The sequence below is a fragment of the Bufo gargarizans genome, chromosome 1, assembly GCF_014858855.1.
Source record: "Bufo gargarizans isolate SCDJY-AF-19 chromosome 1, ASM1485885v1, whole genome shotgun sequence".
NCBI classification, from domain to species: Eukaryota; Metazoa; Chordata; class Amphibia; order Anura; family Bufonidae; genus Bufo; species Bufo gargarizans.
Genome location: NC_058080.1, coordinates 535,697,311 through 535,769,399, shown reverse-complemented (window position 1 = coordinate 535,769,399; position 72,089 = coordinate 535,697,311). Strand labels below are relative to the sequence as shown.

General features: G+C 43.7%; 1 protein-coding gene across 2 annotated transcripts; it reads left to right on the top strand.

The window, feature by feature from the left end:
- The first annotated feature begins 37,870 nt into the window (after window positions 1-37,870).
- On the top strand, window positions 37,871-70,244 carry MSI1 (musashi RNA binding protein 1). 2 transcript variants are annotated; one of them, XM_044289406.1, is made up of 15 exons: window positions 37,886-38,000; window positions 39,866-39,906; window positions 40,167-40,248; window positions 40,335-40,419; window positions 47,664-47,705; window positions 48,295-48,387; window positions 49,755-49,803; window positions 59,620-59,702; window positions 59,999-60,116; window positions 61,291-61,371; window positions 61,639-61,695; window positions 62,774-62,830; window positions 63,099-63,232; window positions 65,861-65,922; window positions 69,080-70,244. In XM_044289406.1, the coding sequence occupies exons 1-14, from the start codon at window positions 37,942-37,944 to the stop codon at window positions 65,900-65,902; spliced, it is 1,023 nt and encodes a 340-aa protein (XP_044145341.1). In that variant the 5' UTR covers window positions 37,886-37,941; the 3' UTR covers window positions 65,903-65,922; window positions 69,080-70,244. The 2 variants fall into 2 exon arrangements, with proteins under 2 accessions (XP_044145350.1, XP_044145341.1); XM_044289415.1 differs by lacking the exon at window positions 61,639-61,695 and having other exon boundaries at window positions 37,871-38,000.
- The last annotated feature ends 1,845 nt before the right edge of the window (window positions 70,245-72,089 follow it).

Genomic DNA, 72,089 nt, shown 5'->3' with positions numbered 1-72,089 from the left:
AGCTGCGCCCTTACTCCTCAGGTAATGAAGAACAGCGGGTGGGGATTGTTATTTCCCTGCTTCAGGGGGACCCGCAATCCTGGGCGTTCTCGTTACCCCCTGGTTCCCAGGCTCTCCGGTCAGTGGAGGGATTTTTTGGGGCTTTGGGTCTCATATATGATGACCCTGACCGTGTCGCCCTGGCTGAGTCGAAGTTACGGAGACTCCTACAGGGAGATCGGCCAGCAGAGGAATATTGCTCAGAGTTCCGCAGGTGGGCTACGGATACTCAGTGGAACGACCCGGCTCTCAGGAGTCAGTTCTGCTCTGGGTTATCTGAAAGGGTTAAGGATGCGCTGGCGCTGTATGAGACCCCCCTTTCCCTTGATGCTGTTATGTCCCTCTCTATCAGGATAGATAGACGTCTTAGGGAGAGATCGAAAATTCCTGAGCAATCGGTAACCTCTCCCAAGCAGCAGTTAGTCTGTACTGACTTGGATGAGCCTATGCAGCTAGGAGGAACTTCTCGTCAGGTCCGTCCTCCTGAGGTTCGCCGTAGGTGGGGGGCTTGTTTTTTCTGTGGGGGGAAGGGTCATTTCATTAATGTCTGTCCCTCCTTTTCCCAAAAACAAAAGACCGTCGGAAAACTACTAACCCCAGGCTGTGCGGAGGATGTCAGCCGGGGGGTATACGTTTCCTCCATACGAACATCTCAATTTGTGTTGCCAGCGGTTATTGTTTTTGGTGATAAGACAGAGTACTATTTCTTTTTTTCTAGACAGTGGTGCAGGGGTAAATTTGATAGATGCCCATTTTGCCCGCACTATGGGTTTGTCTCTCTGTACGCTGCAGAGACCCATTCCCATATTCGCTATTGACTCTGCTCCTCTGTCTCAGAGAAACCTCACTCACGTTGTCCATAACTTACATCTTCGGGTAGGGGACCACCATAAGGAGCGTCTTTCATGTTACGTTCTGGAGGGCCTTCCCTCTCCTGTGGTATTGGGTCTTCCCTGGTTGGTAGCGCACAATCCAGTGGTGGATTGGCAGGCCAGGGAGATATTGGAGTGGAGTGAGCATTGCAGAGAGAATTGCTTAAATAACAATTGCTTAATCGCCTCCATAGCTTCCCTACCTACATTTATTTCGGACTTTGAGGACGTTTTTTCTGAAAAGGGTTGTCAGAGGCTACCACCTCATCGTCCTTATGATTGCCCGGTTAACCTGATTCCCGGTGCAAAATTACCCAAGTCCAAGTTGTATAATCTTTCGGGTCCCGAGAGACAAGCCATGAAAGATTATATCTCCGAGAGTCTGGCCAAGGGACACATCAGACCCTCTTCTTCACCCGTGGCTGCAGGGTTTTTCTTTGTTAAAAAGAAAGATGGGGGCCTGCGTCCTTGCCTAGATTTCCGTGAGCTAAACCGGATAACCGTCCGAGACCCATACCCTCTTCCTCTCATTCCTGACCTTTTTAATCAGATTGCGGGTGCTAGGTGGTTCTCCAAACTTGATCTTAGGGGGGCCTACAATCTGATTCGTATCAAGGAAGGGGATGAGTGGAAGACAGCTTTTAACACCCCTGAGGGGCATTATGAAAATTTAGTCATGCCTTTCGGTCTGACCAATGCCCCTGCTGTCTTCCAACATTTTGTTAATGATATTTTTAGTCATCTCATCGGCAGGTTTGTAGTCATATACCTAGATGATATCTTAATTTATTCGGCTGATCTGAAAACACATGAAGTACATGTCAGGCAAGTACTGCAGGTCCTACGGACGAATAAATTATATGCGAAAATTGAAAAATGTGTCTTCGCCGTTCAGGAAATACAATTCCTGGGATATCTATTATCTGCTTCAGGTTTCCGTATGGATCCTGGGAAGGTCCAGGCAATTTTAGATTGGGATCTTCCTGAGACCCTTAAAGCTCTACAACGGTTTTTGGGTTTCGCAAATTTCTACAGAAAGTTTATTAAAAATTATTCAGTGATCGTTAAACCCCTTACTGACATGACTAGGAAGGGGACTGATTTTTCTAAATGGTCTGACGCCGCTAAAATTGCATTTTCCTCTCTAAAAGAGAGATTTACCTCGGCACCTGTCCTAATTCAACCTGATGTCTCCCAGCCTTTTATTGTTGAAGTTGATGCGTCGGAGGTGGGAGTGGGGGCTGTATTGTCTCAGGGTCCGTCTCCTGGCAAATGGCGTCCTTGCGCTTTCTTTTCCAAAAAATTATCTGCAGCAGAAAAGAACTATGATATTGGAAATAGGGAACTGTTGGCGATTAAACTGGCGTTTGAAGAGTGGCGTCACTTCTTAGAGGGAGCAATCCACCCCGTCGCGGTAATTACGGATCACAAAAACCTTCTGTACCTAGAATCGGCTAAGCGTCTCACCCCTAGACAAGCTAGGTGGTCGCTATTCTTTACCAGATTTAACTTTGTAATCACCTATCGTCCTGGGGCAAAAAATACCAAGGCAGACGCATTGTCTCGTAGTTTCCCTGGAGGGGGTAATGTTAGTGATCCGGTACCTATTTTACAAAGAGGAGTGGTTGTCTCTGCTGTACACTCTGTTCTAGAGGGAAAGGTGTTAGAGGCCCAGGGGGACGCCCCGGCCTCTTGCCCCTCAGAGAAATTGTTTGTACCGTTAAACCTGCGTCTTGAGTTATTGAAGGAACATCATAATTCGGCACTTGCTGGGCACCCGGGTAGTAAAGCAACCTTGGAGCTATTGTCTCATTGTTTTTGGTGGCCAAGGTTGCGTCAGGATGTAATAGATTTCGTGTCTACTTGTTCTACTTGTGCACGCGCGAAAGTCTCTCATACACGTCCAGCAGGGTCTTTATTGCCACTTTTCATCCCCAATAGACCATGGACACATCTATCAATGGATTTCATCACTGACTTACCTTTGTCTGCAGGTAAAACAGTTATCTTGGTAGTAGTAGACAGGTTTAGCAAAATGGTACACTTTATTGCGCTACCCGCACTTCCTAATGCTAAGACTCTTGCTCAGGTGTTTATCAGTGAAATCGTGAAGCTTCACGGGGTCCCTTCCGATGTGGTTTCGGATCGGGGAACCCAGTTTATTTCTAAGTTTTGGAAAGCTTTTTGTACCCGTTTAGGGGTACACTTATCCTTTTCCTCAGCTTTCCATCCTCAGTCGAATGGACAGACTGAGCGTACCAACCAAAACCTAGAAACATATTTAAGGTGTTTTGCGTCTGAAAACCAAGAGGTGTGGTCATCATATTTACCGTTAGCCGAGTTTGCCATAAATAATCGCCGTCAGGAATCCACTGGCAAGTCACCATTTCTTGGTGCATACGGTTTTCATCCCCAATTTTGTACTTTCAAAGAGGGGGGTCTTCTGGGGTTCCCGAAGAGGAACGGTTTTCTTCATCTCTTTCATCGGTATGGCAGAAGGTGCAAGCTAACTTGAAAAATATGAGTGGTAAATACAAATGCATGGCCGATAAGAAACGGTCGCCAGGTCCGGACCTAGGAGTGAATGACTATGTGTGGTTGTCTACTAGGAATATTAAGTTGAAGGTTCCCTCTTGGAAACTGGGTCCTAGGTTCATTGGTCCTTATAAAATTGTAGCCGTCATTAACCCTGTGGCTTTTCGCCTGGAGCTACCTCAGACTTTTAAGATCCATAACGTCTTCCATAAGTCGCTGCTCAAGAAGTATGTTCCACCTCTAGAACCATCACCGCTGCCACCTCCTCCTGTTGTTGTGGATAGTAATCTGGAGTTTCAAATATCCAGAATTGTTGAGTCTCGTCGGGTCCGCCGCTCTCTTCAGTATCTGGTGCATTGGAGGGGTTACGGTCCCGAGGAAAGAATGTGGGTTCCAGCGTCAGAGGTAAACGCCAACAGGTTGATTCAGGCTTTCCATGTCTCTCATCCGGAGAGACCTGGTCCTGAGTGTCCGGAGGCCCCTCGTGAAAGGGGGGGTACTGTCACGAGGGTGTCAAGAGCCACGTCTGACTCCGTTATACCCGGGGTCAGGAAGTCGCAGCGGGTGGCTGCGCGCTCTATGTCTAAAGATCACGGTGTTTCTTAGTGTTTGTTTTCTGTGTTTGCCTTGCTATCCTTTTTGTCTCACTCAGGGATCCGTAGCTTCTCCTCCTCAGCTGTTTCTTGTCTGCCACTCCCAAACTCCTTATATTCTCCTCTCACACTTCTCTTGTTGCCAGTTATAGAGCTTCCTGCCTGGACATCTATACTGACCCACTGGAGCTGTGAATCCTGGTTGTTGTTCCAGAGTGCTACCCTCCAGATCCCTGTTGGGCTTTTGTTGTCTCCTGTTGTTGCCCTCCTGGGATTATATGTTTAGTTTGTATTGTCTGTCCTCCCCTTGGTGTTTTCCTTTAGAGCTAGTGGTGCGGACTAGTGTTCCCACCGCCCTGTTCACTATCTAGGCCTCATCCTAGGGAAAGCCAGGGTTTTAGGCACGTGATCGGCGTACGGGTGAGGAACCCGTCTAGGGACGACAGGGCAGCCAGGCGCCAGTCGCAAGGTGAGTCAGGGGTCACCACCTTCCCTCTCACTAGGGCAGGGCCTCCCTCTTTTCCTCCCTCCGTGTCACGTATGTGACAGTTACGCCGATCGTGATAGTATCCCTGGATCCGATGGAAGCTGTGATGGCACCGGACGGGTTTAAAAGCAGAGTGTGCCTGGTGTGCATGCTGTTCCTGCGCTCCCTGGACTTTGTGTGGCTGTCATGGCCCATAACAGGTAGGAACTAGTGTTAGGGACCACTCATAGAGGCGACCTTGACAAGGTGAGTGGCTTATTATGCTTTGGCCAAAATGTACTCTAATGCCTCATTCAACATCCAGCATAGAGGCAGGGCAGAGTGCTGATTGCAGAGTGCTATTGCATTTGTGTTTTTTTTTTTGTTTTCTACTTATCTTGAGCTATCCAATAAGGGCGTTTCTCCCTCGTGGCAGTCAAACTCTCTGCGATTATTTGCAGGATTCTCTCCTGAAGTATTCAGGTTCACTATATCTCGGAAGGCTTCTAGTGAATAAGGATAATTATGGCCTTTGATCATCCAGTCATATCCAGGAACTTGGAAAGTTACTCTTGGTCACTTGTGCTTGTGAAGTCCATAGGCCAGACTCAGCTCTAACCTTCACTAGGCTTACTAGTTTGTTCTCTCCAGGATTGATCAGGTCCCGGAGGAAAGAAATTGCAGCTACATAGTGGATAAGGCCTGTTTCTCTCCTACATACACTTGGTTTCCTCTTCTTACTACACTCTGAACTAACTGAATTCACTTGCTGTTAACTAACTTTATTAGCAAACCCCTGGCCATACAAATTATGTGGTGCGAGCACTACCTAGGGGCGAATGGGTGTAATGACATTGCCAGCCTGATAAATAGGAAATAACATACAATGCAAATACATTAAATAGGCAGATGTTTAAAGTGTCCCTTTCACACACATATGTGGGACACTGCATTTACCCTTATTGAGCTTTCTACAATACAACTTAGTAGAAATACTGTTCACACAACAGCTGTTCATTCAGACCCCACATTTACACTCGGGAGAGGAGAATGAGCCCCTGACAGACACCTGAAGCTTACCACCACTGAGAATAAAAATGTCACACATTCTGAAATCCAATATCTGCTATTAGGGGAGATTTGACACCCCATTCACATTAGATGGTTGGCCAGTCTGGCCAAAATAGTTGTGTTAAATGGACAATCATCTAATGTTTATGGCCACTTTAAAGGGGTTCTGCACTTTGCTTAAACTGATGATCTATCCTCTGGATAGATCATCAGCATCTGATCGGCGGGGGTCTGACACCCGGGATCCCCGCCGATCAGCTGTTGGAGAAGGCAGCGGCGCTCCAGCAGCGCTGCAGCCTTCTCACTGTTTACCGCTGGCTCAGTGACGTCACAACTTGTATCAACTTGCCTGGGCGCGGCTAAGCTCTGTTCACTTAAATGTAGCTTAGCCCCGCCCAGGCAAGTAGATACTAGTCGTGACGTCACTGGGCCGGTGGTAAACAGTGAGAAGGCCGCGGCGCTGCTGGAGCGCCGCTGCCTTCTCAAACAGCTGATCGGCGGGACCCCCGCCGATCAGATGCTGATGATCTATCCAGAGGATAGATCATCAGTTTAAACAAAGTGCAGAACCCCTTTAAAAGGGGCATCCAAATCATTTCTAACAGGTGCTGGCAGCCTGCCTCCCCCTACTGAAAGAATCATACTTGCCTTTCTCCTTGCGGTTCTGGTCCTCCGCGCTAGCTCCCACATCTCCATCTTTTGGTCTGGCATGGGCATGGTCACCTAATTCTTTTCAGTCAACCAACAGCTTCAGTGGTGACATGTCTCTTGTGGAAGAGGATCAGGTGACCATACCCATGCCGGGGATGAAGAAAACAAACCCCGGACTGGAAGATGGAGACGCAGGCTTACTTTTAGGGCTCCTTGTTCTTTAGGCTGAAAATAATGAAAATAGCCATACATTGGCTATATGCTTGAGGACGTTGTCCTGCTTAAGAATACACTTAAATTTAAACTATTAACACTTCTATTTTTTAAAGCATTCTTACTTTGCAGCATTTTCTCCACACCTTTCTCTAAAACTTTTGCACAGTACTGTACATACAATAAAAATGCAACCCCACCACTGTGCGCCTGCTCCCTCTAAACCGATGTCACGCATTGCTTGATAGAAAAGTACTATCAGTGCCGTTCATAGATGTAAAGGACAAACTTCCATAATTTTTCAGAGCTATGGATCATTTTGCTGTGCACTGAATTTCCTATTGCATTTCCGATTTCCGAATTTAGAAAGTATTTTGTTCTCTGTTAGGGTGCTGCCATGCGTTCAGGTTTTATGATGCAGTTTCGGAATCCAAAACCAGGAGTGAATTAAAAGAAAAGTGGAGAAGTAGTATCTGTCCTAATCACTTTTTCTCTTTTTATGATCCTTTCCTGTTTTTGGCTTCAAAAACTGCATAAAAAAACCTGAACGTGTGGCAGCACCCTTAATGAGCTGACAGATTAACTGGTTTGTCATGTGGAAGGCAACGCATCAAACATGTTCTAACTTGTCTTTCCTGTACTGTTCATGCATGACAGTCCATATAAACACATCCAAACAATATAAATATTTCTCAAAATATGCACACGACTGTATTTGTGCACCACATCCGATCCACAGTTTTTGTAGTCCGGACGTTCTTTCCATTCATTTCTATGGGTCCACAAAAAACCAGACAGGACATTGATGTCATCCATATATTGTCTGCATCCGTATGTCTGATCGGCAAATTACAGAACATCTTATTCATGGCGGCATACTGCGGCCCGTGCGCCCATTCAAGTCAATAGGTATGAGAAAACCACGGATGGCACACGGAAACCATCTGTGTGCCACCCGCGATTAGTGGAGGGGTTGCTTGTAAACACCTAGGAAATCCTTTCTGAGCCACGCTGCACACAGCAGAGCCAAGCCCTAGAAGAACTACAGAGCACAGATAGGTCTCATACCTTGCAAAGTCCACAATGCTACGACTGGACATTGCGAGATAGATTACTCTGGTCGAGGAATATTTTGCTGTCTCCTACAACAGTCGTATCTGTAAATATGCAGGGTGGAAGGAGTTTGTAAAGGAGCAAATACCCATGCAGTGGGAGACTGAAAGCTGGGGCCTGCCTCAAAAATGGGTAAGTGCTTCCACTGGCATACATAAAAGTATGCAAACTCCCCACTTTGTCACAATTGTGTTGCTTATGCATTTAAAAAGGGTTCTGTCATTAGATATGTTTTAATAAAAGTCTCACCTAAAACGTGCGCTTGAAGGGTAAACATCATGGCCTTGGTCCCATCTTCCTAGGTGCCCACATTCTTGAGAAAATTGATGTTTTATAATATGCAAAAGAACTCCTAGGAGCAAAGAAGGAGGTGCCATTACACCTCATTGCTCCCAGAGGCTCGGCTCACTGTCCTTCATACCTTGACCCCACCACTAAGTGACAGGGCCAGGCAGTGAAGACATTCTCACGCCTGGACCTGAAGTCTCGTGAGGGGTCATTCAGCACATGAACTGTACAGGGATGGGGTGTGGTTTATCAGTTTGATCACGGTGGTGATCAACATGTTTATGGTACCCACAAACCCCTTTGAGCTATACCATTTTGTGGAGCAATGCTGGTGGCATTTGGCATGTCCAGGATAATCTAGCCAAGCCCCAATTACTGTATTTTTCGCTTTATAAGACCCAGTGCCTCTTATAAAGAGAATAATAGTGAGGGCTTCCATTTTGAAAGCGCTCACTAGTCTGCAGGAGGACTGAAGCGCTGTCAGCATTCAACTCTCCCTGCTTGATCTTCTCCGGATGTAGCACTAAACTGTCCTGACTGCATATAGTTTCAGGACAGAGAATGAATGCAAGGTAGACTGTCTGACCTGGAGGGGAGCAGTGGAGCAGGAGAGGTAAGTAATTTTATTTATTTTAAGGTCTGATCTGAGGTCTGATACTTGGGGGCTCTGACATGGAGGTATAATGGGGGTCTGATCTGAGGTCTGATATGGGGGGAAGGGGTCTGACATGGAGTCGTGATCTGAGGTCTGAAGCGGGGGTCTGACATGGAGGTCTTAAGGGGTTCTGATCTGAGGTCTGAAATTAGGGTCTCACATGGAGGTCTAAAGGTGGTCTGATCTAAGGTCTGATATGGGGGGTTTGACATGGAGGTATATTCCTTTGATGCTACAGAAAACTTGAATTTGGAATGTAAATGTAGATATAGGCCAAAGATATTAGGTATATGGCTATTGATGAACTATCCTCTTGAAACGTCATCAATCTGCCATTACTGTGATTACCTGTCACCCCTATCCCACATATCTTTTTTTTTTTTTAAGTTCCACGTAGCACTTTGTCCACTTCATTGTTTTTTTTGCACGTCTTCATCATTTGCAAGTAATCATGCAAGAGGACAGAGCTCTTACACAAGCTCCATCCACACAGAGTTAGCTTTCATAATACAAGTATAAAGACCTGGTTATTATCAGACTATTTCCTGGGGCATCATATTGTGTCTTAATATGAACATGCATCCTTTGTCTGCATGTCCAGTTGTGTATGTGTCAACAGGATAACAGGATGTAGGTCAGATTAGGGTAGGTCATCACTACTTGTTTAGCTGTGGACTGAAACCTCTCTCACACACCTATCTGCTCCATGCAGTGCCATCCAATGTATGGTTGTTGTATCTCCTTACCACAGCACTGCTCCCATTGAAAGGACCGGAGCAGCACTGCACTTAGGAGCTACAACGACTGCATGTTGGACTGAGCTTTATGCTTCTGTTGTGTTGTTTTGGACCACAGCTCATCATGTTGTGTCTGTGTAAAAAGTTATGTTATCAAATTCTACCTTGGGCTGTATTATCACTGTCTCTGAGTCGCTGCCAGATGACTTTGAAAGTCAGTAGCATAATCTGAGAAATGGTAGAGGTCCCCAGCAGGAACTCAAAATGTAAAGTTGCAAAAAAGTTCCTGGTTGCCAGGAACATGGAAATAAAACCTGAAAAGTACTTGAGTCACATGAAAAAATTGCAAACATGATGACCTGGCAGCAAAAGGGTGATTATGGGTTCTTATCTCACGGTGACAATAAACAATTTCTCTGGAGATATGCTGCGCCTCATGTTGGTGTCCTGGAAGGTCAGGCCAGCACGCCGGTCACCAGCAGGTGGTCAAAAGGCATTCAAGCAGAGCAGTCTAACAGAGCTCTCTACACTGTGAAAGCAACAGAGAATGGCACTAAAGTGATCCCCTGACCATTCTACGTGTGCGCCCCGTGGCCGTGCTGCGGGCCGCAATGCACGAACATCAACCATGGTATTGCCGACCCATTCACTTTAATGGATCCGTGATCCGCCCCTTCCGCAAAAAGATAGGACATGTTCTATCTTTTTGTGGAACGGAAGTACGGGACGAAACCCCACGGAAGCACTCTGTGGTGCTTCCGTTCGGTTCCGTTCCGCACCATTCAGCATATCTTGAATGGGTCCGTATCCATGATGCGGAATGCCCACGGAACGGCGCCCGTGTATTGCGGATCCGCAAATGCGGTCCGCAATACGGCCACGGAGCGCATACGTTTATGTGAAAGAGGTCTTAAATAGTGACAATTTCTTTATTCCATTTCTTTTTTAGGTCTGCAAAAACGGATGACAAATGGAAACAACATGGCTATAAGATAGGGTCTTGCGGGACGGATGGTATGAGCAGAACAGAAGCACAAGGGTCATAAATGTAGACTCACAAATCTGTTGTTTGTGTGCCGTTCTACAGGAACGGTCATGTGCATGAGGCCTTAGGCTAAGTTCACATCTGCGTTGACTTTTCCATTATTCTGTTCCATCAGAGGAACAGAAAATAATAAAATAAATTAAAAAAGATTAAATGATACAATCAGAACACCTTCCGTTTCTATCCATCATCCATTGACTTATTGTTTACAAAAAAAAACAAAAAAAAACAGAAAGCTCCATTCCAACCTGGATCCATCATTTTAGGGTAAAGGAAAATCCCGCAGACAGTTTTTTTTCCTTCTACATAAAAGAAGAAGAAAATCCCTTTATTATCCCTTAGTGGGGAAATTTTGGCATAACAGCAGCAATCACATTCACAACAAGAGTATATTCACAAAATAAAAGTAATTAGAAATAAAAGAGTAAAAATATAAGAAAAACATAACACAGAATTTACTGGGAACAGTGGTGGTTATAAATCCTAACCGCTGCTGGGAGAAAGGACCTCCGATAACGTTCCTTCATGCACCTAGGATGCAGCGGTCTGTTACTAAAGGAGCTCTCCAGCTCCACAACAGCTTCATGCATGGGGTGGGAGACATTGTCTAACAGTGATGTTAATTCTGCTAGAGTAAGGGTACAACCTAGGACAGAGCTGGCCTTCTTAATGAGCTTATCTAATTTCTGTCTCTCAGCCACAGATTAGCTGCTCCCCCAACAAACCACACTATAGAATATGGGTTGATGCCACCACGGAGTCAAAGAAGGTCTTTAGGAGCGTCCCCTGCACTCCAAAGGACCTCAGTCTCCTCAACAGATAGAGTCTGCTCTGACCCTTTTTCAAAAGAGCATCAGTGTTTTGGCTCCAGTCCAGTTTGTTGTTTAGGTGAACACCCAGGTACTTATAAGAGTCCAGCACCTCAATGTCTGTTCCCTGTATGTTCACCGGAACCAAAGCAGGGGGCCCGTGTCTGTGGCAGCTCCTTGGTTTTGCCCACATCGATCTGGAGCTGGTTCCGCAGACACCAGTCCACAAAATCCTGTGTCCCCTGTCTGTACTCTGAGTCGTCCTCACCTGTGATAAGGCCGACTATGGCAGAGTCATCAGAGAACTTCTGTAGGTGGTAGCCTGGGGAGTTGATGGAGAAGTCTGCAGTGTAGAGGGTGAAGAGGAACAGTGCCAGCACAGTTCGCTGTGGTGCCCCCGTACTGCAGATCAGCTTGTCAGAGACACAACCCTGAGATTTAACAAACTGTGGGAGTTCTGTGAGGTAGTCAAATATCCAATGTGACATGTGGTGGTCCACTCCTGCCACCTCCAGCTTGTCCCTCAGAAGTCCAGGTTGGATGGTGTTAAAATCACTGGAGAAATTAAAAAAACACGATCCTCACAGTGCTTCCAGGACTCTCCAGGTGAGTTAGAGCTCGGTGTAAGAGGGAGATGATGGCATCATCCACCCTGATGCCAGGCTGGTAGGCAAACTGCAGTGGATCCAATGAAGACCTCATCAGGGGGCGAAGATTGTTGAGAACCAGCCTCTCGAGGGTCTTCATCAAGTGTGAGGTCAGTGCTACCGGCCTGTAGCTGCTTCGGGTGTGAGGTCTTTGGCACTGGTACCACATAGGAGATCTTCCACAGCTGTGGAACCTTCCCCAGCCTCATGCTCATGTTGACCATGTGACCCATAATGCCACACAGTTGGTCTGAGCAGCACTTCAGGAGCTTTACTCACCTTGATTTTCTGTAGTTCCTTCCTCACCTGGAGGAACATATAGTTACATAGTTAATGCGGTAGAAAAAAGACATAAGTCCATCAAGTGCGGCCCATCATAAGTCCATCAAGTACGGATACCAGACGTGCGCATTTTGTATTTTGCGGAACTGAACAGCTGTCCCCTAATAGAACAGTCCTAGCCTTGTTCATAATGCAGACAATAATAGGATCATATTTTTTTCTGTGTCTGTTAAATTTTTTTTTTTGCAGCAACTATGCAGAACCATTTGCTTTAATAGGGCCAGAAAAAACGCAAATAACTCCATGTGCATTCTGTTTCCATATGTCCGCATGGCCGTTCCGCAAAACAATAGAACATGTCCTATTATTGTCTGCATTATGGACAAGGATAGGACTGTTCTATTAGTGGACAGCTGTTCAGTTCTGCAAAATACGGAATGCGCACGGCCGGTATCCGTGTTTTGTGGACCTGTAATTTGCAGAACGCATAACAACAGCGGTCCTGTGCATGAGCCCTAAGGCGTATTTACACAAGCTGAGGATCGAGGCAATCATCGGAAACGAGAATTCATATAAATTCTTGTTCATGATAATTGTCCCATGTAAAGGTGCTGGTAATCAGCCGCCTGATGGTCAGCTGATCACATTTGCCAGCAGCACATTGTCCTGTGTAAACAGGGATCTGCTGCCGGCAAACAGTGAATCTGCATGGGGACCAGTGATCGTAGTAAAAGTCAGTTGTTCCCATACAGAGGGGAGGATTGCTGCATGTAATACTTCTTTCACTATATATGTGCTACAAACACACGTCCACATTTTTGGTCTGCATCCGATATGTATTTTTTACAGCTAGCACACAGACCTATTAATTTCTATGGGTCGGCAAAAAATATGGTCCATGTGCTGTATGCATCTATGTGGATGTTCTACAGAATATAGAACATGTCCTATTCTTGTCCATTTTGCAGACAAGAATAACCAGTTCTAGCGAAGGGAGTGAGAAAATTGTGGCACGCAAACGGACAGTATCCATATTTTTCACATATGTGGTTTGTGGACCGCAAAACGGATACGAATGTGCACGTGTACTGTTGCCTAACTAGAACAGAATAACGTTGGAATTTTTACTGAGATGAGTGCTGGATAAGAGTAACATTTTTATGGATATTGATGTATTCATATTGACACTACTTGGAAGCAGTATACAAGTATCTCTCCTAAGGCCTCATGCACACGGCCGTTGTTTTGGTCCGCATCCGAGCCGCAGTTTTGGAGGCTCGGATGTGGACTCACTTCCACGAGGCCGCAAAAGATGCGGACAGCACTCCGTGTACTGTCCACATCCGTTGCTCCGTTCTGTGGCCTGCAAAAAAAATATAACCTGTCCTATTCTTGTCTGCGCTTTGCCGACAAAAATAGGCAGTTATAGTAAAGGATGCCCGTGCTGTTCTGCAAATTGCGGAACACGCACGGACGCCATCCGTGTTTTGCAGATTCGCGATTTGTGGACCACAAAACACACCACGGTCCTGTGCATGAGGCCTAATGCAAATTAAAAGGAGTTGCATTATTGCAACTTAAAATTACAATATTGGGTAAAAGGTTTAATGTTCTAGGCTCAAAGTGTCACAGCTAATTAATCCATACCCCCTGAGCAAAGGGGACCTCAAAATTGTGACTTTGGGGATTGATAAGCCATAATCATCCAAATTATAACAAATAAAGGCTTGAAATATCTCGCTTTGCATGTAATGAGTCTCTCATATGTTAGTTTCACCTTTTAAATTGTATTACTGAAATAAATGAACTTTGCGCAATATTCTAATTTCTCAAGTTTCACCTGTACACTCATGTAGTTGCTTAAAGGGGACCTGTCACCGGGATTTGATGTATAGAGCTGAGGACAAAGTTGCTAGATGGCCGCTAGCACATCCGCAATACCCAGTCCCCATAGCTCTGTGTCCTTTTATTGTGTAAAAAAAACAATTTGCTCCATATGCAAATTACCCTGAGATGAGTCCTGTCCCTGAGATGAGTCCAGCGTTCTCTGACTCTGAGCCCAGCCATGCCTATTGTGAAGGAGCCCAGCACTGCCCCGCATCCTCCGAATCTCCTCCTTGCTCCCCGACATCAGACAGCCAGAGCGCCGTAATCTCGCAATGTAATCTTAAACACTGGCAGCGATGACTGGCCGGTTGTATAAGGACACACGTCATTGACAAGGGGAATGTTAACACCCAGATGTCAATTTATCAATTTATACACTCCCAGGAGGAATAATTGAGGAACAGCACAATGCAGAATTATAAGAGAAGATGCGTCTGCATTATTCTTTCCTATATATTTTAGTATTTACTTAAAAGGAGAGCTAAAAGGTCCTCTTAGAAAAGAATAGAGGACTAGACTTCTCAATGGCTGAATGTATGCCAAAAAAGCACGGACACTGCGACCAGTACGTTCAATGTACCTCACAGTAAAATACAGTTACAAATACAATTTATTTTTTTCCCATGTCTTTTTTTTTTATTTTTTTGGGGCAGCTTGTATGCCGAACCATTCACTTTAATGGGGCCACAAAAAAACGGAAATTACTCCGTGTGCATTCCGTGTCCATACGTCCATATATCTGTTCCACAAAAGAATAGAACGTCCTATTATTGCCCGCATTACGGATAAGGATAGGACTGTTCTATTAGGACCCAGCTGTTCCTATTATTATGATTATACCTTTAATTGCACATTGTGGTTTTATGTATTTACTCCATGAATAGGGTACCTCCATTCATTGGTTTTATAATAAATTAATTGTTAATTTCAATATCCGAGAGTGCCCAGTTCTTCTTTTTGTATCCTTCTCAACCAGTGATTGGCTGAGCTGCCATCTTCAGGAACTTCCTGCATGTCAAGAGCAGACCAGGAAGGTTAGACCTGCTGGGACCTGCTAAGGCTACTTTCACACTAGCGTTTTCAATTCCACTATTGAAATCCGTCATAGGATCTCAATAGTGGAAGAAAACACTTCAATTTTGTCCCCATTGATTGTCAATGGGGAGAAAAACTGAACTGAATGAAACAGTGTGCACCAAAATGAATTCCGTTCCGTTTGGTTGCACTCCCATTGCGGACATAAGGTGTTGGATGCAGCGGCTGCTGATCAACTCTCTCTCATCCTGCATGTCGATTGGCTCATTCCTTCTGACCCAATTCAGGAAATTGAATAAAAAATGGAGAACTCCGATGAGAAACTCTAGTTTCCTGGCCAAGAAATCAACCATCATGACACAGGCCAGGAGCTTCTTCAGGTCAGTTGCTTTAAGACGTAAAAACTACGTCATCCGCCATAACACATCTGAGAAGACACCAACCAATTTTATTGCTGATCCAAAAGTTGCACATGAGGGGCCCCTAATACCACAATGCATGTCCCTGGGAGAAAAAAATGAAAGTGGGGAACCCCCACATAAAAGACCTCGGGATGCTGATGCTGTGGAGCCATTCCTTGTCCACAAAGCACCACCTGCAAAAAAAAAATACCAAAGAGCTGTAAGCAACGATGTAATAGAAAGACTCAGCAAAAACAAAACACAGCGGCTGAGTCTGCTGAAGACCTTTTGAAGGCATCTCATGAAGCTTCCAAAGCCAGTCTTAAAAGGAAAGTACCAACCTCCAATGACAGTCCGGGACATTTCCACCTACGAAAAGAGCTGTGGCAGAAAACATTACTGCTCCATCTACCAAAGATGTAGGAAGCCCAGAGCAAGTGGTGATGGCCTATACCTGGAGAGCACCGAGCAACTTGTCTTCAGAGCACTTATACATCCTGAAGAGCAGCGGCCAGAGAGGCATGCTGGATGATGACATAATTAACAAGGCCCAGAATCCCCTGCAGAATCAGTTTGGGGCCTTTGATGACCTGCAGCCCGCCGCTGCTATTCTCTTTCTAGGGTACAGTGTGCTAAAGAAGGCCGTAAAAATCCACTACGACAAGGACAGGGTGCATTGGCTGACCAGCTGCTTCCAAAATGGCTACATCCTAGTGGCCGACAGCATCAAGACCAGCAATTTACCTCTATCTGTTTGCGAGCAGATTACTAACAGCTACAGTGTAGTGGTCAATGAGCCCCTGAAACATATTACATTTCTCAACGTGCATCAGCAGAGAAACACCTATGACTGTGGGGTGTTCACCATAGCATTTGCCTTTGAGTTCCTCTCAGATGACGGTGAACCCACGCCGATCTTTCAGCACAATGTGATGAGAGACCATCTAATATCCTGCCTGCAGAATGGCAGGATCATAGGCTTTCCCAAAAAGGTCAATTAGCGACTCCATGTCTTTCATGACATGTCGAGTCTATGATGGGCCAGACTAATTTAGGGTTTAGCGCAGTGGCCATTCGTGCAAAATCATCTAAATCGCCTGAAACATGGCATATAAGTATGATAAAATTCTAACTGCCTGCAGTCAACACTAGGGGAGCTCCCGTTGACCTTGATATGTAGATCACCTTGAGCAATAAGTCCCAGTATTTTAACTATAGAAGTGTGTAGGAAAGCAGGGGTTTGGTGATTTGTATAAGGAAAACTGAGCTCCAAACCCTATAAAGATATATGAAAATAAATCAGCCCACAATTATAAGGTGTATTCTGTTCATGTTGGATATAGCAGTGGGTCAAAGAACAAGAATAACAGTCAATGACAATGATATGCATTGGTATCGCTGTTAGAAACATGGGCCTGAGTTTAATACAGTTAAAGGGATTACAATGACCCACACTGACCGGGAGTAAATTGTGTGTCACTTACATGTAATTTTGTGCTGCTCCATGTTCGGTCATAATTAGTAATATTTTTTTGCATCTGCAGATTAGGCTACTTTCACACTAGCGGCAGGGCGGATCCGACAGGCTGTTCACCCTCTCGGATCCGTCCTGACGCTATTTCGCTGTGCCACTGGACCGCTGCTTCGTCCTCATTGACTATAATGGGGTCGGAGCTACGCCGCAGTATGGCAGTGCATGGCGAAAGGCCGCCGGACTAAAAAAAGTACTGCATGTCTGACTTTTTAGTCCAGCGGCCTCTCACCGCGCACTGCCGCGCTGTGCCGGTGCTCGGCCCCCGTCCCCATTATAGTCATAGGGGTCGGAACGGCGGCACAGCGAAATAGCGGCAGGATGGATACGACAGAGTGGACAGCCTGTCGGATCCGTCCTGCGGCTAGTGTGAAAGTAGCCTTACTGTACCAGAGCGGGAGTCTCACTGTGTCCCGGCAATGAATATGGGATAAAGCTGGAGGCGATGACTCTACCACATGTCAACGACATGGTGGCCACCGTGTCAGGATCAGATGACCTGTGCTTCAGCAAGAGGCAGATTCTGGGCTCGGTCTCTGCACTCACCCACCGGGCTTTCTGCAGTCAGGCGTATTCACTAAAGAAGTGAGTTTCCTGCTACATCAAAGGCAGATTCCAGGCTTGGTCTCTGCAATAACCACTTGACTTGACATTCACCGGACTTTCCGCAGTCAGATGTATTTACCGAAGAAGTGAGTTTCCTGCTGCATCAAAAGGCAGATTCCAGGCTTGGTCTCTGCAGCAGTCAATGCCCTTGACATTCACCATCGATTCAAGGAAAAATCTACCATCCTTGTCACGTGCCATTGTTTTACTCAACCGCCTTGGGGAAGGGCAGTCGTTCAGTCATTGTTCCCTAGAAGTTTCCTCCACCTGGGTTTTTTCCTCTCCTGAGTGCTGAAGGACAGACTCTTCATGAGTCAAATGCCAATAATCAACAGGGCCACAAGACCAGTGCCCTGACTTCTAATGAGAGCATCTACTGTATATTTGATACCTTGCATGTTAATAAAGAAGTCAGTGTATATTAAGTAGTGGAATGTCTTAGCTTTTTTCTGAATCTTCATAGTCAACTGGATGGGGGTGCAGGGTGTCAGACCCTTGCTGATCAGCTAGTGATGGCTTTTCTTGGTTTTACAGCTCAGCATAGGGGATAAGTATCTGATTGGTGGGGATGATCCCACATGATCATGAGAACAGGGATCCTGTGTCCCCAAAGAAATAGAATGGTAGGTCAACCATGTTCCCTTCTGCTTCATTCAATGTCTATGGTACTTCTGGAAATATCTGAGCATTGTACTTGGCTATCTCCACAATCCCATAGAGAGTGAACAGAATAGCTATGTGCACGTTTGACCTGCCACTTCATTCATAAAGGGACACAGGATCCAGTTCTCGTGACCAGTAGTGGTTCTAGATATTCTGTCGATAAGGGAAAGTTTTGTATTGACAGAAATCATCTCCGGAACACATATCCATTGAAGTCAACTTGTGGCAGGTGCAGCACTATGAAGTGCCTTTTGCGCTGTGGCATTAGATGAATTTTAATATCTCTGACTTTTATTAATAGTATTAATAAACTTAATACAGTTCCTATGTTTGTGTGTTAAAGACAAAAGCAGAGTTATTTACAGTGACTTCATGTTTGGATGTCATATAACTGTTATATATATTGTGTTCACTGTAGCAGAAAAGATAATATGCCTTTAAGATTCATTATATGGATGTGAGGTAAGATCAATGACACAGGAGAAACAACAGAAAACATAGAGTTAAACTGTTGTTGCTGGGCAGGAGTCTAGACCAATCACAACCAGCCTCACACACAGCAGGAGTCTTGGCCAATCACAGCGAGCCTCACACACAGCTTGTGTAGGAAATTCCCCTAGCAGGAGCTGCTGGAATTATTATTCACCAGAGAGAGAGGCTGAACAGACATTCACTCTACTACTAAGAGCTGTGTTTTATGGAAGCAGAGAGAATGTTACAACCATTGACCACAGAGAACAGTCCTAGCTAGACTTCCCGTTCCGGAACCTACTGTATTTTCAGGAGATGTACTAAAGTTCATAGAGTGGAAGGCAAGCTTTGAAATGATCATTGGGCATCATTGCTTCAGTCCAGTCAACAAGTTATTCTACCTTTTTTAGAGATATGTTGGTAGAGAAGCCAAGGAAGTTCTTAAAGGTAACTTCTATAGAAGAGACGAAGAAGCCTACAAGCAAGCTTGGGAAAAATTGAATGCAAGATACTGTCATCCTTTCTTTGTACAAAGAGCCTTAGAGAGATACTGAATAATTGGCCTAAAATAGGTCCTAAAGAACACTTTAGACCTCAAAAGTATGGTGACTTCCTGAGAGCATGCAGCAATGCCATCCCACATGTTCAAGGACTAGAAGTATTGAACGATTATCTAGAAAACCATAGGATGCTAGCCAAGCTACCTGAAGAAGTGGCTTCTAGATGGAATAGCTATGTCACTGAACAGTTAGATCTAAGCAAGAACTTCCCAAGTTTAAAAGAGTTCTCTGAGTTCGTCAATGAGGAAGCACGGATAGCATATAATCCAGTAACATCATCTTCCGTCTTAAAATACTTAAAAGAAAGGCCTGCAAGAGAGATAAGACATGCCAGAGCAACTAGCTTTGCAACCAATACAGCAGCTAAAGGTCCAGATACCTACGAGACCAAGTTCAAAGTTACTGCTGGGATAAGTAGAGAGACAGAAGCGACAAATCTTCAGACTTCCTTCAAATGTATGTTCTGTGCAGAGAACCACTCCATACACAAGTGCCAACAATTGAAGGAGAAATCCCCAGAAGAAAACAAAAAATTTGTACTGGATAATCAGCTGTGTTTCGGATGTCTAAGAAAAGGCCATGTTACTAAGGAGTGTAAGAAAAAGTCCATATGCAGCGTTTGCAAAGGACACCATCCTACACCACTACATGAAGAACATCCAAAGAAAGATAAATCCTTAATACTTAAAGATACTGAGGAAGGAAAGAAAGTATCAGTATTCTCTTGCATAGAGAGGAAAGGAGAAAGCAATGGCACATCAATGGTTGTACCGGTGTGCATTTCAAATCCTAAAAGGAGAAACAAGAAGGTATGCGAATATGCGCTACTGGATGCACAGAGTGATGTCACCTTCATTGATCAATAAATCTGCACGAAATTACAAGTGGCTACAGAACCAGTGAAGCTCAAACTCGCCACAATGACGGGGAGAGACACAGTAGTGAACAGTCAAAGGGTCAAAGGACTGAGAGTTAGATGACTTCATTCAAACTTCACATTAGATCTACCTTCAGCTTATACAAAAGACGATATACCTCTAGATCGAGATCGCATACCTACCTGTGAAACCGCTAATAAATGGGAACACCTATCTGTCCTATCTCATGAAATGTCCCCGCTTAAGGAGTTTGGTGTTGGACTGTTGATAGGCTATGATTGTCCCGAAGCTTTGGTACCACAAAAGGTAATCACAGGAGTAAAGGGTGAACCCTACGCTGTTCAAACTGATCTAGGATGGGGTGTTGTTGGAGGAAAACAGCAGTTCGCAAACTCAAGACAGATGACAGGATTGTGTTATCAAATATCTGTCCAAGAGTTACCAACTGTAAGTCCAGCAAAAGTAATCAAGATCCTTGAATCCGACTTTGCAGACATAAGTTCTAAAGAAAAGAGTATCCCAAGAAGACATAAAGTTTGTACACACTCTAGGATGAAGTATTCAGCAGAATCAACAAGGTCATCTTGAAATGCCCTTACCTTTTAGAGAACGACCTCGTCTGCCAAATAACAGAAATCTTGCCCTAGCAAGATTGAAATGTTTGAAGAAAAGGATGGTAAGAGATCCCAAACTGAAGAATGATTCTTTGAAATTCATGGAAGGCATCCTTGAAGAAGGACATGCAGAGAAAGTTAATAACCAACCTAAAGAAGGAGAAGTGTGGTATATCCCACAAGGTGTCTACCACTCAAAGAAACCAGATAAGATTAGAGTGGTATTTGATTGGCTTCTATATATGATCCATTGGGATTCTTGGCACCAGTAATCCTCAGAGCAAAATAAATACTACAAGAATTATGCAGACAGAAGTTAGGATGTGACGAGTCCATATCTGAAAATTTGAGGCTAAAGTTCTAGAAGTTCAAAAGGATGAAGAGAAAATAGTAAGAAGAGTGTTGTTACAAATAGGAGACTCAAAACTTGACAAAAAAGGAAAAACGTCTCACTACGCCACTCACGTTTGAGCGCCCTTTACAGAAGTTAGTTGTTCTACTTGAGAGTGATAAAAGACACTTTAGAGTTAAGAACATGATGGAGAATTCCTCAAATTCATGTTTAAGTCCTACCACTAAGAACATAGAATTATAGGTAATTTTGGTGGGAGTGTAGCTGGCCAGCTAAGACCTGTCCTAGGGTACTAATACAGCTTATATGTGTATACAGCTAGACCTGCCAATAACCTTAATACAGTTTCTATGTTTATATGTTAGAGACAGAAAGCAGAGTAATTTACAGTGACTTCATGTTTGGATGTCATATAACTGTTATATATTGGGTTCACAGAAGCAGAAAAATATAATATGCCTTTAAGATTCATTATATGAATGTAAGGTAAGCTCAATGATACAACAGAAACAACAGAACGCATAGAGTTAAACTGTTGTTGCTGGGCAGGAGTCTAGACCAATCACAGCCAGCCTTACACACAGCAGGAGTTTGGCCAATCACAACCAGCCTCACACACAGCTTGTGTGGGAAATTCCTGTAGCAGAAGCTGCTGGAATTATTATTCACCAGAGAGAGAGGCTCAACAGACATTCACTCCACTAAGAGCTGTGTTTTATGGAAGCAGAGAGGCCAAAATAGGTATTTAAAACATTTATATAATGTTCCTACTGTTAATATAGTGATTAGAACTGTATACTGAACCAGTTATATGTGTGTTTACTTACAGTTCCACCAAATTCAATAGCAAACTACAAAGTTCACAATCCAAATTCAAATTCCATATTGCAATCCAAATTGCATACAACCATACCAGATCATACTCAACCAATCTGCAAATAGTTACTGCTAACTGTATATTGCAAATTGTGACCAAATTCAGCAAGTGAACTATTACTTAGACCTCAGATATATCTCTCGGAGAGATCATAAAGTGCTTAAATAACTTAAAGTGAGAGTACAGATAACCAAGAGAGATATATATCCACCATTTTATGTTGAATGACAAGATTGAACAGATGAACCACCATCTTATGCATACCGCCATTTTGTGATATCTTTTCAACACGTGTTATGTACATGGACTATCTGCAGCGGAGGCGGCAGTGTTATATATGAAGAAAAGTTGAAGTTAATAAAGAAGTTATTTCAAGCATTTGGTGTGCTTTTTAAACCTACTGTTTCCATAGAATGGCGCTAGAGGAATTACAGAGTAATAAACAGTCTGGTTAGACTGAAAAGTCAGAGATATCAGAATTCTTCTAATGCCACATCGCAAAAGGCACTTCATAGTGCTGCGCCCAGGGCCGGCCTTAGGCCTTTAGGCGCCCTGTGCGAGAAAGCTTTACAACACCCCATAGTGACCACGCCCCTCAGTAACCACGCCCTTTCAGGGGTCACACCCACAGTGTAGAGGTATACTGTGTGGCACAGTGTAGAGGTATACTGTGTGGCACAGTGTAGAGGTATACTGTGTGGCACAGTGTAGAGGTATACTGTGTGGCACAGTGTAGAGGTATACTGTACATTGTGTGGCACAGTGTAGAGTTATACTGTATATTGTGTGGCACAGTGTAGCGGTATACTGTATATTGTGGGGCACAGTGTATGTTATATGTGTATAACATAAACATATTTCACATGAAAACTTACAGTTACTTGGCCCTTGGGGATCTCGGACGCCACTTCCACACTTTGGCTGGGGGGCTCAGCGGAACTGATGTTGTGCTTTATCCTAATGAGAAAGATTTCATAATAAGGATTTGGAAAAGGGGCAGAGGGATAGCAGAGCAGGGAGAGGCTGGTGCTGCTGCTAGGGGGTCATACCATGGGGGGTAATAAAGCCCACCATTATGCCCCCCAGTAGAAATAATTCTCCTTATAATGTGACAATGCAAAAAATACCCCCTTATGCCCCCAGTTGAGCTCATGTCCACCATAATGTGCCAGTATAAAATACCCCTATATAGTGCCCCCAGTAAATGCCCCCATAGTGCTCCTCTCCCCCTTCCTCCTAGTGCCCCCCATAATGCACCAGTATAAAATGCCCCAGTAGATGCCCTCAGTGTCCCCCATAATTTGCAAGTATAAATTACCCCTTCTTAGTGCCCCCGTAGATGACTCCATAGTACTCCTCTCCCCCCTTCCCCATAGTACCCACCATAATGTGTCCCAGTATAAAATGCTACTGTACAGAGCCCCCCATATAAAACACCCCTTCTTTGTGTTGCCTCAGTAGATGCCCCTATAGTGCCCACCAATAATGTGCCAGTAATAAGCCCCCATTACGTGCCAGTAATAAGCCCCCATTACGTGCCAGTAATAAGCCCCCCATTACGTGCCAGTAATAAGCCCCCCATTACGTGCCAGTAATAAGCCCCCCATTACGTGCCCGTAATAAGCCCCCCATTACGTGCCAGTAATAAGACCCCCCATTACGTGCCAGTAATAAGACCCCCATCATGTGTCAGTATTAAGCCCCCCCATCATGTGCCAGTATTAAGGCCCCCCCATCATGTGCCAGTATTAAGTAAGTCCCCCCCCATGATGTGCCATTATTAAGTAAGTCCCCCCCCATCATGTGCCATTATTAAGTAAGTCCCCCCCCCATCATGTGCCATTATTAAGTAAGTTCCCCCCATCATGTGCCATTATTAAGGAAGTCCCCCCATCATGTGCCATTATTAAGTAAGTCCCCCCCATCATGTGTCATTAATAAGTAAGTCCCCCCATCATGTGCCATTATTAAGTAAGTTCCCCCCCATCATGTGCCATTATAAAGTAAGTCCCCCCCCATCATGTGCCATTATTAAGTAAGTCCCCCCCATCATGTGCCATTATTAAGTAAGTTCCCCCCCATCATGTGCCATTATTAAGTAAGTCCCCCCATCATGTGCCATTATTAAGTAAGTTCCCCCCCATCATGTGCCATTATTAAGTAAGTCCCCCCCATCATGTGCCATTATTAAGTAAGTCCCCCCCATCATGTGCCATTATTAAGTAAGCCCCCCATCATGTGCCATTATTAAGTAAGTTCCCCCCATCATGTGCCATTATTAAGTAAGTTCCCCCCCATCATGTGCCATTATTAAGTAAGTCCCCCCCCCCATCATGTGCCATTATTAAGTAAGTCCCCCCCCCCCATCATGTGCCATTATTAAGTAAGTCGTCCCCCCGTATCACTATTGTTAAAAAAAAACAAAAACACTTATACTTACCTCCATGTCAGCGATGCGATGCAGGCCTCTTCTGGCCTGTGTCCCACGCTGTATGGCTGAGGCGGCGCGATGACGTCATCGCGCCGGCCTCCGATAGGCTGCCGGCCTAGTGCCTGCAGCCTATCAGAGCAAGGGGAAGGGACACGCCTCTCCCTCCCCTGCACCGCCGCTGGCACAGGCAGATTACTAAGGAGATGAGCGCAATGGAAGCGCTCATCTCCCTGTGCCCGGCGGCGGCGGATCACTTGGGGGGGGAAGGGGGCGCATTTTAGTTGGGGCACATGAAGTAGACTGACTTCACTTAGAGTTCGGCGGGCTGTGTCGGCCGCCCGGCGCCCCTGTTGCTATGGCGCCCTGTGCGGCCGCACAGCTCGCACACCCCAAAGGCCGGCCCTGGCTGCGCCTGCCACAATGCCCAACATGTGGCCCTCTAGCTGTGGCAAAACTACAACTCCCAGCATGCCCTGAAAGCCTACAGCAGGGCATGATGAGAGTTGTAGTTTTACAACAGTTGGAGAGCCGTAGGTTGAGCATCCCTGCCGTATAGGATGATGAGAGTGACTTCTGCTGAAACAATGACTTTAAGGTGAGAAGTGACTGTGTGTTCAGTAATATGTATTTTGAGTGAGAAGTGAACCCCTCATTTTCAGTGCTGTATCCCCATTTCTGATGCAGAGTTCTACTCTCTCAGCTGTGCAGATGAACCTGAATCTTCACCCTCTCAGTCACCGACACAGTGTAACGCCGCCAACCACTGCTCTGTGCACTCAGGTACAGTAAGTGTTTTTGTGTCAGCTTCATGCACTGATGTAGAGACACATTGTTTGTCCTGCTTTACACTGCAGCTTAGTTCCGTAAAGGCATTACTATGATCGAACTGGGGTGCCTAGGGCCCACCAGTAAAATTTATTTTGGGGGCCCACCGTACGGATACATTCGAAAATTACCTGCTCACACAGCAGCAAGATGCTACCAGATGATTGAATATGGGGGTCCCTGCAGGAACTTTGAGGAGGTAGGTCCTGGGGAAAAGAGCACACTGGCTAGCTTTCCTCTATACCTAGAAGTCACTCAGCATGTGACCGTGTCTATAGTAATAAACTGGGGAGTTTCTTTAATATTCTATCAAGTTTTTTGCATGAACGTAGGCTGGTTGAGGTGCTGTACATTGAACATATGTATGTAGTGCAGTAGGTCTACTGTGTTGTGTGCCACTTGTGCAGGGGATTGGAAACTAGGGACCCATCTTGCTCAGGTACCCACAGGGTGATTCACCTGTACCCTTGTGGGCCAGTCCGAGCCTGAGCGCCAACATATTCTGCAGTGCTTTGGATCAGTGAAGAAAAGTGTCCCTTTTATTTTTTTAATTCTGTTCCTTTCTAAAGAAGTTTCCCCCCCCCCCCCTTGTCGACCCCTTTGACCCTATGCTGAGCTACAGCGTTTGTCAGCTTTCTAATAACAGTCCTACTCCTGTTGCTACTGCTATTCTTTACTAACCCTAAGCTATTCAGAGACTCCATTACAGATTCCGTAATCATTGCTGTAAAAGACAGTCCAGCATTTATTAAGTCATTGGGTCCATTGGGTGTCATTGATATCTCTGCTATGATGGATCCAGCTCTTGGAGATTACAGCAGAGATGTGAACAGAGCCTAAGTAGTGGATACACATAGTGCTATATATATACACGTAAGGCTTTGTTCCACTGTGCCTCCACTGTGGATCCATACATTTCAATGAAGCTGTACATGTATTAACATTCTATTTTAATTAGCGATAACCTACAGTTTATTGCTGATGATTCGGGTTTTTCCACTGGGCAATTATTATTAAAATCAGAACCATCATCGGTATGTGTTCTACCTATTTGTTGTTTCATGCAGCTGTCACATTTGTTTGTTTGTTAGTTTTTAGTTGTCCGTATTTTTTTATTGCTTTTAGTTGTCTATAATTGTCCTGCTCTTGTAGTCTGTGCTCTGCAGCTGAGGCAGATTACGTTCACCTTTATGTGTTTGTCCCCTTACTGTTATCTGCACCTGCCTGCATCTTTCACTCATTGCTCTGCAATCTGGTTCTTCAGGTACCTGCCTCCTGCTGCCTTGTCACCTGCACCTGCCTGCCCGTCACCCTCTCATTATGTTTACCTCTCAATGTCCCTCTGTTACTGTTGTCTCTACAATTGTCACTGTATTTGTCCACGCATAAACTATCCCTTATGGTTCTGCATGTTTCCTGTGCTGTGATCATCAGATTTACACTGTTTCCTCTGTTGCTGTCCTCTAAAAAAAAAGTTTACAATACCATTTTTTAAAATTCATTGCAAACTTTTTATTTCTGCCAATTTGTACAAGCTTTTGAAATCGTGTACGATGAGAAATGGGTGCATGTTCTGGCTGTCATAGGGCAGCCCTTTGCCTTCTTAGCCACATCTGGGTGCAGTGCCCATGGGGATCCCCTGGCTCACATGGAGCTGGCATCTAACAGATGGGCGCTTGGATCTGCTTTCCAAATCCTGAATAATTTATTAGGAACAAAATAGTTGAGTCTGTGAACAGGTCCCTCCTTCCTCTACTCTTTGTCTCTATAAAGTGCCATTGAGTGGCAGAGTTTCTAATTACAGGTCAGACAGGACAGGCCCTCCTCCCCGTCACAGGGAGTTATTTATACACCTGAATTACAGTGACGTAGCTTCTGTTGGAAGAAGCAGATTTATTTCACCTTTTAGAAAAGCCTGTATTCACTGAAACCTCATGACCCAGTTTAGCTACAGAGAGAGCCAGACCTATGGGGAGGAGCAACACTGGGGGGGAAAGGACAGAAACTAAGGGGGAGGTTTGTGTTCGGGTAGAACTCTACTGTACTTCATATGAAAGCAATATTAGTTAGGTATTGATCCATCAGTGCATTATGCCCAAATTGTCTTTTGGAAACACTGTAGTTAGTATATATATATATATATATATATATATATATATATACTAATCCAGTAATAAATGTAAGGCATCAGGATATGTAGAAGTGTCAGTGTAAATATTGCAACCATTACTGGTATATGTTACTGAATAGGATGCAAGTGTTTCCGACTTAGTATCACCCCTGGAGGTTGGGTGTAAGATTTGGACAAGCTGGGTTATAAGAGTTCCCTGGAAGTGGCCTCTGCAGTTTGTACCCAGTGAGTGATAGATGGGAGGCGCTGGACTATGCCTGTGGGTCTCTTTCCCAGCTCCTGTTTGCTCTCCGCTCCCATTGATCAGGCATGTGGAAACATTCCGCCTCCTGTACTCCTATTGTCAGAATCATGTTGCCAAGCCGCAGCTGCCCTCAATAACTTCACCACAACCCCCACCTCTCGGGCACCAACCTGTGCCTTTTAGCCACTGTCCAGTTGCAGACATGCTAGAATCTTTAGAAGGCAAAGCATAAGAAAATCAGTCCATGACAATATCATACGTGTCACCTCTTATAAAAGATGAAATATGGGGGGAAAAATACATTCAAGTTGTACAGGGCAGTTATGCTGACAACGCTGATGTGGGTCTCTCTTTTAGAGTTCCTGCTAAGATTGGGGGTCTTTGTGGGGCAGGCTTTCTGGGGGGCTCCAACATGTTCCCTGAGCTTGAAGGACACTGGAAGTGCTGAGCTCAGCTGATTAGCATAACAATCCCTGCAGATCCTCTTCATCCTGCACTAACGCTGGGCTTTTCAATCCAATTTCCAGCCTCCTTCTTTAGCTGATTACATCAACTGGGAGGAGGGGACTGACCTTAAATCGATGCAGCATCTCCACAAACAGAGTATATAGGTCACCGTGAGATGGATGGAAACAGCTTGTAACAGAGGGGACCAAGAACAGCACATAGTGATACACAGATACAGTGTGAGGGGGAGGACAATGTAGGAGGGAAGTAGGAAGTGGCAGAACCTCAGTGCTTGACCAGGTGATCTTGCAGGTGGAAACTCCTTAGTCCTTGAGCTAGCACTTATATATGCAGACCTCACATTGCACATAGAAATCCACATTATTCATCGGTGAAACGGATCATAGGCCATGGCTAAAATACAAAACTCTGATGTCCTACAGAATTTATATCATTTCCAACAGGCCACTTCAAAATGGATTTCCTAAGAGTGTAAGTTTTGTTGGTTCATGAGAAAAGCCTAAATCCTGATACTTTAGACCCAGATCCCCCACCTGTGAGTCAATGAATTCTTATGAATGCGCCTCTGCTTCCCACATGAGCTCACAAAGCCCTCCCTTCTCTTGTTGTGTGGAATAAAAGCTTCTATTGAGGCCCTCCCTGTAATCTCGGCAGGTCCCTCTTACCCTCTGGAATTCTTATGCGAGGCACGAGTTAATTTCAGTTTGCTAAGCTGAGAGGGAACTGGGAAGGGACCTGTTAGCAGGACACATAGTAAAGTGTGCATCTGTCCAACCATAATGTCCCAGCACATAGACATCTGTGTGCAATAGGAGGATAAGACTCCCTCTAAGAGGGCAGGTGACATAGACTCTCTATGACCTTTTAAGTATTCCATTCAATATGGCAACGGTAAAACGGTGTAGATAAAACCTCCAAAATCATTGTATGTCAAACCAGTCCACTTGGGTTTCTTGTAGACATTGACCGCACATATTTTTATTTCTTCGTCATAACATTACACTTGTCTGATAGTATACACTTCTATTCATTTTATATATGGGGAGTTATGAATAATCTGCCGTATGGACAGGCTTTATTGAACACATAAGAAGAAACCTGAATTGAGCTAGGCCTGAAGGGCCATAAATGACAGCAGTGTGCTGCCTTATCATATATTTTCTCCTTTTGTTTTAGCAATTTGTATCTTGAGACTAGAAAAAAAAAACACTCAAAGAGGGAGATTCGCTGTTCAGATTTAGCTGATGGTTATTTCTGGTTTTATTTCACCCTTAGAGATTCATTACTTTTTACCTGCTGAAATAATCTGCAATATACTTTAATGGCTTAGCAAGGCTTGTTCAGTTAACTGTGAGGTACCTAAAGCCAATCAATGGAAACAGCCAGAAAAGCTTTTGTGTAGTTTAATTTGGGGGAAATAGTGTTCTAGGTAATAGCACACAATAATATTTTAAAAACACTTTTACATCTCAATTACTATACCAGTAAAAGTAATGTACATAAACTGCCTTTATTTCATGGTCATTATGTTTCATATAGTAATTTAATAAAATATCAGTATCCATCTATCTATCTATCTATCTATCTATCTATCTGCCTGTCTGTCTATCATCTATCTATCGCTATTTGTCTGTTGTCCTCAATCCAGCCAGCTTCTTTCAATCTAAAGTTGCTTTTTGTAAAAGGATCATTCATTTAGAAATATATGCAATTATCTGGATAACTTTCCTTAAAGAAGACCTATCACCATGATATGCAATGCTATAGAGCAGGAGGAGCTAAGCAGATTGCTACATGGTTTTGTGGGAAAAGATTCTGTAAAACATGTATGGCAGCATGACTGACAGCTATCTTTGTATACACAATTACACAGAGAATGTTATCAATCACTGATAACACCTCCCCTGTGTACAACTATCAGTGACTGACAGCTATGTGTACACACTTACACAGATAATGCTATTAATCACTGATAATACCTCCCCTGTGTACAACGATCATTGACTGGCAGCTATCTATGTATACACAGTTACACAGAGAATGCTATCAATCACTAATAAAACCCTCTATGTACAACTACCAGTGACTGACATCTATCAATCACTAATAACACCTCCCCCACTAGCCATCCTCCGCACCAGACATTCCTTGCATCCAGTCCGTGAACAAGGTCTCGGGATGAGACCGAAACGTTGGCCTTAGCTTATTTTTCTGGATGGATAAATAAATAAACAACTATTTACTTAACTCGAGTGCCGCGGTTCTATATATTATACACTGATTGACACTACCGCTGAGCACCGGAACTAAGTTACGGAGTGCCGTCCAAACAACCTTTAAATATGTACAAGCAATTACACAGGAAATGCTATCAATCACTAATAACACCTCCCCCGTGTACAACTATCAGTGACTGACAGCTATCTCTGTATACACACTTACACAGAGAATACTATCGATCACTGATAACACCTCCTCATGTACCACTATTAGTGACTGACAGCTATCTATGTATACACAGTTACACAGAGAATACTATCAGTCACTGATAACACCTCACCCGTGTACAACTATCAGTGACTGACAGCTATCTATGTATACACACTTACACAGAGAATACTATCAGTCACTGATAACACCTCCTCTGTGTACAGATATCAGTGACTGACAGCTATCTCTGTATACACACTTACACAGAGAATACTATCAGTCACTGATAACACCTCCTCTGTGTACAGAGATCAGTGACTGACAGCTATCTATGTATACACACTTACACAGAGAATGCTATCAATCACTGATAACACCTCCTAAATGAACAAATTAAGTCAGAAAAAGCAGTGACATAAAAGTATCATCGGATGATCTGTGGCATATTTACAAGGGCAGGTTTTTGGGAACGAACGTTCCTATGAATTTGCCCGACACTTGGGCAGTCTAAACTCACCTTAAAGAGAAACTGTCACCCCAAAATGCAATGTAATCTGAAAGCATTATGTTCTAGAGCAGGAGAAGCCAAGCAAATTAATAAATATTTTTGTGGGAAAAGATTCAGTAAAACCTGCAATTTATACATTTATATCCCTACTTTTTCAACCACATGTGAAGAACTATCGGTACAGGGAGGAGGTGTCATCAGTGACTGACAGCAATCTCTGTATACACACTTATACACACAATGCTATCAGTCACTGATAACACCGTCCTCCTGTACTGATAGTTGTTTACAGAGCTGCAAGAAAAGCAGAGATATAAATTACAAGTTTTACTGAATCTTCCCATAAAACTATATATCAATCTGCTCAGCTCCCCCTGCTCTATGATATTCTGCCTGCAGATTGCACTGCATTTCTGATGACAGGTCCTCTTTAAGGAAAATGGCTTAGAAAGGATCATGAAGTATATGTCGGTCTTTAAAGGGGTCATCGACAATGGCGTTATATTGCTAGGATATGCCTTCAATGTCTTATAGGTGCGGGTCCCACGGCTGGGACCCTCACCTATATAGAGAACGGAGCCCCGCAAGTGAAGGATGGCGCACTGTGCATGCGTAACCGCCCTCCATTCATTTTCTAGAGGGCCGGCAAAAATAGCTAAGTGCTATTTCCATCGGCCTCATAGAAATGAATGGGAGCGGGGGCCACGCATGCGCAGTACACTTCCATTCACTTCTATGGGGAGCCGGCTTGGTGGTGGCTCGACCAAAGTCCTCCAGCCACCACCTTGCAGGGCTCCGTTATCGATATCGGTGCGGGTCCCAGCGGTGGGACCCGCACCTATAAGACAATGGGGGCATATCCTAGCGATATGCCCCCATTGTCCATGATGAGACCACCCTTATAAACATATAACCGTAAGCAGCATCATGGATTTATATATGCTTTATCCCTTACCTTGCATTATATTGTGTGCAAAGATTGCATTGTGTTCAATGGGATTTTTTAAACTATAGCTAAACGAGTGCTTTTTGGGCATGCTGGTACATTTTGTCACATGTTTGCTGCAGTTGATCCTCATTGACATTTAATAGCATTGAAAAACGAATGCAAAAACCATGAAACATTTCCTAGAACTGCTGTTTTGAGTAAAATGCCACCTGCGGTGAGGCCAAAATATGATTGCTGTAGTGACACAGTGACACTAACATGGTACATGTAAAAGTCCCCTTGTTTTACAGCTGCAAGATCTATTACTTTCTGCTTCATTATCTGGTCCTCAAAGTGGCATCTCGATACTACAGCTGTGTGCAGGGCACATTTTGGATGGCCCCTGTTTCCTAGGAGCCACCCTACCACATCAACCCCTATGGTTAACTAAAGCCACCTGCTCCTATTGGTAGTATTATTTGGTATTAACTGTTGATTATGTGCAAACTGTAGGAGAGTATAATGTAGACTCTTGAGGGGTCATTTGCTGCTTATTATATAGGTACTATATGGCAGTATTATATATAAGGGCTCAAATTATAAATCAGTCCATAACTGGAAAGTGGGGGGTCCAATTTTGCTTGTTGACCTGGGCTCTATTTTATGTAAAACCAAACCAGACTGCATGCTCATGTATGTTCATTTACACGTGAACATCCTTATACCACGTACATATACAAGAATGTTCAGGCCCACCATTAATTTTTGCATTTTGATATGGTTTTGCTCTTTTTTCTCTCCCCCCCCCCCCCCCTTTTTTTCTTGCTTCCCCGCTCTTTTATTTCAGATTTACATGAAATGGTTAAGTTCTGTCAGAATCAGCTGGTTTTATCCGGTCTCACCTGAACCTTAGATGACAAGCAAGGATCTTCTGATTGGTGCAGATGGTTGCTGAGGGAGATTTCCAGACAGCTGATTGGTGTGGATGCCAGGGGCGGGAAATTATGGTCCTTAAAAGCGGCGCTTCTGGGCCAGTTTTATCAAGACCGGATCGGCACCCCGCCCTCCCTCCCTATTCTTATTCTTTATGTCGCTTTGCTTTATTAGAGGGGCTGCATCACTCAGCTATTGCTGAGTGGATTTTCGGTAATTATTGGAATTTGTTATGGTTATTTATTTAATGAATTTGAAGTTTTCATTATTTATTCATTTATTTACCCATAATAAAGCATTTCAGCCATTTTGATTCCAACCCAAGGTGCCATGTCATTATTAATTACTATGGTTCAGTTATTAGGTCTGAAAGGGGTCATTTTGCCTCCATGTACGGTAACTATATTTCTATCGACTTCTGTTTCTGTATATGAATAATTGCCCGCAGTATCTTCCGCCTAATCACATTCAGGTCTCACATCCCAGCACCTAGTCTACACCTATTCTAATTATATTTGTGGAGGTAGAACTTAGTTGGGGGGTTCAAACCAATACAACAGACATAAATTGGAATGATGGATGTATTCCCGAGGGATTAGAGCTGGGGACAGTAACGATGAGTCAGTTGCAGAGATAGATGTAGGTTATATATGTATTTCTGGTGGGGGGGGGGATTGGGTTTAAAGAAGACAGTTTTTTTTCTTTTAATCACAAAGCATTGGTGACGAGAACCTCTGTTAATATCCACCAGAACTCCCACCCTTATATGTATTTTCCATCAGGATTTGCATCTTCCTAATGGTTTGCAAGCTCTTGCTACTCATGAAAAGGTGTATGGAAAGCTACAGCTTCTGTCACTACTGTTGTAAATAGCAATTCTCTCGAGGGGCTTAGCCTAGTGATGGAATAAGGGATTTGGTTTAACATTCTATTGAAAGCAACGTGTTATTATAAAAATCAGACCATGGTCATTTTAGATGTGATTCAGGCACATGGTGAACAAAAAGTGAAATTAGAAGAATTACAAAGTGCTACTGCTGCCATATTGTTATTGCAAAGCAGCATTGTGCACGAACACGAGATGTCTGAATGTCTGGGTTGTCAGCATTTGGGGGTTCTGAATTTTATGATAGCCCCTCAAAAAACTTTTAGTTTAAGAATCCTATACATCCTATGCATCCTCTGGCTGGAGATGGGTGTCCCCAGATCTACTCTCAAGGCAGAATATAGTATATGACAAGCTTTGAGCTCATCTTTTGGTGACTTCAGTTCAGTTTAAAGGGAACCTACCACTACAAAATGCAGTGCAATCTGCAGGCAACATGTTATAGAGCAGGAGGAGCTGAGCAGATTGATATATAGTTTTAAGGTCCCTTTAGACAGGACAATTTAGGAGATGATTGTTGAGAAGGAAGTGTTCGTTCCCAGCAATCGCCTGCTCGTCGGTGGAGGAGTCTGATGCATTTACCTACAGCAATCTCCTCCACAGTATGGGCAGCAGAGATCACTAATATCATCGCTCTTCCCCGTAAAGACTTGTATTTGGCCGGCAGCAGAGTGCGTGATTAAACTGCAAGATCTGCTGCCAGCAAACAACAATTTAGGTGCCTACACAAACTATTCAATTACCCGATGAAGGAGCATTTCGCTCATTCATTGGTCGTTGGCACCTTTACGCTGCCAGATAATGCTTGTTAGCTATCATCTGGCGGATTCTCGATAGGGAGGGGCACAATAAAAGTCTGCCGGAATTGCTTTGTAAAATGATTGGATGGTGTGTCTGAGGAGGTGATAGTACTGTAGGTCCCAGGGTCCGGGAACACTTCCCTTTAAATATATTGGTGTGGGCACAAAATCGACTGTGGTGGGGGTGTAATTCTGAAAACCTCTGGCTTGGGCTTCAAAATCGTTCTCCCTGCTTCTTACATGTATCTATGATAATCAGAAGATCATTTTTCCTGGACGTCCCTTTATGAAACTCTAAAACTGCCTTTACACAAGCCAATAATCAGCCATAATCTGCCCATGTTAATGTGTCGCCGATCACCCAATGAACAAGCGAAACACTAGTTCATCGGTTGATCCCCATGCAGGCACCACTGATCATGGCTTCTGGGCAGCAGATTGTGTGGTGTCTAAACAGCGATCTGCCACTTAGAAACACTGAATCTGTATGAGGACTTGGAATCCCAATAGCGATCCCTCGTCCTTATACAGTGAAGGAGATTGTTGCATGTAAATGCAGGGGTCTCCATTACTGAATGAGCAGCCGACTGTAAGGAAGGAACGCTTCCTTCATCACAATCGGCTGCAGAATCGTCCCGTCTAAATCCACCTTGTGTCACTTCAGAAAATAGCATTTATCATGTAGAGAAAGTTAATACAAGGCACTTACTAATGTATTGTGATTGTCCATATTGCTTCCTTTGCTGGCTAGATTCATTTTTCCATCACATTATACACTGCTCGTTTCCATGGTTACAACCATCCTGTAATCCAGCAGCAGTGGTCGTGCTTGCACACTATAGGAAAAAGCAATAGCCTATGCCCGTTGCCATGGTCCCGGCCACCATTTTGAGGGCAAGAAGAGGCATTGTTACAATGGGTCCGCAAAAAAAAAAAAAAAAACAGATGCAACACGGATGTCACATGGACATCATTCATATTTTTGTTTTTTGCAGGCAGCAAAATACATGCGGCCTCGTGTATGCACCCTAAATGTGCCACCTAAAATCCTAGTTGATTAGCAGCACATTGCCCTATGTGAATAGGGACGTGGAAAAGAGGAAACCGTACGAGGACAGGATCGTTCATCCTCAGACGTCCCCAATCATTGCTGCATGTAAATGCAAGCAAATGTTCCTATGACTGTTCGTTCCCAATTATTGCCCGCTCTATCCACCCATAAAAAGGCCCTAAGGCCTCTTTCACACTTGCGTTGTCCGGATCCGGCGTGTACTCCACTTGCCGGAATTACACGCCGGATCCGGAAAACGCAAGTGAACTGAAAGCATTTGAAGACGGATCCGGCAGCCATGGTAACCATTCAGAAAAAGCTAAACGTCGGATCCGGCAATGCGCCGAAACGACGTTTAGCTTAAGGCCGGATCCGGATCAATGCCTTTCAATGGGCATTCATTCCGGATCCGGCCTTGCGGCAAGTCTTCAGGATTTTTGGCCGGAGCAAAAAGCGCAGCATGCTGCGGTATTTTCTCCGGCCAAAAAACGTTCCGTTCCGGAACTGAAGGCATCCTGATGCATCCTGAACGGATTTCTCTCCATTCAGAATGCATTAGGATAAAACTGATCAGGATTCTTTCGGCATAGAGCCCCGACGACGGAACTCTATGCCGGAAGAAAAGAACGCAGGTGTGAAAGAGCCCTAAGGCGTGGGCTGTATGGATGATTATTTTATATCACAATTTATAAAATGGAGTAATATTGAGTTTTAGTAATTGAGTAATATTTTTTAGGATGGATCACGTGCGATCGTTATGTGATTGTAAGACAATTTATTTATTTATTTTTTTACTGGTAAACTTTACTATGTAAAGTAGTTGAACAGTTAATCAAGTTCTCCATGATACAGTATAGGCAAAAAACTAACAAGAACTACTAGTTTGTGATCAGTTTGGGACACTGATCAGCTCTTGGTGATCAATAGCTTAAATATAGAAAGTCACATAAGCACAAATTAGGTATTTATTTAATAAATAATCTTTTATGTAACGTAGGCCTATTTAATTAATAGAACTTTGCATTCGGCTACAGTCACACGGACACCGGCCCATGTGCGTTCCGCAATTTGCGGACCGCACATGCCGCGGCTGTCATAGTAATTGCGGACACGTTCTATTTTTTTTTGCGGGGCCTTGGCACGGAGCAACCGATGCAGACAGCACACTGTGTGCTGTCCGCATCTTTTTTGGCCCCATAGAAATGACTGGGTCCGCACCAGTTCCGCAAAAAATTGCGGAGCGGATGCGGACTCATTCATACGGTCGTGTTTATCCTTAAGGGCCCGGTCACACGTTCAGGTTTCTTGATTCAGTTTTGGAAGCCAAAATCAGGAGTGGATCATAAACGCAGAGAGGTGTTGTTTATCTTTTTCTTCAGACCCACTAGACCCGTGGTGGCAATCATACTACTCTGATCCCCGCTGATGGGTTCCGACTCCATCGCTCCCCCACCGGCCCTGCCATTCCTAGGTCTCCCCGTGTCAACATCCTTTTTTTGACGTGGGTCGCCTGATCGCTGCAGCTACTGATTGACCATAGTGGTGGTGTGTCACCCACATGGGCACATGACATGCCACACAGGTGACACATCACTGCTGCCGCGGTCACATGACCAAAGATGATGTTGCCATGGGACCTGTGAAGCTGGTGCGGAAGCGATGGAGCTGGAACCCAGCAGCAGGGATGAGGTAAGTACGATTGGAAGAAAAAGTCACCAGATATGAACAACCCCTTTAAGGACTGATACCACTTTTCTTCTTTGAATTCACTTCTGGTTTTGGCTTCAAAAAATGCATCACGTGGCCGTAGCCTAAATGGGGAAAGAAATGTTCTTATGTAAAAACCAGTATGTGGTGTAGCTGGTGCTGCCAGGCTGGACACCTGCTGCCCCTCTCCAGGATCCGCACATACATGGTATATGGCAGGTGTGATGTCCTGGCTGTGCCCTGCGCAGGATGAGCATCATTTTATTAGAAAAGTTTGGCCAGCCTTACAATGGCGCCCATTAGAATGCACTGGTGATGCCAGCACAGCCGGGCAGGGCATGGTGACAGGTTACTGGAAGCCCCTTTTTCTAGGGCTTGTGATTCATAGTTAATGCTTCATATGAAGTCCGGGAGGAATGTCATCCCCACCCCCACCGCATTTCCAGTGGCTTTAGGGACAGTCAGTGGCAAGCTGGCTCAGTAAGGGGGGGTGGGGGCAGGTGTCTGGGAGGGCTCCAGGACGAGGGGCGGGGCGCATCGTAGCGTGAGGGCGTGGTCTAATAGAGGGGGGCGTTTCCTTTTCGGATAAACCGCTATGTTCTGTCCCAAAGGGGGGTGTGGTAGGGTTTAATGGGCGGGGCCGCCACGCCTCCTTCCATCCTCTTGTCCCGGGAGCTGCCTCCGTTCTCAGGAGCCGCCAGAGACCGAATGGAGACAGAAGCGCCCCAGCCCGGACTGTCGCCCCCGGACTCTGCGCACGATCCTTGGTAAGGAGCTCAGCCCATCCGTATGCCCGGTGCCGCCGTCTTTCCACTGGGATCTGTGCCGTACTGGCCTCAGAAGGGCATCTTACGTGGGGAGGTACCTGGATACATGGGGACCTTATGTGCAGGGTCTGGGACGTGAGTAAAAAGAGGCCACAGCGGCGATCGTTCTCCTGGGCCATTGGTGCTGACCCCCTGGAGCGATGCAGAAGGAGTGATGTCCAGGGCAGCACTTGTGACTATGGCTGCCAGCTCTCTGGAGTCTCTGGTTCAGCTAAAGTTAAGTGGCACTTTGATTATTGCCCCTGACACTGGCATGTATTCAGTGTGCCAGCTTCTAAATGTAATATTCCATCATCCTGATTATTTCTGTGACTGTGATGTTCCCCCATCATGGGGCTGTACCCTAATCCCTGGTGCTGATCATGCAGGGCATCACTCCTGCTCTACCTTCCTGATAAGTTTCTGGTCCACACTTCTGCTGGTGTAGGTTATAGCTTATGGCCCCTAGCAGTGTCTTCTGTAAAGTCACAAAGCTGTGGAAAATGTCATAGTCACCCAGTGATCGCTCTGATGGAGGGATACAGAGAGGAAGGGGTGGGGGGGGGGGGGGGGGGGGGGGATCATGTGCCTCTCAAGTTTCCTGGTGGTCCCACAAGTCAGAATCTGTACTAGTTTCTGAAGTCGTCTGATTATCTTTGCTTTATGACTCAATAATTGAATATCTATCTCATGTCTATATATCATATCTATCTATCTCCTCATATCTATCTATCATCTATCTCATGTCTATCTATCTATCTCCTCATATCTATCTATATATTATCTATCTATCTCCTTATATCTATCTATCTCCTCATATCTATCTATCTCCTCATATCTATCTATCTATCTCCTCATATCTGTCTGTCTATCTATCTATCTCCTCATATCTATCTATCTATCTATCTATCTATCTCCTCATATCTGTCTATCTATCTATCTCCTCATATCTATCTATCTATCTCCTCATCTGTCTATCTATCTATCTCCTCATATCTATCTATCTATCTCCTCATATCTATCTATCTATCTCCTCATATCTGTCTATCTATCTATCTCCTCATATCTATCTCCTCATATCTATCTATCTATCTATCTCCTCATATCTGTCTATCTATCTATCTCCTCATATCTGTCTATCTATCTATCTCCTAATATCTATCTATCTCCTCATATCTATCTATCTATCTATCTATCTATCTATCTATCTATCTATCTATCTATCTATCTCCTCATATCTATCTATCTCCTAATATCTATCTATCTATCTCCTCATATCTGTCTATCTATCTATCTCCTAATATCTATCTATCTCCTCATATCTATCTATCTATCTATCTCCTCATATCTATCTATCTCCTAATATCTATCTATCTATCTATCTCCTCATATCTATGTCCTCATATCTATCTATCTCCTCATATCTATCTATCTACTGAAGTGTGGCAGTCATTAATGGATTTAAGAAAAGTCTATAGGAGATTGAAGCCCTTTTAGAAAATAGCCCAGATTGATAAACTTTGGGCAGGTTTCCTTGTCCATGCCTCCTCCTCTCTCTCCCCTAATGTAATATCCTTCACGATATACCATATTACAATATGCTCATTTCAGTCGGTTGGCGCGGCAGTAGCTCTGAGGCCCTCTCGTCATCTGCCGCTCTTGCCCCAGGTTTTCATCCAGGTATTTTCCCGGTGCCCTGACATTTCTCCTGAAGACGACTGTTCACGTCGCGTTATATACACCTTCACACAGATAAGTTATGACTTAGCGTTTGCCTTTTGTTTGTCTTTCCTGACGCTTCTTCTTGTTCCTTTTTGTCCTTCCAGCAAAATGTTCATCGGGGGACTGAGCTGGCAGACTACACAAGGTGAGCAGGGGATCATAGCACCGAGTGGGGTGGGCAGAAGGCGCGGGTTCTGAATTGTTCGCACCCCTGTACTTTTTCACCCCTATTTTCTTCCTTGTGTTCTCCACCCTTTTCTTTCTTTCTCCCTCATATGTGCACCCTCCCTCCATCGCGTTCTCTCCCTCTCCCCTTTGCTTGGACACGATGTGATTGGATTTTCTGGTGCATTCTGGGATCCGTCTGCCTCGCTTGGTTGTGATAGGCTGCTCTTGTGTTTCTAGAGGGCCTGCGGGAGTATTTCAGTCAATTCGGGGACGTGAAGGAGTGTCTTGTCATGAGAGATCCATTGACCAAGAGATCCAGGTGAGGTCCGGTGTAAACTATGGATTTGATGTTCTGGGTCCTAGGCGTACGCAGCTCAAGGGTCTTTTTTCTTTGCTCTTCATTAGGGGATTTGGATTTGTCACTTTTATGGACCAGGCCGGAGTGGATAAAGTCCTTGCTCAGTCAAGACATGAACTGGACTCAAAGACGGTATGGAGACCCTTTCTTCACTGAACTGTTGTCATATGGAGTCTGTGTGGAAGGATACATGTGTTTTACGTAGAATGTTGCAGAGTTTGTCCTTACGAATTATCTGTTGTATAGACGATGGCGTTGGAGTTGTGGACAATATTTCACAATGTGACAGTGGATCATCACTGAGGCCTACGGTCTTCTACCCAACGTGATTCTTTAGAAGTTTGGGTACAGACAATGGTTCACACTTGCGCCGACTGTAGCTGAATTACAGCCAGTGCAAGGTTCATAGGTGATCTTCAGCTTTAGTGGCGCGGTGGCGTCAACTGCTGCAGATAATACGGACTTGCTCGTCATTTGTGTGAAAAGTAAAGTATCTTTTTTATTTAGCAGGCAAGCAATTTAGACAGCATGTGGGGGAAAGCAGGTATGATACTGTGTTGTATAGGTTGTGTCATTCCCATTAGTGATGCCACATACTAGATCACTAAAAAGAACCTAGCTAGACTGCTGTGTTCAGTACTGGAGACCAGATCTTAGAAGGTCGTCAGTTCGTACAACTGCTTTCTTGTCACATACCCATTAATGTCTCTTAGCTTTTTAGTTATTTATTCTATCATTTATTTTTCTTCTAAGATTTCTATGTTTGTGTGTTCGCCTTATGACCGTGTGACCTTGTTATGACTTCAAATCAATAGTTTATTCTAAATCGTTAGTTATCAGTAGTGGTTTACTACAGTGTTTTGTTGTTTTTACCTGTTTTCTATACCGTGAGCAGCTGTAGATCCTACACTACACGAATGACTTTCTGGGTATCCGTTTTTTTTTCTTTTCGTGATTCTCCATCAGTTCCTTTTACTTGAACGTTTACCATATAAATAGACTGGCTAACTTCAACTCCCATGATACCTAGCAGTATTCCGAGGATGCGGCAGACCTGTCATAAGACAATACCTGATGGGACACCAGAGACTTGTGTAATTATTGGCAGGTGAACAACAAAATAACGCAATTTCCAGAAAATTTCAGATCTATTCCATTTATACGGTGAAAATACTAATGTGGGGCTGATCTCGGCATAGACCACGGAGGTGAGCAAGGTTAGAATCGCATCCATTAAGTCTCAGGGAAGAATAGACCGTGCAATTCTTACGAAACATTTCAGGTGGCAGGAGGAGCTTTCGTCAGGTTGTCAGGATCATTAGAACTTCCCCCTAGAGGATTTACAATAGGCAGAGATCTGTGCACAGGGATCAGTAGGCTTTTGTCAATATCAGTATATGCGTTACAGTTTTCTGTAGACAGTCATTTATTTATTTTTTTACATTTTTATTTATCCAGCAACTTCTATACCATTATAGTTCCAACATATTCTGCAGCACTGTACAAAGATTGTATTCTCGTGATACCACTGTAAAAAAATACACTTGTTATTGATATATATATATATATATATATTTTCTATATATCTAGATGGTTGTGGATAGATCAGATTTTTTATGATTTCCTTTTTTTGTCTCTTATTATTATTGTTTGGAGCCATGTAACTTGTGCAGCCATTCGGGTAACTCCCTGGCACTTTCCATTCAGTGCGTCCCAGTCGGTGGGCTCTTGTTTATCACGAGAGCTGTGTGGCACTGGGGACTGTGTCTCTGCAGACACAGGGGGAGGGGGAGCGGTGCAGCTCATGCTGCTGTCCCCAGCTCCTTGGATGGGAAGTTTCTTTTGTTACCTGGGAGGGGACAAGTGTGTGTTTCATACAAAGAACAGTGGGAAACAGAAGAGATGCAAATGTAGACACTTTATAATTTACCCGCGGTTGGAGGGTCTGGTTCGAGCTCTAGAGGGTTAAGTTAGCAAAACTGGGGGAGGCCCACCATTTTAAATGATGCCTTGACATGGACTGTGATGGAAAAGTTTTCATTGTCAATTAATTGGGGTCTGGCAGCTCCCGACTACTTGACTTGGCTACTGTTTGAAGTATATGAGGGAGTTTTTATTGTACTCTATCAGTTATGGTAAATTCCATGAATCAGTCATCAGTGTGTTGAACGAACCATAATCACGTTTTTCATCTTAGTGTGTATTTTACAAAGCTTATTTACTTTCACACTTGCGGCAGAGTATTCCGGCAGGGAGTTCTGTCGCCGGAACTGCCTGCCGGATCCATCAAAACGTATGCAAAATGATGGCATCTGTCATCCTGATCCATCTGACAAATGCATTGAAATCCGTCTCTCCGATGTCATCTGGAAAAACTTTTCAAAATTTTTTGCGGTCTGAGCATGCGCAGACCGCAAAAACTGATCAGTTTTGACGGAACACTCAGGGCCGGATCCGGCATTAATGCATGTCAATGGAAAAAAAAAGCCGGATCCGGCATTCTGGCAAGTGTTCCGGAATTTTGGACGGAGATAAAAGGCAAAAAGACTGAACTGAAGACATCCTGATGCATCCTGAACAGATTGCTCTCCATTCAGAATGCATGGGGATAAAACTGATCAGTTCTTTTCCAGTATTGAGCCCCTAGGACGGAACTCGATACCGGACAAGAATAACGCTAGTGTGAAAGTATAATCTTCTCCTGATCAGAATGTATTATGAAACTTTTTAATGTTATTGGTTTTCAGAATACATATATTGTGCAATTTAGTATATATATATATATATATATATATATATATATGTACCAAAAACACAGGAACAGCCAACATGATTCTTTAACCATTTCCCACCCTGTCACCCTGCAGTTTAAAAAAATAAATACAAACACTTTAAGGCTTTTTTGTATCTGTAGTGTATATAATGCGCCTATACTTTTACTAACAGTGGACTTCTACCAGTATAAGGCATGTTTTACTAGGGGTTTAACCAAGATAGTTTTAGGCTCTCTCTTTACGTGTATACCTGTATCACTGAGGGCTTCCATACAGTGTTGAGTGTGCACAACATGGCCGATTCTGCCGTAATTATCTCTGGATTCGATGCTGCTGGACGGGTGTTATCTGGAGGCTGCTGCTTTGGTGAATTGTACTTTTGATATTTTTTTTTTAAGTCGCATGTAGATCACTACCTTCTATGTGCATGTAACAGGACCCATGTGGGAATGACGTTTTTTTTTTTTTTCTTAAGTCCAGAATGCCCTCTCACGCTGTCTCTGTCTGTCTGTACCCTTCCTGTCTCTTCTCCGGCTACTGAATGCTACAGGTGTCTGTGCCATTTACCTGTAACAATAGTGACTTGTGTTTAGGGATGTGAAATTGGTGCATTCCCTCCTGCTCTGAGCGGCCGCTTTCTCCGCTAATAGCATCTTCCTGGCCTTTGCTGACATAGCACAGAGGAATGTCATGACAAAGGGGTATTGTTGGGATATTCTATCTCCTGTTTTGATTTCTCTCCCTTGATGCCCAGAAGCACAAACATTCCCCAGTCCATGGCGAGTCGGTGAGGTCTGCCAGTCCTGACCCTGGTGTCCAGGTAGCAACCACCATATCTTACAAGCATCCATAAAAACTCCTCATGTAACTTGTCATTAAAACGAAACTTTGGGAAAGACATGTAAACTGGCCCATAAATTTACTCTCAGCAAGTAATTGCAGTGATCCGACATGAAAAGCTGTTTTCCGTATGAAATGAGCAGCGCTCCTGGAGTGAATGTTTACAGTAACCATGGCGATGAGGGTGTCACCGGGCTGATATAGGATCCGTACAGGCACATATATTTTGCTACAGCGTCCACTGATGTCATGAATCCATCTGATGAACAGTTTGTAATTAGTTTTGACAACTCCTTTGCGTTATGTGATTGTCTAATTTACATAAATAGCTTGAATTCTTATTGCAAAAACATAATTGATTCATCATTTAGTAAAAAAGGCAAACCCTGGTGTGAGCTGTCTGTCATCCATGAAAAGGGTATTCCCATCTCGTATACGGAATATACACCGGATAAGCTAGGAATGTCTAAGATGGCAGTGCCCCTTTAGCTACATCAGATGTTCAAAAATCCATGTGCTGTTTAGATGCATTTTTTATATATTTTAGTAGAATCCTGATATGAAATATTCTAGAGGCAGCACTAGATTTTCTTCTGTTGGTGAATTTATGTTTTCAGAGTTTTTATAAAGGGTAATCTTACTTGGAAGGGGGTGAGTCCAACCGCGAAACGCATTGTATCCACACCAATAAAGCTCACTTCTGGAGTTACATCGGCTGTACTCGGCAGCGCTAGTTTTTATTCTGTTTTGTAAATTATTGGTGAATTTAAAAGTTTCCAGAGTTTTTATGATGGGCCTATGTGGTCTTGGGTGGTAGTTAGCATCATTTTTTAATGTATAGGGAGTCATGTTAATCACCAGATAATAAAACCAAATTAATAGACATTGGCGCAGATTCACTGATGTACCCGTGCCAAAAATCTCTCTAAAAGAGTGGTGCAATTTGGCGCATGTAAGGTTTTTGCTCCCCCCCCCCCCCCCCGACATGCTTGAAAAAGGGGTGGACTTAGAAAGTGGGCAGGACTTAGTGGGGAAACTGGGCGGGCTTAAGCTGCACCATTTTACACCAAAATTTCAGCACAATTCTGGTCTTAAAATAAGCCAACCAATAGTTGGGACAGAGTCAGAAAGACGTGTCTCTCCCTGCACCAGATTTATCCTCCAGCCGGAGCCCCTGTGATAAATCTGGTGCAGGTCTAGGCAGTCTGTCTAAGGCCTCATGCACACAAACGTATTTTCTTTCCGTGTCCGTTCTGTTTTTTTTTGTGGACCGTATACAGAACCATTCATTTCAACGGGTCCGCAAAAAAAACTGAAGTTACTCCGTGTACATTTTGTTTCCGTATGTCCGTATTTCCGTTCCGCAAAAAAATAGAACATGTCCTATTATTGTCCATATTACGGACAAGGATAGTACTGTTCTATCAGGGGCCAGCTGTTCTGTTCCTCAAAATACTGAATGCACTCTGATGTCATCTGCTTTTTGCGGACCGCAAAGTACATACGGTCGTGTGCATGACGCCTAAGGCCTCTTTCACATGGGCTTCGCGGGTGAGGGCCGGATGCGTTCAGGGTGCATTTCGGGAAACCCGCGCGAGTAGGCACGCAATTGCAGTCAGGTCTGCGATTGCGTTCCGATGTTCAGTTTTTTCCGCGTGAGTGCAATGCCTTTTGCACGCGTGTGAAAAAAAACTGAATGTGGTACCCAGACCTTCACTGAAGTTCGGGTTTGGATTCGGTGTTCTGTAGATTTTATTATTTTTCATTATAACCTGGTTATAATGGAAAATAGCATTTTTAATACAGAATGCAAAGTTAAATGTCAAATGAGGGTTAAAAAATAATAAAAACATAACTCACCTCATCCACTTGTTCGCGCAGCCGGCATCGTCTTCTTGCTTCTTCTTTCAGGACCTGCAAAAGTACCTTTGAAGACGTAATCGCGCTGACCACGTGGTGAGCGCGGTGACTTCAGCGCAGGTCCTTCTGAATGAAGATAGAAGATCCTTTTATCTTCATTCAGCAGGACCTGCGCTGACGTCACCACGCTCACCACGTGGTCAGCGCGATTACGTCTTCAAAGGTACTTTTGCAGGTCCTGAAAGAAGAAGAGAGAAGACTATGCCGGCTGCTCAATCAAGTGGATAAGGGGAGTTCATTTTATTTTATTTTTTAACCCCTCAAGGCACATTTTACTAAGCATTCTGTATTAAGAATGCTATTGTTATAAGGGGAAATGATATAGTGAATAGACTTTAACGGGGTCCGGGATTGCTCATCCCTATCATGTCCTTAGCAACCATGCGTGAAAATCGCACCGCATCCGCACTTGCTTCCGGATGCTTGCGATTTTCACACAGCCCCATTCATTTCTATGGGGCCTGAGTTGCGTGAAAAACGCAGAATATAGAACATGCTGCGAATTCACGCAACGAACAAGTGATGCGTGAAAATCACCGCTCATCTGCACAGCCCCATTAAAGTGAATGTGTCCGGATTCAGTGCAGGTGTAATGCGCTCACCTCACACATAGCACCCGCACGGAATTCTCCCCCGTGTGAAAGGGGCCTAAGGTCTCTTGTACACGACCGTATGGGTCCGCAAAAAATACGAATGACGTCCGTGTGCATTACATTTTTTGTGGAACGGAATAGCTGGCCGCTGATAGAACAGTACTATCCTTGTCCGTTATGCGAACAATAATAGGACATTTTCTATCATTGAACGGAATGGAAATACAAAAACGGACGGCATACGGAGTACCTTCCGTTTTTTTGCGGATCCATTGAAATGAATGGTTCCATATACGGAACGCAAAAATCGGAAACTGAAAAAAGAGGCCTGCTGTGTTCACACTTCAGTCAGTTATTTCCATCAGTTATTGTGAGATAAAACCAGGTTTGGGTCAAAAACACAGAACAGGAGCAGATCTTTCCATTATACCTTATCTCTGAGTAGGCTTCACTACTGGTTTTGGCTCACAATAACTGATGGAAATAACTGAGGTGTGAACTCAGCCTAATCTTACGCCATCTACAGGATTAGTAAATCTGGCCAATTTTAACCATTGACTTTCAGTTTGATTTTTTTTTTAAAAGACCCATATGTAAAAAGATGAAAATAAAATAAAAAGATGCTGGTTTCTTGTTCAGCTCCTACAGTATCTAAGCACACAGGTCATGTAGTCTAGTTTACGATACTATGAACTTTGGGCTGTCTACAGCACAGAACTGTACATTATATAATACGATCATTAGCTGGGCCCGGAGGTTTTTGTGATGTTTGCACATAAAATACCGCAGTTATTTTAATAATTCATGATACATTTTATAATGTATGTTGTGTAAATCTGTGTAGGGGGCAAATCCTAGGTTGCTGTATATGTGCACAGTATTTTTCCTGGTATGGTCAGCACTACTTTTTTTTACGGCATTACTTATTTTGTCATTGTATAGATGTTTAGGGAAGCGCCTGCAGAGTACGGCTAAGTTATTGCTTACCTCTCTGCATATAGCCACAATTTTTTTAAGATGCGATTTCGGTGGGGACCCACATGTCTGTTGTGTTTCTAATTGGTCACTAGTCAACGGGGTTGACAATTCCTTTTATGTTACTCAGTAGGTTTTACTGTCTTTGTCTCTCGCTCTACAGTTTTCTAGGCATTAGTCACGTTTATATATTACATCTCAGTAGGCCTTTGTTCTTTGTAGTTCTTTCAGTTGTCCCAAAAAAAGTTTCAAATCTCCATATTTTCATTTTCAGATTGACCCAAAAGTGGCTTTTCCGCGCAGAGCTCAGCCCAAGGTGAGTTCAGTATTCTCAGTATGTAGCTTTCCATTGGCAGATATTACTAAGGACGGGAAAATTGGTTTATTTCAGAATTCCTGGAAGCAGCGCGGTGGAGTTAGTTGGGGACAGTCGGTTAGAGCAGCAGGGGAGAGGGCTAGGAGGGAGCTGTAACTATTGGAAGGAAATCGGCTTACGTCCAATAACTAGCAGGTGGATCAGAATTGGGCCCTGCAAACACCGGCAGAACTGGGTTAATTCCCTTAAGTAGTTTGTTGACAGACGGCATCTTGGTGTCAGAGCCAGGAAGCTTAGCACCAGGGTAATTAGGGGCAGCTGGGAGACCCTCAAACAAGGCTCATTTTATTACTTGCTCTGATTGTTTTTGTCTTATGGTTTTATGTGATGTATGTCTTTATATAGTCGCTGGATTCATTTCCCTCTGCTCTCCCTATAGCAAAGACTGAGATTTTCACAAGAACTAGAATACTTTTCTGCACACTCCATAACCTTCCAGGGATCTAGGAAAAATCTGTCATGCCTGACTCCTGTCCTCTGGTCAGTCTCTTGCCCGCACACGTCATCTAACTACTCTTAATTGTTACAGATGGTGACAAGGACAAAGAAGATCTTTGTGGGCGGACTGTCAGTGAATACGACTGTTGAGGATGTAAAACAATATTTTGAGCAGTTTGGAAAGGTGAGTCGGTATTGTGGGAAGGGGGGTGGCCATGTTTTATGTCAAGCAGATCCCAAACTTCCAGGGCGCAAATTATTGACAGAGCCGTTTAGTAATTAGCCGAAAATCCATCATCGCGATAATGGCGGCCTGTGGTCTCTATGACAGCTGGGGAGGCATTCTTACCCGCGTCAGTAAGTCGCTGGTCAGCACGTGGGGAGATTTGGCCTGTAGATTTGGGGATTAGGTGAATAAAGCAATAGACGTTGTTGTTGAAAAGAATTGGTATATACAACAGGCATATTAAAAGTTGCAGTTCTGCAGCGATAATCAGATTATTGCAAAGTATGGCTTCTCTTCTCTGACCATGACACCTGAGGATAGCCCTCCCCCATTCTAAACCCCTCATAGACACTGACGAACAAGCCTTGTTATAAGGCGATTAGGTCCCCATTTAATTAGGAGGTTGGAGGGATCATTGGATGACTCGGATTTCTCTCCCATCGGCTGCAGATTATCTACCACAGTGTAGTGAGGGAGGGGTGGGGGGGTCGTTGTGCATTACACACGTATGACAGGAGCACGCTTTATTGCTACAAGTATTTCTAGACTGTGATTGTGTGGTTCACCTGTGCGCACACACTGGTTGCAGAATAAAGTACCGTACGGCATCACTTGTATTCATGTAGTGTGTTTTGTCATTTCATTCTTGCTGCTTTTATTTTTCTTGCCCACTTTTGTCTTTGTTTCTTCTTTCTACATCTCTGTCTCTCCTTGCATCTCCTACTCCCTCTCCCCCTGATATCTGGTGGGGCCCTCCCCCCTCCCCCCATCTTTTCAGTTGCACACAAAAGCTTTTGCCTCTTTCCCTCTCCCCTGCGGCTCAGGACATACTAAGCTGCAGTCATAGTAACAGGACAGGGCTCCCAGAGCCTCTGATTCTCCAGGGAACCAAACGGTTTTCTTTGAAAGGCAAGAAACTGTTTGACCTGATGAGTAAATAAATATCTGCGAGATCTTAGAGCCTGGAACTAGCAGGACACACAGAATTCCCAGAACAGCGGTGTTTCTCGGAGCTCCATTTTCTCCCTGTGCACCTCATGCTCTTCTGTTCTCTGTGTTCCCCCTCATTCTGAAGTCCCTGTGTGGCCTCCTGCTCCTTCTTTTCTCTGCTTGCTCCCTGCCCTTCTCTGTAGGCCTCCTTACCCCCTATTCTTTGCACAATGCCCCCCCCCTTCCCCTTCTCCTGCATGCTTCCTCTATGGGATCCACCTGTGTCATTTTCAATCGACTGAAGTGTAATCGTTCAATTTTAACCCCTTTTTCACGCCTAGGCCGATACATTTACATTGGACTGATTGCCCCCCTCTCCCCGTTCTCTCGTACAGGTTGATGACGCTATGTTAATGTTTGATAAAACAACAAACAGGCACAGAGGTAAGTCTCCTTGCCTTTAGACATGGAACAGCAATGTGTCCACCCAGATCTGCTTCTTGTGATGTGATAATCCTCTTTGCAGAGGCTTGTGTGTGTATAAAAATGGTAAAGTTCCTGGGGATGAGCGTTCAGCATGTGGTCCGTGCTGAGCTGGACACAGCCTCATTGTTCTCCCCCTTCCTGACTCTGAATACCTGTCCATCCTCTTTCTGCTGCCTGCAGCCTCTCCTGATATCCAGTCTCCGATTTTCTGGGTACACTAGGGCGGTGCGGTTAACTCGTGCTGACAGAGCATAGATAGATCCACTGGTTGAGGCCAGTTTATACAGATCTTTATCTGATCAGTCACATGGTAAGGTCATCAGGCAGGCATCGCATTTACAGGCTCCCCTTAGGGCAGAGGATGAATTATTGGGTACTAATGCAGCTAACGTGCAATACGTAAAACCACAGATTGGACAATGAGGTATCTCCACTATTGTCCATAATACTCTTTATACATTTCTGCATATTCTTCATTAATTTGATTTCTGGCCTTATACTTACAACCGTATTTTTATCAGTGTGCTACCCACATTTTTAGCGGATGGCATACGTACCTGTTCATTTCTGCAAAAAAATAAAAAGAATACTGTACAGATGTCATCCGCGTGCTGTCTCCACCCGTTCACAAATGATAGAACATGTCCTATTCTGGTCCGTTTTGCGGAAAAGAATAGTCATTATTAGTGATGGGAGAGCGGAAAAACGCGGATTGCTGTCAGAACATATCTGTATTGTGCAGATCCGTGGTTTGCGGACCGCAATACGGACACGGTCGTGTGCATGAGGCCTTCAACTGGTCTTCGGTGTCTAAATGATCTTTTAGTTGCTACATTGAGATCAGTCCTCACTAGTGTCACAGAGATTTTGGTTTCTCTTGTGTTTTTTTTGGCCATTAAAAATGGGATCAGATCCCAGAAGAGAAAACAAGAGAAACCATTTGTAAATGAAAGGTTTGGGAACGTTTTCCCATGTTAACTTGTTAACTGTTCTGAGATGCATTCCTCTGTTTCTGGTGAGAAAAGACTTGAAACGATAAAGTAGGACAAACATACATGCATTTGTACAAGTACATAAGCGCAGACTAATAAATATGTATATCAGCGTGTCGGCTGTTGGACAGTCATGTCAGTCACTGTCTCTAATTGGAAAAGACAGCTTTGTGACATCCGTCATACCTTGCTGTAACGTGTTAGTATTCCAGAAGATGACGGCACACAGGTTAGTAAACGCTGCTGGATATCACGTGTTTTCGACATGTTCCAGCCTGTTCAGTAATGACCAGTTCAATTTAAAAGCATCATTTTCTGTTGTTCTGAGCTCACACATGCTGTGATATCGGACACTTGCCCAGAACTGACTGTGATAGAGCAACATGTACACGCATCTTAAAGATCTTGAAGGCCTGTGTCAGGAGAACATCCCTGTTCTTATGCCCTATGGACATCATAGAAGGGGGGGTTTCTCCAGGAGAAATGTTTAGGTTGCTACAATTTTGCCCATCAAAATCATCTGTTTGCCAGGATTACCCGATTGCCACCAGTCTGAAATGGGTTCTTCTGCCATCTACATGCCATCAACCTTCTATATCTTCTATTAAAAATTATTTAGACCCTGTTTCTCTTATTCATGTGTCATTATGGGGTCATTTATGAAGCTGATTTACGCCTATTTCAGGCGCAGATTGCAGTGCACATCTCATTTACCGTTTTCTACGCGTGTTTCAGGGTAATCAGTGGCACATTTACACAGACCAGTTTGTTGGAATGTTTGCTTGTTAATTGGACTGATCCTTGGCCCCGTGTAAAAGGGCCCTAAATGAGAAAGGTGGTTCTGTCATTTGTAAGCAATATCTGTTACTAGGCTGAAGATCAGATGTGACAATCAGGCTCTTAAGGGGGGAAATTGTATATTGGCCTATTACTGTTCTTACATGAGATCTTATAGAATAAGGCCTCATGCACACGACCGTTCCATTTTTTGCGATCTGCAACTGCGGACAAGAAAAGGCGTTTTCTATTATAGTGATGGCAATGTGCGGTCCGCAAAATGCAAAACGCACATTGCCGGTGTCCTTGATTTGCGGACCGCAAAACGCCTACGGACGTGTGAATGGACCCTTATGGTGCAGTCAGTAAATAGAGATGCCCAAGTTACATTTGCAATAGGCATCGCTGTTTTTTTGCAAGAATGACAGTGCTTACCCGATTGAAAGCAGTGTCCTTCTTGTTGTATGACCTTTCAAACCAATCAATAATAGTATCTTAAATATAGTAATCAATTATCAATACTAGTATCTTAGACCAATCAATAATAGTATTGTAAATAGTCAAGCTGTGTTCATACACAGAGGAGTTCTGACCTTTTTAGACAGAAAGAATAGTATGGCAGATTGTCCACAAATATGGTATCCCCTTTCGGAAAATAAAAAAAAAATGTTAAATAGAACATAATGTAGACAATTTGAGGAGAAAATAAAAACTTTGTTGTCGACACTAACCAATCACAGCCAAGATTTCATTTCTTTGGTTCACTTGAAAAATTAAAGGGAACCTGTCACCTGAATTTTGGGTATAGAGCTGAGGACATGGGTTGCTAGATGGCCGCTAGCATATCCGCAATATCCAGTCCCCATAGCTCTGTATGCTTTTATTGTTAAAAAAAAACGATTTGATACATATGCAAATTAACATAAAAGAGTCATATCTTACTTGTGTGACCAGAGAAGAGTAATATTTTCAAGCTCTGACTCATTTCAGGGTAATTTGCATATGTATCAAATCGGTTTTTATACACAATAAAAGCACACAGAGCTATGGGGACTGGATATGGCGGATGTGCTAGTGGCCATCTAGCAACCCATGTCCTCAGCACTATACCCAAAATCCTGGTGACAGGTTCCCTTTAAAGCTCAGTTGTAATTATGGTTGGTATGGTCAACAGAGATGGTTTTTATAAATTTGCCCCATATGCCTCTCATTGGGTTGCATTTTATCTTAGTTTTGTGTCCACTGACAACTAAGGTCTCTTTTTGGCCCTACAGTTACACCTTGACGAAACGCCCACTGTCTTTTGATGCCAGGCGCTGCAGGTCCCAAGTCTGCAAAGAAGAATTTAGACACAGTTTATAAAAGCCTTATAACAATTTCTGACCTCCCTTTGCCCAATGTGCAGTGTATAGAGGAAACAACAGTGTCACTGCTGCTGTTGGACCTGGCGATCACTTGATCACTGGGCATCTTCTTCCATGGCAGAGCTGCTGGGTCTTAGTAGACTCCGATTAGCGCATTAGAGAGGGCTATTTTCTCTGAACAAGTGATGTCCCCCAAAGATCATTTATAAGCACTTGGGGGACATATTATGTTACAAAAGTACAGTCAAACGTAAGAAAAATAGTGTATTATAAAATGTAATAAGAATTTTTAAAATTCCACTTCCACAAAAAGGTGATATAGCATTAAATACATTAGCTTGAACAACTATTACTAAAAAAATTCCTATTAGTTATCTACACAATCGTAAATTACCCGAAGGATTAATTGATCTGGATATTTAGTGTGAAATGTGAACTGCAAAAAAAATAAACAAAAAGGCAAAAATAGCTTTTAACATATTCGCATAGACCAAAAATGATATAAAGCTGGAAAATTTTAATTTCTCCCACATAAAACAGTTGGGTTCATTTATCAAACTGGTGTAAAGTAGAACTGGCTTAGTTGCCCATAGCAACTAATCAGATTACACCTTTCATTTTTGACAGCTCCTTTGGAAGATGAAAGCAGGAATCTGATTGGTTGGTATGGGCAACTAAGCCAGTTCTACTTTAAACCAGTTTGATAAATGACTCTAAATGTCTCATACAGCCACGTCAATAAAAGATAACGTTATGGCAAAGACAATAACATGAAGCCTGCCTTTGAGGCCTGGTCAATAAGGGGACATGAGAAAAAAATGTCATATGCCTTGATAAGAAGTTGGAAGCATCCAGAGGAACAGTGTGTACTCATACAGCGTGATGAAAGGGGTTGTCCAGGATTAGAAAAACATGGCTGCTTTAATTCAAAAACAGCATCACCATTGTCCACAGGTCGTGTGTGGTATTACAACTCTGCCTCATTGACTCCAATAGAGCTGAGCTGCAATACCAGACACAACCTGTGGACGGGGATGGTGCTGTTTTTGGTAGAAAGCAGCCATGTTTTTCTAATGCTGGAGAAAGGGCTTGTTCATTTTAAAGAATTCCCGTTCAGTTACTTCTAACAACAAAAGGGAGGGTCCTGGGTTTATTCGAGAACCTGTCAGCAGTTTCATGCTAACCTATCCATGGGCAGAATGAAATACTGAGGAAATTATAAAGATCTATGGGGCAGATTTATGAAAACTGTGTAAAAGAAAAACTGCTCTCCCCGGACACTACTGTGTTCCAGTTTTTAAAACATAGGGGGAGAGTTATAAATCTCTCTTAATTAAAAGCTGCTTTGTTGCCCATGGCACCCAATCACAGTGCAGCTTTCATGTTGTATTCAGCTCATGAGAAATTAAAGATGCATTATGATTGGTTGCTATAGGAAAAAAAAAATACAGGTGGAGATTTATCAAAGGTAATGTAAAGGAAAACTGTCTTAGTTGCCCATAGCAACCAATCAGCTTCCACCTTTCATTTTCAAAAGGAGCTCTGAAAAATGAAAGGAGGAATCTGATTGGTTGCTGTGGGCAAGTAAGCCAGTTTTCCTTTACACCAGTTATGATAAATCTCCCCTCTAGTTTTTTACAATCCAGGAGCCTGTCAGTATTGTATGTGGCCCATGAGGACAGTATGGATCTACCAACAGTTTCCCTCTGTCTAATAAATACATTAATTCCCCATAATATTTCATTTATAGGTCACCTTTTCTCATAGCTCTGTGCTGTGCTATTCTTCTGTCATTACTTCTGAATATTTAGGAATAAATTGACGACTGCATGTTACTATTCCCCTTGTAAATGTGTTGTGTATGTAGACACTGTCAGCACTGATTGGGGCGTCTCAGCGTGTACAGCGACACCTCCCCTCAACTATTAGTACCCAGTTGTCAATTCATTCATACATTTCTAGGAGGAATAACCGAGGAATGTCACAAAGCAGAATCGTGAATGCATTAATGAAGTATACCAGTAGTTACAACATGTGGCGGGGTTCTTCTTTAAAGAGGACATGTTGATTCTCCAGACATGTCTGCTTTTGTAATTGAATTCCCTAAAGTAGACGGCCTCTTTTGGGTGTATAGCCAAATGTGCTGTCCTGGTCCCATCTCATTCATGGTTGAGTAGAGCAGTAGGAAGCTATGCACCAGGGACTTTCTACAAATTTCCCGCCTTTTACAAAAATGTATGCAATTACAGAATATCTGTATAATGATAGGATGCGGTTAGACTTCCTTGCAGGGCAGATTTTGTACAATGACGTGAACGTGTAGCCTATTCGTCCAAGTCCATTGTACTATAATTTACAGTATATACCACATGTATACTACATACTATAATTTATCTTTTTACCAGGATATGCAGGGTAACAAAGCTAGCATCTGTAAATGGGTGTGATGTAAAATTGCGACGTGAAGAATAAATGTACTTCAGGAGTTGGAAACCTGATGAGGAAGCCTAATGCCTTAGGCCTCATTCACACGTCAGTGATTTTGAGCCAAAACCTGGTGCGGCTCCAAACACAGAACAGCTGCAGATCTTTCCCTTATACCTGATGTCTGTGGAGGCTCCAATCCTGGTTTTGGCTCACAATCACTGATGGAAATCACTGACCAAGCACTGACGTTCCCACATTGCGGCATTCACATGAGACAAAAACCATGGGCACATTCGATGAGTGGGGGTTTCAGATACCTTGCTAACTGGCTGCATGATTTTGTCCGATAATACCGCAGTTTTGCCCATAAAACCATGCTGCCATTAACAATTATGTTGAAGGGGTTATTCCACAAAAACTATTACTATGCAATAAATAGGACATTTCAAAAGAAGTATTATTGTAGTATACATGCAATAAAAATATTGTACATGACATTTTCCTCTCTGGTAGCGCCCCCTGCTGTTTATCTTTCTCTTTTATTCACTTATGGACTATTATGCTCAGTAGCTTCCCGCCTCCTCTCAGTGTTAGCATAGAGATCTCATAGAGAAGCGGTCCAGACACCTTTCATTCAGTCACCCCCACTTCTAAATTCATAGAAATGTGTATCTATATCTCTCTAAACAGTGGAGAAGGACATTGTGGGGGCATTATCTACCATATATATCTCTGGGGCTTCTATCCAGGGTGGAAAGGGATTAAGGCTACTTTCACACTTGCGGCAGAAGAATCCGACAGGCAGTTCCGTCACCGGAACTGCCTGACGGATCCGGCAAAACGTATGCCAACGGATGGCATTTTAAGACTGATCAGGATCCTGATTCGTCTTACAAATGCATTGAATTTTTTTTCGGTCTGCGCATGCATAGACCGGAAGGACGGATCCGGCATTCCGGTATTCTGAATGCCGAATCCGACACTAATACATTCCTATGGAAAAAATTGCCGGATCTGGCATTCCGGCAAGTATTCAGTGTTTTTGGCCGGAGATAAAACCGTAGCATGCTGCGGTTTTATCTCCATCCTGATCAGTCGAAAAGACTGAACTGAAGACATCCTGATGCATCCTGAACGGATTACTCTCCATTCAGAATGCAAGGGGATAATCCTGATCAGTTCTTTTCCGGTATAGAGCCCCTAGGACGGAACTCTATGGGCTCTTTCACACTTGCGTTGTTCTGTTCCGGCATAGAGTTCTGTCGTCGGGGCTCTATGCCGGAAGAATCCTGATCAGGATTATCCCCATGCATTCTGAATGGAGAGAAATCCGTTCAGGATGCATCAGGATGTCTTCAGTTCCGGACCGGAACGTTTTTTGGCCGGAGAAAATATCGCAGCATGCTGCGCTTTTTGCTCTGGCCAAAAATCCTGAACACTTGCCGCAAGGCCGGATCCGGAATTAATGCCCATTGAAAGGCATTAATCCGGATCCGGCCTTAAGCTAAACGTCGTTTCGGCGCATTACCGGATCCGACGTTTAGCTTTTTCTGAATAGTTACCATGGCAGCCAGGACACTAAAGTCGTGGCAGCCATGGTAAAGTGTAGTGGGGAGCAGCATACTTACCATCCGTGCAGCTCCCGGGGCGCTTCAGAGTGATGTCAGGGTGCCCCACGCGCACGGATGACGTGATCGCATGGACACGTCATCCATGCGCATGGGGCGGTCTGACGTCATTCTGGAGCGCCCCGGGAGCCGCACGGGCGGTAAGTATACTGCTCCCCCGCTAACCACTACTACTATGGCAACCAGGACTTTAATAGCGTCCTGGCTGCCATAGTAACACTGAACGCATTTTGAAGACTGATCCGTCTTCAAATGCTTTCAGTTCACTTGCGTTTTTCCGGATCCGGCGTGTAATTCCGGCAAATGGAGTACACGACGGATCCGGACAACGCAAGTGTGAAAGAGGCCATATGCCGGAAAAGAAAAACGCTAGTGTGAAAGTACCTTAAGAAGAACATTGCATAGCATCCTGGGAAATGCGGGTGCTTGATTGTCTCATGTGGGCTGCTGCCCACACACAGAAAGGGAAGAAAGTCCTGCAGATAATTGAGTAAATTTGTGGGATAATCCCTTCAATTGTTATATGGTTTTGTGGGTAAAATGCAGTATTACTAGCAAAATGATGCAGCCATGCAGCTGACTCAACCCTAACAGTGTCTGAACCATGTAGGCTGCCTTCACACGCGGCAGATTTTGTGACAGGAAATTCTGCGACTGAAAATCAGTTCCATTCATTTGAATGGGGCAGGACTTGGATTTCTGCAATCTCCATTCAGGTGAATGGAACTGCTACAAAATCTCCCGTGTGTGAATGCACCCTTAGGGCTCATGCACACGACCGCATGAGCCCTAAGGCTGCATCCATTCACGGCTATAGACCGGTTTATAAAACAGGGTAGTTAGAACCAAGGATTAGGACACCTGCCAGGAATTGTATTTGTGAGCCGTGTCTCATGTTGAGGTAGAAAATAGTTGAAAAGTTTGAAATCCTCTTTTAGATGTAGGAATGTATGAAATGTTCCAAGATAAAATATTCAGCGCTGGACCTGAGAGGAGGCATTGCTCTGAATTCAGTGAGGGTTGTGTCTGCACTAAAGCGTATAATGGTGCCATTGTTTCTGACTGCAGAAGGTTCTGACACAGCTCCATATGCCGAGCGCTTGTCACAATGACCAGTCGGCGCGGTATATGATACTTGTGCTACGCTATTGTCCGCTGAGCTCACGGTGGTGCAGAACTGAGACTAGGTGCAAGGGACAAAATGTGAGGAGGCATCAAGTATAATGCTGAATTCCTAATAAATTAGAACTGTCTGTACATGGAAATCTGAAGGATACCTTCATAGAACCCACACGATACAGACACTCAGTGCCCAAATAATACCACCATACTATACTTAAATAATAACCTCTATATAGTATCCAAATAAGGGTACATGCACACGAACATTGTTTGTTTCCGTGTCCGTTCCGTTTTTTTTTTTGCGGATAGGATGCGGACCCATTCATTTAAATGGGTGTCCGCATCAGTATGTCCGTTCCGTAGCCCCGCAAAAAAAAATAGAACATGTCCTATTCTTGTCCGTTTTAGGCATTGTTACAATGAATCTGCAAAAAAAAAAAACGGATGGCATATGGATGTCATCCGTTTTTTTTTTTTGCAGACCGCAAAACACGTACGGTCGTGTGCATGTAGCCTAATACTGCTGCTATATTGGTTAAATCCCTGGTTTTCTAGGGTAGTGAAGGGGATAATTCTTTTGTGGTCTGACCTCCTCACTAGCTAATGCTGCATTTCCCATTGCTTCCTACTGGGCGCTGTTTTAAGGGGTTGTCAGATTCATGTATTTATTTAAAGGAAGGAAACCTATTTGAATCATAATTTTTTTTATATTTACAGTCCCAAACCCTCTCTCTATTCTAGCACCGCCACTCCTATTCTCCCTGCCACTGCAGCCATGTCTTAATGTTTTGGCTGCAAGTATGATGTGTGCCTATACTGCTCTTGACTGCTGCAGCCATTCATTGGCATCTGCAGTATACGCCACAAGACCACCAAGGCCATTGATTGGCTGCAGAGGTCACATGTGGCATATGGGCACATATGAGTATATGCACCCTTGCTTCATCTGCCAACCCTTCCTTCTTTTTCTTGCTTGGCAGGGCCAGGTTCCTGCATAATCTTCTCGCCTGGCCCTCTCATTCAAGAAGGAGAGGAAGCAGGAGGAGCAAGTGTGCACAGAGTGGCTTGGGCCTGCCCTCAAAGCACTGGGCTGCTCATTTGCATATAAATATGGCGTATGGGCTCATTCACATGTCACAGTCAATTTGCCATTTTTTTATACGATTTTCTCGAAAATGTGGAGTTTTGCAGTCATGCAGCAAAAATGATGATATGACCGTCCTGTGTAAATATTATTTAATATTAAAGCGCCGTTCATTCCATGGCGCTTTACATATGAACCCACCGTAAGTAACAAAAGCCTAGTTTTGGGTAGAGCTGCACATGATATAAACCTCCACCCGTAATACTTACCATAAAAGTGACCACGGAACTGTAATATCTTTTTGCGGATTGTTTTACATTAGTACTGTCTATTTCAAAGCAAAGCTATGTAGCCTGCCTGACGCCTGATTGTACCTGCAGGATTTGGATTTGTAACTTTTGAAGGGGAAGATATTGTTGAGAAAGTCTGCGAAATTCACTTCCATGAGATCAACAATAAAATGGTAAGTGGGATTCCATAAAACTTTTTTGGTCGCTTAGATCGGATGAAGGAGCGGGCAACAAAGGGGGGTCAATACATAAATAGGGACCTTATTCATTCAGAATTGTGGCAAAGCTGAGTGACAATGCGTGTGAGCTGTAGTGGCCGTCATACCGATTGTCATCCAGCTGCCCAGAAACCTTTAGAATGAAAATATAGCTAAATAATATATGAAGTCTTCACACAAGAGGACGACTCAAGGATGCACATCTCTATTATGTGTCACATGTAAAGCTAGGTTACTCATTTTATTTTTAGGTCGAATGTAAGAAGGCACAGCCGAAGGAGGTGATGTCACCAACAGGCTCTGTACGGGGACGATCTCGAGTGATGCCATATGGAATGGACGCCTTCATGCTGGGAATAGGCATGCTAGGTAACTGTAGATAGATATTGAGGTAGATTGAACTGGGCAATAGATGAGCACAGGTTCCCTCTAGTGGTCACAAGCGGTTGCTACACCCCTGAAACCAGACATTTTTATATTTCTTAAAAAACAGCTTCTAACATTATGCCACATTTAACAAAAACATTAATATAGTATACCTTTAAAATAATGAGCCGTATCATTATTAAATGTACCCTAGTTTTTGAAAGTATAATGCACATCTGCAAAAAATGGTGCACAAATAGTCATTAAATGATAGTTCTTTAGATATGATTAAAATGATGCATAAGTAAAATGTCACGCAACAGGCTGAATATAAATTTGTCATCTAAATCCGTAAGAAAGCTGAATGTACAGACGCCAATTGTTAACTTCCTAGCAAATAGAATACCTGGTATTAGAATGGATGTGCACTGTATAACTTAAGGCTATTGGCTATTGAAGGCTATACCTTCAGTGGCAATTTTTTTATTATTGCATTCTGCCGTACACATTTTTTCAGTTGGTCTTTATTAAAAAATTTCAGCCACTTTATCTGTTCACTTGCAGAGCAGGGTTCTTTGTTTACACTGAATCCTGTCATCTGACGGCTCATGTGAATCCCTTATTATGTGATCTGAAGCGCATAAACACTTATTTAAGCCATATTCTTATCAGTGTGACAGGTATTGAGCTGTGATGAGTATTTATGAGCTGTCAAGAGCTCAAAGAAATGGGTTACAGACTGAGCAGACAATTCTGCAGGGTGATGGGACTGGTGGTAAATAGAAACTTGACAGTCTGCATTTTTTATTTTTTTTATGTTTTAGTAAAGACCAATTGAAAAAATTATTTTTATCCGGAAATGAGTAGAATGCGTAATAAAAAAATAAATCGGTCTTTATATTACTTAAATAGGTAAAGAGGTAAAGCTGCATAGTAAAGACTAAAACACCAAGTTCAGAAAGGATGCCAATGTATTGTAATGTTCGCATGCATACTTACATACAGAAGAACTGACGGCATGTGCTGACACATCCATGTGTAGTAGTAGAACTAATCACCACTACGTGACTATATACATAGGAAACCCATCCTAGAAAACGAATACCCACATAATGTCCTTCTGGTGATTCCATGATGATTTCTTCAGGGTTCTATTATTTTATGTTTTTTTTTGTAGGCTATCCTGGTTTCCAGGCAGCTACTTACGCCAGTCGCAGCTACACGGGCATTGCACCAGGGTATACTTACCAGTTTCCAGGTAAGTCAGATGTACCATTATTATAGTGTTTAACGTGCATGTTGCTTCCCTGCAGTGGACTAATGGTGGCAGATTAGTGTAAAGACGTCACTGCCTTTGTCAGTTCATATGTCCATTCAAGGATTGGGAGTGTCAGCAGTAATATACATTTCCTGGTTTTTTTCATTGGCACTGGGTGGTTTTGGTCAACTATTCCATACTCATTGCCAGTCACCTCTGTAGGCTGGGCTTCTAGCCATTCCTAAGCTGTTTCACGTTTCGTTTTAGAATTTCGTGTAGAGAGAACCCCTCTCCCGGGCACCCCCGTCCTCCCAGAACTAACAGGTCAGTCCCATTAACTTCTTAAACCTCACCAATGAGGAGAACAGCATAAGCAGAGTGTGAGCTGGTGCCCGCCGTGCTCTGTGGGTAATGAGGACTGCATCTGGCACTTCACTGGTGGCCTTTTAGCAGAAGATAAGGTGTCATCTTGTCCAGGACAATTCATATTGGATGTTCCGTCTAACATACGAGTGCTCACAGCAGTATTCTTCCTTGTGTGGGTGAATCGGTTGCTGTCCTATGACTTCCCATCTACAGATGTGGGGAGACGTGTGGACTAGTTTCTTCCTCTTTTCCTCTTTTCTTTCTTAAACAAGGAGACTCTTCTCATTGTGACCTTGTGTCAGTCTGCCGTGCATCCTCCTAAGGGAGCTGATATGTGCACATATCAGCAGCTATCTCCTGCTACAATATGGAAAAACATTTATTTTACTTGATATGTAGAGAACAATTTCATGTGAAATATTAGACTTTCTACATTTTTTTCTAAATATTTTTTATTATTTCTGGATTAATTTAGATTCTGTTGTTAAATCAGAAAATCAGCTTTGGTGGTATTTTTATCTGTCTACCTCTACTCCTCACTCTGCAGCTCAATAGCTGTTGTTCAATGGCTGTTGCTTCCGACTTCCCCATACACATGCATGCAAGAATAACCGAGCATGCACATGTCAAGAGAGGAGACAACCACTGCCAGGGACCTCTCCTTCCAGAACCAAAGGGTCAGGAATTGAAAGTCAACTTGCCCGATCCTTCTTTCTAGAGTCAGGAGGCCCCTATACACATTCGTTGGCCAGCCCCACCAGAATTGGTGGGTTCGGCTGATGGTAATCTAATGTGTATGGGGGGCCTTCATGCTTTTGGTTTTCTTCTTCGTCCAGGAGCTGAAATCTCCACAGTATAGCTCTGTTTCTGTGTATCGTCTTGCATGTTCCACGAGTATTTGCTGACTAGAGCAGTATTCATTAGTCTGGTGGCATCATACTTTCTTGCATGTTTTTAAGAAGAAATCCTAATCATGCTTGTGGATGTTGGTTCTAGTTTTGCTGTATTCTAAGTGCAGTTGTCTTATGTTTTTCAGCAATTCCATTGACTGCATATGGACCAGTAGCGGCAGCAGCTGCGGCCGTGGTGAGAGGTAACCAGCCTATTATCAATGCATTGAGAACATTGTATAAAATGAGTAGTCAGGAATAGAGGATTGTTGGGTTACAGGACAAAGTTTTAACATTTTTCAGTAGAAGATTCACAACGAACTGGGCAGGAAGACGAAGCATGTCTAGATTACTTGCTGGATTTGTATAGCTTTCCAAGTGGAGGGGACAGAGCTGGGGGTAGAGTGTAGGGGGCTGTCTGTAAGATCTACTTTTTTACTTTATAAACAAGGCTCCACTCCACTCGCACAGGGGGTTTTCTGGGAACCAGCAGCCCAGGGCCAATGGCAGAACTTTATGGAGCAGCCAATCAAGAATCCGCAGTCAGCAGCTACATCAGTGCAGCAAGTCCCGCACCAAGCACTGGCTTCGGACACAGCCTTGGGGTAAGTGTCTTAAGTTCAGATTTGTATAACAATGCCTTTTCATAGTTAGGGTCCATTCACACGTCCGTTTTTTCTTTCCTGATCTGTTCCGTTTTTTGCGGAACAGAGCAGGACCAGATCTGGACCCATTCATTTTCAATGGGTCCTGGAAAAAATCGGACAGCACAATGTGTGCTGTCCGTTTCCGTTGTTCCGTTCCGCATGTCCGATTAAATATAAAACATGTCCTATTCTTTTCCGCAAAAATCGGATCCTGGTACAATACAAAGTCAATGGTTCCGCAAAAAACGGAAGACATTCGTATGTCATTACGTATGTCATCCGTTTTATGCGGAATCCGTTCCTGGAAATTAAATCCTGCCCACAGAAATCACTTATTCAAGTCAAACAACTTTATTTGCTTTGTGAAATTTATACATGTTTCCGTTTTTTGCGGATCCGCAAAAAACGGATGACATACGGATGACATACGGAAACATTTTCAGGAACAACGGATCCGCAAAAAACGGACCGAAATTCGGGATATAGAAAAATACTGACGTGTGAATGTAGCCTTACAGAATATTTATGAAGATAGAAACTGAAATATTGTAGTTGATGTAAAGTAGACTTCCTTTTTCAGCAGATTTGTACCTATAAAGCCCCTTTCACACGAGCGAGTTTTTCGCGCGGGTGCAATGCGTGACGTGAACACATTGCACCCGCACTGAATCCGGACCCATTCCTTTCCATGGGGCTGTGCACACGAGCGATGATTTTCACGCATCACTTGTGCGTTGCGTGAAAATCGCAGCATGTTCTATATTCTGCGTTTTTCACGCAATGCAGGCCCCATAGAAGTGAATAGGGCTGCGTGAAAATCATCAAGCAAGTGCGGATGCGGTGTTATTTTCACACACGGTTGCTAGGAGACGATCGGGATGGGGACCCGATCATTATTATTTTCCCTTATAACATGGTTATAAGGGAAAATAATAACATTCTTAATACAGAATGCATAGTACAATAGGGCTGGAGGGGTTAAAAAAATAAAATAAATAATATAACTCACCTTAATCCACTTGACCGTGCAGCCCGGCTTCTCTTCTGTCTTCTCCTTTGCTGTGCACAGGAAAACGACCTTTGATGGCGTCACTGCGCTCATCACATGGACCGTCACATGATCCATCACCATGGTAAAAGATCATGTGATGGACCATGTGATGAGCGCAGTGACATCATCAAAGATCCTATTCCTCATAGAAGAAGACAGAAGAGAAGCCAGGTTGCGCGACCAAGTGGATTAAGGTGAGTTAAATTATTTTTTTTAACCCCTCCAGCTCTATTGTACTATGTATTCTGTATGAGGAATGCTCTTATTTTCCCTTATAACCATGTTATAAGGTAAAATAATAAAATCTACACAACACCAAACCCAAACTTCTGTGAGGGAGTTCGGGTCTGGGTACCAAACATGCTGATTTTTCTCACGAATGCATCCGGCCCCAATCCGCAATGCCTGTGTGAAAGGGGCCTAACACTGGCTGAACTGTTACATGTGCGCTTGGCAGCTGAAGGCATCTGTGTTGGTCCTATGTTAGTATGTGCCCGCATTGCTGAGAAACATGATGTTTTTATATATAAAAATGAGCATCTAGTAGCAACTAGGGCTACTGCACTTATATTGACAGTGCCAGACAGTGAAAACGTCATCACACTTGTCTGGTCCTGTCAATCAAAGTGCGGAGGGCACAGCCGTCGCAGAGAGAGCAGAGCCTCTAGGTGTAACAGCAACGCCCCCGTTGCTCCTAGAGGCTCACTTGCATATATTAAAACTTCATTTTTCTCAAGCAACTACTTGTTCAGGAAAACCAGTTGTAGTCACACAGTATCCATGTTGAAAGTTCTCTCTTTATTATTCCAACAATGACGTACAGGAAAATGACAACATTTCTCTGTATGTCATTATTGGACGGACTGTTGAAGGTGGATGCTGTGTCTAAATCAGTTTTCTGGACTGATACAGTAGAAGTGAGGACTATCCCACATATTGCACGCAGACAACCAAATATTCTCTGTGGTCGATGCTGTTCTGCGTCCCTAGACCGCTCACTGGTTGTCCCTCAGTTTTATCGGGCTGTGAACATGGTGGACCTCATGATCACCTGGTTAATTTCAAATGGAAACCCTGGTAAAGAAATTAATAGCTGCATTTTATTCAGGGTGGTTTCACGCATTTAAGCATTTATTTATCTTTTTAAACATGATTTTTCTGAAAAAAACCTTTAGGGTTCATTCACACAGGATAGGTCGGCTGTGGATTTGCAACGTGGAGAATCTGCTGCGTATTTCCCTGTATTCCACAGCAGCAAAAGCCACACCGAATCGTGCAGATTTTGTTGCAGAATTCATAGCATAAATTCTGCTGGTTTGTCCCAGATTTTAAATTCTGTATTGGAAAAGGTGAAATTGCGGCGAAAGTCCACAGCATAAATTAATACGCTGCAGATTTACAATCCGCACTGCAGGTTAAGATATGTGTGGATTCAGTTGCGGTTTCTTTAAAATCTCATCAATGTGCTTGTCCTTGACTGTACATGTCCACGCCAGTAGTGCTTTTCTGAATTAATGAGGGTTCTTCTTCCCCAGGGTCCTCTGATCGCCACGGCTTTTACTAACGGATACCACTGAATTCACAGATCACAATGGAGGTTAGTCGGAATATTTCAATCTAATCTAGAAACAGGTTCTGCTATTACATAACTAATCCAAGAGGTCTACTGTGCTCTCAAAGGCTTTCTATGAAATCCACATGCACAGCCAACTGACCTTGGATGGGAAGCTTTGTGACTTTAATTTCAGCATTTAGTCCCTTCTCTAGAATTTCAGTAGATTACATGTTTGGCGAGAGTAACATGAACAACTGTAATAATGTAGTGTCACACAGAGTAAAACATCAGGACGCCTTCACAATAAGTAGATTTTGTTGCAGAAATTTCTGCAACTAAAATGAGTTCTATTCATTTGAATGGGATTTGCAGAAAACCGTGCGCTTGCTGCCAAAACAACCCAATTCAGATGAATGGAACTCATTTTCAGTCGCAAAAATTTCCGCAACAAAATCTACTGTGTAGGAAGGCACCCTTAGCCTATGTTCACAAAGCTAAAATCCGCTGCGCAAAAAACGGTAGCAAAAAGTAGGCTGATCTGCCACTGTTCACGCGCTAAAGACCACTACCTATTTTAGCCCTAACCCATAGACTAAAATAAAGAACACAGCAAAAATCCTCTGTAAAGAAGAAACATGCTTCTACTGAAGTGGATTTAAAATAAGCGCAGAAAAAAAATGTCACCATGTGCATTTTCCCATTAAAGTCAGTGGGAAGCTGTTGTTGGCTTTTTGATAGCGCATTCTGCTCTTCATGGCAGATTTTAACAGTGTGAACATATCCTCAAGTTGCCACCATGGTTTTTCTTAGTACAAGCAGCCACAACGCTAGGATATGCTATCCAATGTCAAATCGGGGACCCGCGCATCTGTCTCTAGAACGGAGGGCCCAAAGTTCCTAGTGATATGCCACCATTGTTTGGGCTGAGACAATTAAATGGTACCCTGTGGGCTAGGTATGCCAGTGTATGCCTACTTGGCTCTGTCTATAGTATCCATCACACTTAACGGAGATAACAAAAAATCATTAACATTTTATTCTTAAAAACCATAGTAGTAAATGTCTTACGCGTTTCAAACTTGGTTCTGCCCTGTGGTAGACTTTTTTTTTTTAAATGCAGGCATGAACAGGTGCACATACTATGTACCACAATTAACCCTACCATTGCTGAACATTTTTTGTCATGTGCCTGCATGCTTCTGCCTTCTTTGGAGCTAGACGTCGAGAGATATTTCCAACATATGACTACAATAAAAGGCAGAGGAGGCACCAAGTGCTGTTACTGCCGTAGGCATAATTCACTTGGCAGAGCATGCCTCTGCATGAAATCAGAGGCATGGGGAGGTACCCAAAGAAGTCTTTGAGTGCAGTGTTCTCCTATGAGCAGGAACTCCCATGATTGTTCCTGAATGGAAAGTAAGGAAGCACACAATCCCGAAGCAAGCCATGTGATCCTTAGCCTCCTGCACATAAACTTGTGCGCCCCGTGGTCGTGCTGCGGCCTGCAGAATGCGGGTTGCAATGCACGAACACCGTCCGTGGGGCAGCCGCAGCAGATCGCAAACCCATTCGCTTTAATGGGTCCGCGATCTGGCCATTCTGCAAAAAGATAGGACATGTTCTATCTTTTTGCGGAACAGAAGTATGGTATGAAACCCCACGGAAGGACTCCTTAGTGCTCCATTCCGTGCTTCCGTTCCGCACCATTCCACATCTTCAGATTTGCGGACCCATTGAAGAGAATGGGTCCGCATCCGTGATGCAATATGCCCACAGAACGGCACCCGTGTATTGCGGATCCGCAAATGCTGTCCGCGATACGGCAACAGGAAGCACACATTCGTGTGCAGGAGGCCTTATACAGAGACAGAGCTGAGACTGCAGCCTCAGGCCACAATTCCATTATAATGTAGGATCCTTACAATTTTTCTTTTGTAATTTAAAGGATCTGTCACCTTGTTTGACCATATTAAGCTCTCACCATTGCCACTGTTTAATAAAATACCTTCTCTCCTGCAGTGGTTTTGTTTCTTATATTCATGCTTTCATTTTGCTAAAAAAGCGATCTTTGTATTTTGCAAATGAACCCTGAAGGTGCCCAGAGGGGCGTTATTCTTCACCCTCTGAGCCCAGTAACGCGCCTGTGCCATCCAACCGCTCCTGAGGGCAACAGCGATAAGAAGACGTCACTGGGCTCGGCACATGCCCAGTGACACTTTTGAGGCTGTTGCCCTCAGGAGCAGATGGATCGCACAGGCAGCAGGCGGTACTGCACCTGCGCGAGATTTCAGCCGGACGAATTGAAGATTCCAGGTGCGTGGCTTGAATGAATTAGCTGACGTAGCAGAGGGGGCGGCGCCGTTAAACTAGACTGTGGGACGTTACTGAATAGCGAGGAGGCGTGCTTGGGCTCTAAATAAAGGCGGTCTAGGCACTGCAGGGGGCGTTACTGGGCTCAGAGGGTGAAGAATAACGCCCCTCTGGGCACCTTCAGGGTTCATTTGCATAATACAAAGATCGCTTTTTTAGCAAAATGAAAGCATGAATATAAGAAACAAAACCACTGCAGGAGAGAAGGTATTTTATTAAACATGGCAATGGTGAGAGCTTAATATGGTCAAACCAGGTGACAGATTCCCTTTAATATTTATTAAAAGGGTTTTCCGGAAGTAGAATAGGTAATTTCCTTAGGATAGGTCAACAATATCAGATCAGCAAGGGAGTCAGGCCTCCGCCGATCTGATATTGATGACTTATCCTTTAATATTAGTCACGGAAAACTCCTTTAAACGCGTTTTCCGAGACTTTTATGCTGATGAACTATTTTCTGGACAGATGAGGGTCGACAACCCCCGCTGGTCAGCAGTAGCGCTGCAAGCACAGTCGTTATACAGTGTACGGCTTTGTGCTTGGTCAGCTGAGAGAAGAACGCAGTGCTGCTGCGAGCAATCAGCGAGGGTTCCGGGAGTCTGACCCCTCCGATCCGATACTGATAACCTATCCAGAAGATGGGTCATCAGTATAAAAGTCTCTGAAAACGCCTTTAACAGGGCACCAACATCTTCCACATTACTGATTCACAGTGGTCTGAGAGGAACCTACAGCCCAACCAGTCTGCTACTCTAGGGCCAATTTCACAACAGTGTAGGATCTAAAACATGATGTCGGTAGCTAATGGATTGCAATATTGTCTTTGTAGGTTCCAATGTGGAAGCTATTCATGTCCGTGACTCTGTCCCTCTCCTCTGAGATTGTCAGACGGCCACACGCCACCTTGTGTTCAAGCAGAGTAACTGGTGCCTCCTGCATAACTTTCCCTTCTCCCCAGGACGTTTTATTTATTTTTGTTTAGGTTTTTTTGTTTTGTTTTTTCTCTCCCTATTATTTCATGTCTGTCTTGTTTTTCTCTTCTTTTTGTTAGTTTTGTGTTTTCATGATAGAGGTCAGGAAAACATTTCATTTGTTCTGGTGGGATGCAGGGAAATTCTGGTACCACATGCTGAAGGGAGGGGATAGTATTTTAAGTCCAGCTGTCTGGGAATGTTTTGTTTATTTTTAACTAAAAAAAAAATATTTTTTATGTAAATTTCGGCTTTTATGACATGGAGTGGACAATGCACAAGAACAAGACAAATGTATATTTTGCTAAATGAAAAACTATTTGTAGAACAGAAATTATTTTAATTTTCTCAAAACTGGGTTGAATTTTTGTTCTCTGTAAAATATGTAAATATTGCAGACTGATCGTTCTGCTTCCTCCAGGTCTCCTCTGGTCCCGGCTTCTCCTTCGCCAATTTGGGTCCGTACTTTAGCAATATTTTTCCCATAACCTGGAAGGATTGACAGTTTTTTTTTTTATAAACTTTTTACTACAACTGAGTTCTGTCCACTGGAATAAGCTGGGGTGTTTTCAGTGCAGGAGAACGCTGAACCCCAACATTATCCTCTGTTCAAATCAACTCTGTCCGTGCCACACATCTTACCACTGCAGAGGATCTTATTAATATGACCTAGTAAACTGTCAGGGTACAACAAGAAAAAGAAATGATTGAGCTACATAGTATAGGCAAAGTCCGATATTTCTTTTTCCTGGTCATATTTGCCGGAGAGTAAAATCTTGGTATTTTCAGGTGTCTCCAAACACTTAAAATTTTGCTACATTCCTACAAGCAGGAACTAAAACCACTGCATTCCAAATTGTTGGTGTCCTGTAACGGTCTCCTCCTGCAGAGATTGTGTGATTGCACATAAAGAGTTAATTCTGAACAGGGGAAACGTACAATGCTGTATTGCAAGTTCAAAGCAATAATGTTTGTTACTGCAACTGGAATTTTTTTTAAGATAGTTAAAAAATAAATGATGAATTTTACGGTCTGTGTGGTGTATTTTTAAGTCTTAAATGTTTCTAAAATTTCAGAACCGATGTCTTATAAACTGCAGGGATCTCTTTCATTGGTTTCCTTTCATATTTGAATGTAAAAGTTAGGAGTCCCCCGATCAGGATTCTCAATCCTGCTTTAGGCCTCCTGCACACGAAGGTGTGCTTCTCGTTGCCGTATTGCCAACCGCATTTGTGGATCCGCAATACACGGACACCGTTCCGTGTTCATTCGGCATCACGGATGCGGACCCATTCACTTCAATGGGTCCGCAAATCCGGAGATGCGGAATGGTGGGGAACGGAAACACGGAACGGAACCCTACGGGAGCACTACGGATTGCTTCCATGGGGTTTCGTCCCGTACTTCCGTATCGCAAAAAGTTAGAACAGGTCCTATCTTTTTGCAGAATGGTCGGATCGCAGACCCATTAAGGCTACTTTCACACTAGCGTTCGGGGCTCTGCTTGTGAGTGCCGTTTGAAGGCTCTCACAAGCGGCCCCGAACGCATCCGTACTGCCCTAATGCATTCTGAGTGGATGCGGATCCGCTCAGAATGCATCAGTCTGGCACCGTTTGTCCTCCGCTCAGCAGGCGGACACCCGAACGCAGCTTGCAGCGTTCGGGTGTCCGCCTAGCCATGCGGAGGCAAACGGATCCGTCCAGACTTACAATGTAAGTCAAAGGGGACGGATCCGTTTGAAGTTGACACAATATGGCTCAATTTCAAACGGATCCGTCCCCCATTGACTTTCAATGTAAAGTCTGGACGGATCCGTCTGAGCTACTTTCAGACTTAGAATTTTTTCTGAAATATAATGCAGACTGATCCGTTCTGAACGGATCCCATCGTCTGCATTATAGGAGCGGATCCGTCTGTGCAGACACCAGACGGATCCGCTCTGAATGCAAGTGTGAAAGTAGCCTAAAGTGAATGGGTCCGCGATCTGCTGCGGCTGCCCCACGGACAGTGTTTGTGCATTTCGGGCCGCAGCACGACCACGGGTGCACAAGTTCGTCTGCAGGAGGCCTTAGAGGTGATCATTTATTACATGGTCACCCTTTTGCTACAGTATGGGGAGATGAGCAAACTTCTGTAATATCAATTTATGCCCAATTCGACTGAATTGATCATTCGATTCTATGACATTATGTCTTTCTCTCTCTCGCTCTTCCTGTTTTCAGCATCCCCTGACCTCAAGAGATTATGACCACAGGATCTGCATTTAGAAAAGAGGTTGTCCTAATGGAACATCCCCTCCATATTGCTTATATTATACTTTTTCTCATGCTTATCACAACTATTCCATTACAATACAGGCCCTTTGGATAAGGTTAAAGTTGCTGTCTCACTGCAGAAAGTGGCATTTATCATGTACAGAAAGTTGATACAAGGCACTTACTAATGTATTGTTATTATACATATTGCTTCCTTTGCTGGCTGGATTCATTTTTCCATCACATTATACACTGCTCGTTTCCAGGGGTTACGACCACTCTGCAATTCAGCATCGGTGGCCGTACTTCAGCTGCTCTGCTTGTGCTCCCAGGATGTAAAGTTCCGTTTTGACGCCATTGCTGGCCACAGCTGTGACCTGCTCCCCTTATGTCGTGACAAATGGTCACGTGATGTAAGAGTTGCAGTTTACTGCTGCGTCAGCAATTGGCAGCAGCGGCGTCAAAACTGAAGTTTACATTTTGGGAGCAGAGCGGAGCAGCTGAGGATAGGGTGAGATGGGGCGGGGAACCAGCGTCGGGAAGCATGCGTCCCTTACCAGGTCTCCTCAAGATGTAGGTTGCCAAAACCTTCCCCAAGGTGTACAACCCCTT

Excerpts from the sequence above, each read along its gene's own strand:
- MSI1 (XM_044289406.1), top strand. The coding sequence starts at position 37,942 with ATGGAGACAGAAGCGCCCCAGCCCGGACTGTCGCCCCCGGACTCTGCG. Across the intron at positions 49,804-59,619 it reads AACAACAAACAGGCACAGAG|GATTTGGATTTGTAACTTTT; the intron begins GTAAGTCTCCTT and ends TTGTACCTGCAG. Across the intron at positions 60,117-61,290 it reads GCTGGGAATAGGCATGCTAG|GCTATCCTGGTTTCCAGGCA; the intron begins GTAACTGTAGAT and ends TTTTTTTTGTAG.